The 62,395-nt window shown below is 35.8% G+C and overlaps 5 protein-coding genes across 5 annotated transcripts in view; 1 reads left to right on the forward strand and 4 right to left on the reverse strand.

Moving 5' to 3' along the window:
* Positions 1-8,102, reverse strand: part of LOC140149882 (cation-dependent mannose-6-phosphate receptor-like) — a 9,423-nt gene extending 1,321 nt beyond the window's left edge. Inside the window, exons 1-5 of the mRNA XM_072171906.1 lie at positions 7,983-8,102; positions 5,934-6,055; positions 4,820-4,907; positions 2,538-2,635; positions 2,005-2,131 (exon numbers count right to left, since the gene is read on the reverse strand). Coding sequence (XP_072028007.1) covers positions 2,005-2,131; positions 2,538-2,635; positions 4,820-4,907; positions 5,934-6,055; positions 7,983-8,102 — 555 coding nt within the window. The remainder of the gene's footprint in view (positions 1-2,004; positions 2,132-2,537; positions 2,636-4,819; positions 4,908-5,933; positions 6,056-7,982) is intronic.
* A 1,938-nt stretch (positions 8,103-10,040) lies between these two features.
* Positions 10,041-14,590, reverse strand: LOC140151106 (carbohydrate sulfotransferase 1-like). The gene has a single exon (XM_072173325.1). The coding sequence runs from the start codon at positions 14,413-14,415 to the stop codon at positions 13,147-13,149; it is 1,269 nt and encodes a 422-aa protein (XP_072029426.1). The 5' UTR covers positions 14,416-14,590; the 3' UTR covers positions 10,041-13,146.
* A 7,695-nt stretch (positions 14,591-22,285) lies between these two features.
* On the reverse strand, positions 22,286-24,589 carry LOC140151107 (carbohydrate sulfotransferase 1-like). The gene has a single exon (XM_072173326.1). The coding sequence runs from the start codon at positions 24,486-24,488 to the stop codon at positions 23,187-23,189; it is 1,302 nt and encodes a 433-aa protein (XP_072029427.1). The 5' UTR covers positions 24,489-24,589; the 3' UTR covers positions 22,286-23,186.
* Positions 24,590-32,776: 8,187 nt separating this feature from the next.
* LOC140151108 (coiled-coil domain-containing protein 89-like) lies at positions 32,777-41,026 on the reverse strand. The gene is made up of 7 exons (XM_072173327.1): positions 40,928-41,026; positions 38,803-39,275; positions 37,744-37,841; positions 37,150-37,286; positions 36,429-36,511; positions 35,697-35,790; positions 32,777-33,446 (listed from the first exon to the last, which is right to left on the reverse strand). The coding sequence occupies exons 1-7, from the start codon at positions 40,994-40,996 to the stop codon at positions 33,360-33,362; spliced, it is 1,041 nt and encodes a 346-aa protein (XP_072029428.1). The 5' UTR covers positions 40,997-41,026; the 3' UTR covers positions 32,777-33,359.
* Positions 41,027-41,217: 191 nt separating this feature from the next.
* LOC140151109 (E3 ubiquitin-protein ligase TRIM45-like) lies at positions 41,218-59,099 on the forward strand. The gene is made up of 6 exons (XM_072173329.1): positions 41,218-41,364; positions 46,018-46,071; positions 47,978-48,053; positions 48,871-48,933; positions 49,714-49,862; positions 54,802-59,099. Exon 6 carries the CDS (start codon positions 55,601-55,603, stop codon positions 57,878-57,880), a length of 2,280 nt encoding a protein of 759 aa, XP_072029430.1. The 5' UTR covers positions 41,218-41,364; positions 46,018-46,071; positions 47,978-48,053; positions 48,871-48,933; positions 49,714-49,862; positions 54,802-55,600; the 3' UTR covers positions 57,881-59,099.
* The last annotated feature ends 3,296 nt before the right edge of the window (positions 59,100-62,395 follow it).

The raw sequence follows: 62,395 nt of genomic DNA on the forward strand, positions 1-62,395 counted from the left end.
GGGTCAAACTTGCTCATGAATAATAAAGTAGCCGTCTAGCCGATCGACCAATTGAAAGCTTTGTTTGACGTAAAGCTGGATGACGTCGGCAGAAGACCGTTAGCGAATCAAAAAGGACCAGTTCGTGATCATTGGCAGACTGTTTGTGTGGAGGGAGCGGAACCAAACTGGCTGCTGTGGAGACTACGCCGGACGATATGTCACAATGCGCTGAGATAGTATTTATTCGACCATCCGCATCAAGAATTGTCCAGCAAAATAGCTATATTTGTCAGTAGGCCTATTTCAGATTTGTGTTGAAATCCTACTGTTGAAACATTACGTTATTATTTATGAACTACATGTAAGTTTATAAAATAGACCCAGCTTATATAAATACATGCCTTGCGTATTTATTTATTTATTTATTTATTTATTTATTTATTTATTTATTTATTTATTTATTTATTTATTTATTTATTTATTTATTTTAGTTCATTTATTTATTTATTTATTTATTTATTTATTTATTTATTTATTTATTTATTTATTTATTTATTTACTTTGCGAATTTATTTTGCGAATGGATCTGAGAAGGTGTAGGCATATTATAAAACTACACATTTATTTTCAATTAGTTATTTCGTTTTGTTTGTTGAATACAAACTATGAGAAGGACATTTGGAAACAAAAGAACTTTTGTACAAGAAAATATTATTCAAAATAATCAGGTTACAGAAAGCAATTTTTGAAAAGTCACTGTATCTGAAAATGTCAAGCGAATGCTGATATTCTTGGGAAGGAATGATGGTATTGAATTAAACTCAATTTACATTGTAAACCAGTTGAAATAAGATGGAAAAAAATGTTTAGGAAAAAATAATGCTCAGAATAATGTTATGCATAAAACGTAATCGCGCCATATAATTTCGTGTAACAAAAACCGGTGGACCATCATCACCTATAGAACCTATCCAATAACCGGAACGGTATAACAATAGAGGCCCTGCATCATTTTATCGATTGGCTCCAAACAAAGGATTTGAACCGGTGTCCTTCACCGTAGTTATGGCGGAGTGCAGTCCATTCAATCAAATGTTGTCATCAACCTATTTGATCGTAGTGCAGGGTTATGTGTGTGAGACGAACTGTCACGGTAGATTGCAATCATGCTTTTGTTGAATGCATTTGAGTAGTCCGCCATATTTACGGGATGATACGTCACATGCAAGGCCTCTATTGAAATGACAGGACAGATTGGTGAACAGGTTGTTTTGCTATATTGGATAGGGTCTATGCCTTAAGTTGAGAATGGACCGTCCCACTCGATTTGTAAAAAGGTCGCGAACCCTTTGGGTGGACCCAAGTAACTGCCTAAAATGAGGCAAAATTGAAAAGAAATCGTGTTTTAAATTGAACTTGGGAATTTGAAAAGTATAAATCACGTTGGGTCTAAGGCTGTGCTAACACTTTTCTTTGATGACTTTGGCAGCATTTTTTTATTTTTTCAAATATCTTAAAAATTCAAGAATCTAAGCTAATTGAACAGACAGTAGTATGTGTTATTACAATACATTGAATTATTGCAATACATTGAAATTAATTATGAAGATACAATAATTGGAGGACATTAGGCTACAGCTTCCAGAAGGGCTATTAATTACATCAGATGACCTTGTCCAGACCAGCTTTTCAAATAACATTCGCCTAAAACAATTTATTGTCAAATGTTGACAGTTGGCAACAGGAATGTGATGCTGGAGCTATTTTGCCAGTATCAGCCATAATATACTTGAATGCGTTATTATCGCCGTATCTTAGCTAAAACGTTACTAAAATAGGACTAATTTGCTTAAGAAGTCTGTGGTGTAATGAAAAAAGTGATTTTTTAAGATGGCATCCCAGTTGGTAACTACATCTACGTGCATATTATGTAGAATTGCCATTCGCCTTTTTTGCTTTTGCTATCGATCATATTCTTGAAACGATATTAATATTTGTTTCAACTCAAAAATTTTAAAATACCTTAATGTATCCGGGTAAATTCATCCATAATTCAACGTTTGGTATGATTTCCTTGCCTTCTGCTCCTCTTGCTAATTTCATAAATAACACGCCAGAAATTAAGTATATCACGACCAATGCACTAAATCTATAATAGAATGAATTATATCATGTCACTCAAAAGACTACATAATGTATCACACTGATTCGGCATAGTGGCGAAAAAGATATTGCTGCATGGAAATTTGGAAATTGCTATTTTCAACGTGTGCAATTTAATAAAAGACGTATTAAGTATACAAATACTATAGGATAACAAAAAATACTATAGGATAACAAAAAATACTATAGGATAACAAAAAATACTATAGGATAACAAAAAGATACTATAGGATAACAAAAAATACTATAGGATAACAAAAAATACTATAGGATAACAAAAACATACTATAGGATAACAAAAAATACTATAGGATAACAAAAATACTATATAGGATAACAAAAAATACTATAGGATAACAATGTCTAATTTCTAACACCTAATAAAAACTTACATGATACACAAAATGGATCCAACACTAAGACTTCCGCTTCCATCGTTACCATTTTTACACCCATTAGCGCATGCACATATACTTTTTAGCGTAAAATGCTGAAAAATATCGAAATAGTAAAATTATTTTTAAAATAAATTGTGTCTGACAAACAATTCCTACTTTTCATACCCAATACATGGACAAACCAATATCCACCAAGCACCCTTACATAATATCAATCACAACTATACACACTGGTCAAAAGTATTGCAACATAACATTGCTGCCTAAGACGAATTAGGCAAACTGTAAATTGAACAATCATTTAATAACTTTTCATCAACTCTTCCTATACTTTTGTACAGGAGCCAACTGTTGTTAATCCGCGATGAATCAACACTTTTGCAGTAAGCGTATACGCGAACGCCAGCGCAAATCCGCGTTACGCGTGAGCGCGTAAAATTCGTCATGTCTGGAATCTGTGTGCGTATCACGCTTGTTACAAGTTAAATTCAGTATTTTGGAAGTATCGGATAAAGATTGCTGTTTTATTCAGTTTTATTGCTGATATCAACAGAAATCACCAATCTTTTTGTAAGGCTGACTGTCATTAATTAACTGACATTCATCATGAAATAATCAGGGAAATAATCATATGAATTATACGATCTTTAGCTTGTTTTCGTTGTTGAAAGGATTCAATCATGTTTCACCGTTGTTCATCACCGATTAACAACTCGCGTTCGGCGAGTCTGCGTGGTTTACTTCGCTCGAAGCTGCCCTCGCGAAGTAAACCACGCAGACGACGCGGACGCATCTTTGTTAATCGGTGATGAACAACGGTGAAACATGATTGAATCCCTAAGTCAATTTCACATGCGTAATATATTAGACAGCTATGTTTTTTGCTTGATATAAGTGAGATTAGGCTAATGAATAGGAAGGAAGGTGTCACCTACCTGTGGTGACATCGTGTGCGTATTTATGTGCTTACAATGGCGGAAAGACGGAAATATAAATCCATTTGAATGCAGAAACGAAAAATTTAAGGCCACATAATGTCCAGATGCCTTTGTAATGGTCTCCAAATGGGAGTAGGCCCGTAGCCAGGATTTATTTGGGGGGGGGGGGGGGGCTGATTTTGAAAAAGTGGACCTTTTTTTTTTTTTTTTTTTTTTGAAAATTTGGACCTTTTTGGAAACCTCTATTTTGTTCGATCGCTACGCTCGCAAATGGGACTTTTTGGGCCTTTAGCATTTTTTGGGGGTGCCTCGCACCCCCCGCACCCCTGGCTACGGCCCTGGATGGGAGAACGATTCATGAATGTCATGAATGTGTCGGGTGAAAGAGATTATCAGCCTTCGAACACAAAGGGCCTTCAGGTCATGGGGGACTTCAAGGAACCACATGATCTTATTATTGTATTTGAAATTCCTGGGTCCGCCAACCCTTGAAAGACGTCATTGTCAACATAGCACCACTTCCGTGCAACTTTCTTCTGTAACAATTTCCCGATACTTTACATATTAACTAATTATGGGGCTAGAGCCCCAAACACGTCATATTAACTAATACATTTGGTGATCACTGTAAAGGCATCGAGATATTTTGTGGAAAAAGTTTCTTCGTCTCTGCGTTCAAACGGATTTCCATTATTCCGTCATTGTTAGCTCCGGAATTGGCGCATGCCCGATGTCACTATGGCATGATGTCATCACATATGACATTTCCATCCCATTGATTAGCCTCATCTTACCTATGTAATGCAAAGAGCATTGCCATCTAGTACGTATTGTGAAATCGACAGGACATTTTGGGCTATTCCAGAAATTAATGGCACCCCCTAAAGAAGACATGTAAGTTTGTACCATAAATTTTTGGGAATTCCCAGACCAAAATTTTATCCCAAAAAAATTTGAATTCCCATTTTGACTATAAAATGATGAATTCCCAGTGTCTCTTTTAGTTTTGCCAAAACTTTTGGGTATTCCCAAGCCTAAAATAAAAAGGTGTTTTTTTCTTGGGAATTCCCATGTTTTCTTTAGGGTTGTGAAAATAATGACTATTTTTTTTGGAATTCCCAGAGCAAAAAATGGTGAAAAAGTTTGGGAATCCCTTGTCTCTTTTAGGGGGGGCCTTTAATTTCTGGAATAGCCCATTGCATGAATGTTCAACTCACAGTTTGCCGATGTCATATTTTTCGGCGATGTTGAAATACTTTTGGCCAGTGTGAGTACATTAGTTAGGCCCTACAAAATAATAGCGAGACAGAGGGTTTATGTACACGGTGCTATACTCACGTATTTTTGCATCTGTTCCCCTTCTCGGGTCAATGTGGGGTTATTTTGTTTCCCGTTTATATCGCATTCCAAAGTTAGAACTGATGTTCTGTAAAGAAAACGTATGGCATTTTAAAAGAAACAAGCCACAAAATGTTGGATAGTTCGTACGTACCTTGCAAAAAAGTAATAAATCGATTTGAAGATGTATCAAATATAACACAGATTGCATCCCAAGATTTAGATCCGAACCTTTAACATATAATAGCGTGTAACCTTGGCATTACGATTATAATCCCAGCGAATGTGTATTGTTACTTTGAGATTACTTTCGTAAGTACAAATTAATAGTCGATTCACGGAACAACAGAGTTGGTGACGTACCCGTACATAACACGTTTTGTTTTGTTTTTTCTTGACTCTGTAGCATGAATTGCGCTGAGGATGCTTGGGTATTCATTAAGCAATTTAGAATAGACCAAAAATAGCTGAAAGTGACTCAAATTTTAGAAAACGGTAATGCGGTTTTATTTAGTATTATGGCGCTATTTTTTTTCGATTTATCAATTATTTAAATATATCGCTCCGCCGAATTCGATTCTCATCGTGCTTGACTGACTACGAATCTGGGTAGTTCGGAATTAAATATGCGGAATTATATAGATTAATAGATTATAGTGAAGTTATATTATCTTGTTATCTGTCTATTTCTCTTCCTGTATTCAGCGAGTCATTCCCCGCGAAACTTTCTTAACTGGTTGATGAAACTCGTAAGTTTCATTCACAACAAGTGGTGGAGAATACGGGTAGCGATCCCGGTACCTCTCGCAAATATATCGCTCCACGGTATTTCTCTCTCATCGTGCTTGACTGACTACGAATCTGGGTAATCGTCAGGGTTTCTCGGTAGGCTGTATGGCTCTTACACGTGACATCCTTTTAATCTCTTATTGATCCTCACGCGTTTCCGGGCTTATTTGCATATTTACTGTTGGCGCAGTTACCAATTTAATGGCGGAACCTTTTGTCCGAAACAAAAGCGCCAACTTTTGAATAACTTGTCGGGAAACAGGTTGTTTTCAAATCGGCACAAAAGAATAACATGTGTTACGTCGCAATTGTTGCTTTAACTTACCTTGGAACATCTTCATACGTTTCTGTGTAAGTTATTTCAGTGCCGGCAGAATTCCATGTGGCTGAGTCTGCATTGCCGATGGGAAAGTATTTAATTGGTTCCGCTGTACTACGTTGACAAATCTACGGTGCGAGATGAAAAATAAGAAAATGAAAAAACAACTCCAAACAAAAGAAGTAAAGTCAGTCAGGGGTGCAAATTGTGGTTTCTTCCTCAGGAGCAATGTTTTTAGGCTCAAGATTTCCTCAATCATAACCAGATATAAAATATCTTTATTCTACACTTCGAATGACGACAATGGTAACATAGTATATTTTCAGAGAGACTCTTCATGTTAAGTCTTCGAGCTTTCAAACTAGGGTTTCTTTTGGACAATGTGCGCGCGAAAATTTGGTATTTCACACTAGTTTGGCACATAATTTTGGTGGGACACGGTCTCCTTTCTCCTTTAGTTTCCCTTCCCCCTCCCCGATTTTCTCTTTTATTTTTTGTCAGAGTGAGCACATTTCTCTTTCATATTTGTCAGGGGGCTCTGCCCTGCAGTGTATTGCTTCATTTCCTCATGCCACCCTTTTCAACTTCTTCCCAAATTTGATGTCAGAACGTACATCTGATCTTAGTTTGTCCTGCATCTCGGAAATCTTTCTCAGCTGGTTGCATTTGGTGAGCAAAATCATGTGTAAAGTGAGCTCTGTGTAGACCAGCGTAGATTTCTTTTTGACATTGGGGGAATTTCTTGAAGTATAATGCATCAAGCACCTTTTAGCGACAGAACAAGTTATAATAGTACAAATGTGCGCGAAGATTTTGCCATATTTAAGCTAAATTGATGAAAAAATATGGTGCAAAAGTAGAATAAATTTGCGCCGAAGCGTGGAAACATTTGCACTTTTGGGGCTAAAATGTCCAAATATGAGGTTAATTTGGCCAGAAACCAACATACAGGCGTCAACATTGGGGGTGGGGATGATTGTATGGACCATTCCCCAAAATATTGGGAGCATTTGGGTCAATTTCCTTACTTTTACAACTTGTTCAATGCTTTATGTTTCTTCTTTTTTAATTTAATTCCTCAAGATTTTCCAGGTTGTTTTCTCCTCGCTGGCACTTCTGATTTTTTAGTATTGATACACTGAATTTCCTTAATGACTACAATTTTTCAATAAATTCCAAATTGCCACGTTGTGTAAATTTCCTGAAATATGTGCCCATTTCCACCTGCATTCACGCATCTTCCTTTTTCCTCTTGAATTACATTGAATACCTAGTCTTGTGATGAATTGTAAATTTCCTCAACCATTGCCAACCATTTCCATATTCTAACACAACACCTTCATCTTTTAAGGCTCTTATTTTTTGAACAATCATGTGAATTCCTCAAAATTTTGCACAACCAGTGTCTTGAGATTTACACTATAGCTTCACTGCCTCACTGCCGTCAACTTGTTGATTATTAACTTGTTCTTTAGCTGAGATATGTTTCCCTCTACGTTATCTACCTCACTCACCCCTTTTCTTCTTCCCCCTTCTTTCCTTTTCTTTCCTCTTTCCCTCTCCCCTCCTTTCTTTTTCTTCTCCCTTCCTCTTTTTTCCGCTCTCTCTCTTTTTCTGCACAAGGCATTATTTCCTCAATTTTGACTCTCGTTTCTTAGGAGCGGTGCTCCCCGCTCCCGCACAATTTGCATCCCTGTAAAGTCTCTTTGATGATTGCGCTATTCTAGTTGAAATCAGTACATCCCCTATTGAAGACATGATTTTGATCTTCCACAGAGGGAGTGTTAATTTCAAATGGGGTTACCTGAATGAGTGACTCCATTTGAAATTTACACTCCCTGCGTGGGAAATCAAGGTTATGTCTTCCATAGGGGAAGCCCGGATTTTAACTGGAATAGGCCATTAAACACCGAACTTAACTCTTAACTCTAGGTTACGAAAAAGGGCAAATGACTAAAAACTCCTTTTAAAAACCTTTATATTGATGGCAGAAGCACAAAGGCATATCATAAAATCTACTCATCATAAAAAGGGGATAAAACTATGCATACTTACGACTTGGTTTATGCATTCATGATCGTTGAATCCAAAGCAAACATTAGCAGCATATTCCCATTCAGGATTACCGTCTACAGATTCCTGATAGCCAAACCTAATAGGGTTAATAATAATCATTATTACATGTACAGGGTGTCCCCAAAAAGAGGCCACTCATTGCGCCCTCTTTTCTCCTATTTCTGAAAAGTTGATAAAATATATTTTGGTATGTAAAGAAACCTTTAATCGTTAGCTTTAATAAACCAAAACAATTATTTCAATCGGCTCACAACTTTTGAAGATATGCCCTCTTGAATAAAAGTACCAGTTTTTCCACGGATAGCAAACAGAGTGGTTGGGATGGCTCATGCTATGGAGTGGCCTGTACGATCACCAGACATCACACCACTTTTTTTCCTTTGTGGCAAAATCTAAGATCTTCGCAAACGTATTACTGAATGCATTCGCAAGTATCCGGCGCAAAAGGATGACACGCAACGCAATTGATGCAATGAGGACCAGGGAGGAGGCAACCAGGTAGAGGGCAGAGCAGCACAGTAAACTCAGTTCAGAAGAACCAAAGACAAAAAATAAATAAAAAAAAAAGAAATCAAGAAACAACAAAGTAAGAAAGTAAGATACATAATAAAACAAATAACCAAGAAAAAATAAGTAATTGCAAGTAAAGCAAAAGAAGTCCCATTCTGCATCCATTTTACCCACAAATTAATGACACTATTAACAAAATCCATTGCGCATAAACCAACTGGTAAAGCCCATTTCATAAATAAAGTTATTTTATAAAGTTATCATTGAGGAATGTTTGATATTCATGCATGGTATGTGTACTCCTTTTCAATCTTTGAAGTAGCCAAACCTTCTCCGTGGACAGAGTGAAAAACGGGTACATTTCTTTAAAAGAGCTATCTTCAAAAGTTGTGAACCGATTGATAAAGTTGTTTTGGTTTATTAAAGCTAACGACTCGAGGTTTTTTTACATACCAAAATATATTTGATTAAATTGTCAGAAATAGGAGAAAAAGAGGGCGCAAATGAGGGGCCTCTTTTTTTGGGGACACCCTGTATATACACATTCATGGCCTATGTAAAACTTTATTTCAAGGAGGAAGCAGTCAATTTTTAGAATTAAAAAAGAACACGAAAGCTGTCTTATTATACAAGTGTATAAGTTAATATTCATTGCAAAAGGGTACTAACTTCATGTAAGCATTATCATGAAATCTAGAGGTTTAGTTTCAGGGGTTATGATTCGGGTTATGGTTTAGGATTAGCGATTAGGGTTAGGAATTAGGATTAGCGGTTAGGATTAGGGTTAGCGAAAGGGATAAGGGTTAGGGTTAGTAATATAAACTTTTGTGATGCTTACACATGGGATATTCACTGTATAGGTAGTGACGTAACAGGATTAATTACCATAGCGATAGGTGAGAGCAATTTTTGAATGTATTGACCTGCACTATAAAGTAGGCTGTACTCATCACCTTTGTGTATGTGTGCAATCATAGATTGAATACAATACAGCTCTTTTCGAAGACACAGTACAGTAACTTATATATAGTTCAGAGCAATACAATCAAAATTGTTTTCACCTATGTCTATGGTAATAAATCCTGTTACATCACAACCTCTACAGTGAACATCCCATATGTGTTGATATAAAATAGGGTAGGTACCTAAAAATGATCATATCTTCTGATTAAAGTAAAGTAACCATGTTTTTTGCACAATTCTAAATTCTGTGAATCGAAGGAAACAACAACACTCTATCGCAGTAAAAGGTTAACTTCCAAGTGTGTTCCAAGATGTCAGAACAAATAGATAATTTCAACCCACCCTGTATTATACTAGGTTTAAGTATTTTCACTTACTTTGGTCCTCCTGATTTCTTGCCGAGCGGTGCCAGATCCACCAAGCTGCCATCGGTGTATCTACACGAACACTGGGTTTCTTGTACACATGTTAATATCTGTGATTCTATTTTAGTTATGATACTTAAAATTACTAACAAATTTAAAGGTAAAACTCTTTTAATAAACCAAATCATAGTGTGTGACATGTTACTGCCTTTTAATTGACACATACATTACAACACTGTTGTTAATGATACTACAAATACTGCAATTATTTATTAAGTATACACATAACTATATGGCACATATTGTGAAGTTGGTTTATAGTTAAATCGCTAGCGACGACTGACTATGGAGATATACTTTAGTAGATCATTTTAGTGGCGGTGAATAACATCCTATTCGTCGAACTTCCAGCTGAACTTCGAGCGATCGAGGTATACATTACATGGGTAGGTTAAATAGCAGAGATTCGTCTTATAGATTGCAAATTATCGGTTGCTAAAATTATTCACGATCAATTGATTCGTTTCAATATTCCTTTAAATTTCATACTCGGGTTAATGCTTTAGTGTTTTTAATATGTAAAGATTTGCGCAATCCGCTGAAGCTTAAATAGCGATATTCATACCTAAATAATACATACATTCTAACTTCATGGAATTCCATGAAATTTTGAAAATAAAACATGTTAATACTGCATTCCAATGTAAAGTTCAAAGTCAGATATTACAATATCAATATTTGACCAATTAATATAAAACTAATCATTAATTGCTATCTTTTGTCAATAGCTGGGGTAGTTTTATCCAATTCATATCACCTGTTGGTAATGCGTGAGATAATCGGTGCGCATTTCTATTAGAGTTGCTAGGACACGTTTTGCTCTGCTAATTGAGGTGGAAAATTATCACATGATAGTACATTATTGTACAACTGGACTATTATAGTCGATATATACAATGTATATATCAACTTGAATAGTCCAATTACAAGAATAGTCCAATTGTCCAATTATATTATACATCCTACAAAAAATGGCGTTAATCTATACCATACAGAGGGTGTAGATTGCAAATGGAATCACCCTTAGTTCAAATTCAGGCTCCCTGTGTGTGGAAGATTAAGGTCATGTTTTTCCATAGGGTGTGTGTATGAACTAGAATACCCCATTAATTTGTGCGGATCCATGTCATGCATGTTGCAATATTTGATAGTAAATTTTGTTCAAGCTAAACTCTTCAACAAAAGTTTGAAAAGATTTTCAAGCATATCTCAGATTATTTGTGACATGTTCATATCGTGTTTCATATCAATGGATAGCTACGTTCGTTCCCTTTACAATGACACCACATTTGAAACAATCACCTTTTTCACGGCTGAGTACACGACTTGTGAATGTTGTGGGGTCTCAAACAGAATGTGCCAAATTGACACTATCATGTCATTATTCTGTGCTCAAACAACACAAGTCACGAACCTCAATAGCGGGTGGAAAAACATATGCAGCCACAACAGCCAGGCACCTCCTCCTCATGCTGCTCACCAACCTGTTCACACGTTGTTGTGAAATAGCATTCCATTCTCCAACCAGGGTTCCTCGCAGGTCATTCAACGTGGCACACCGACATCGCCTGGCTAATAATTATTTGGTGCAGCAGAGACATTAAAATGAATACACGGGATCCATACACGTGAATTGCTATGCACGATTTTGATATCAGACGAAAATCTTCGGATACTGGGTTACAAAATGATGAATATCTCCCGTAAATGAATTTTTCTCAAGAAACCAGATGTGGTCTCATACACTTGAAAATACGTGTTGAACAGGTATTATAGTCGTTAGCGTGCGCTTTGAAAATTGGCCGTGCGCTTTGAAGTCAAAATTTGACCAAAACTCTCAATTTTATATTGCGTTGGTCCTATATGGACTACAGCGCGCAGCATAGCGGCACTCACTCAAGTGGAGAGAGTATAACCATTGACCGCAATGTCGTATACAAGCTTGCTCACAGAGCGAGAAATCAATTACCCCGTCTATACAGTAGCCTTAGTCAAGTCACTTCGCTAATAATATGCATCTCATAAGGTCCGAATAAAATGGTCATAGGTTACTGTGGATTCAACCTACTGGCGATTTCTACTATGAAGATATCGGGGCGATGTCACTGTGCGTGGTTGCATTGGCTACTCTGGCACGCACAGCACGACCAAGCTGGTCTCACAAGTGTTCAATCGTGTTGAGGTCTGGGCTGATGGCAGGCCATTCCCATTCTCTCTACTCCCATATTCTGTAGGTAGTCGTTGACTACCCTGGCTCTGGAGGGGCGAGCGTTGTCATCTTGGAGGATTGCATTAGGGCCCAGATTGTGGAGATATGTATGGGATTGCTGCACAGAATAATGGTCCCTTTGGCACATTCGGTTTAAGACCCCACTACGTCGTACATTCACATTCATGGTTGTTTCAAATGGGGTGTCATTTAAAGGGGGAATAAAGTAGCTATCCATTGATTGCAACATGATATGAACATGTCACAAATAATCTGAGATATAGATGCTTGAAAAAACTTTCCAAACCTTTGCTGACGAATTTATAAGATTATGCTTAAATTTGGTCCAGTCCAGATATTGTAGCTCAATATTTGCATATAAATAATTGTAATAATTATTTTAACAGTAAGCTACAATATTGCCCTGGGTATTTTACTTATTTTGAGTTCTAAGGTACATTTGAATAAACGTAGTCTCTTCATATTCTGGAAGGTTAAGATCTAACCAACAAAATTCAATTACAAAATGTCTATCAGTATGCTTCGACTATATTTATAAATACGCACGTGACCCATGGGCACGACATACCAAGACCAGCAGGCGTGACCAAATCCTCATGCATTGACCACTATACAGAAAAGGATAGGAACTCTGTAGATAAATATCATCAAATTCAAATATTAATTGAATAGCAAAATTATTACACATGGGGGATTCCGAATTGTGTAATAATTATGTAATCAACCACAACATTTTGAAAGTATTTGACGACGGAAAAATATTCAATGATTGAAACGTTTACAATCATGATAATCACAAAGTTAAATAAAGTAGACAATTTTGCTGCACATTTGTCTCATGTTGGTCAGCCTTTGCATTCAAATGTATAGGAAGACCACCCGCTATGTGGTCACTTCGAGACTTATTGTCTACAAGCTGTTATGGTAGCGCGGAGGTGGTCACGTGCGTATTTATAAAAACGCATTTATAAATATAGTCGAAGCATACTGTCTCTTGTTGATTCATTTAAGCTCTTTACGTTATTGAAATATCAGCTCCTAGGGAATGCAATCTTGTTGCTGGAACAGAAAAATCTAGCAAAGATTCCTCTGTATAAAAAGATTTGTACCCAAGTAACTGCATGACAGTCCCACACACACCTTGTACTTGCTTCACTTCCTCAACATTCAAATAACGACGCCATTTTGACGCTGTCTCTTTAGAGTTTTTGTGAAGACCCATAGACTGTCTGTATGACACATTGGTATTGATATCCAGCCATCTTATGGCAGACTCTGGGGTGGGTTTTTCGAGAAAAGAATAGATCTTATGAGTTAGAACCTGCGGATTAGCAGCAAAATCTTCATATCTGATTAACTTATATCGATTTTTTAACAGGTACGGTGGGTTTATGGTAAGTTGAAGATCACGGAGTAAAAGATGACAATACCCGTTTATTGTTGCTCTGTATTCTGCCATGGCTGCGTTAGGTCTGAGATGAGAGTTTCTGACCAGCAATGCCATTTCCATTAAACTACTCAAGTCAGGTTTAGCGTGTAACCTACCTAGCAGGTATAAGTCAAATGCGTCTTTCACATCATCAGGAATTTCGAGTAGTTTTTGTGAGTTTGCCACGCCGCGCGGGTCTCTAACAAGGTGAATAATCTTAAGATTACTATGGTGAGTTTGCTGGAGAAATTGAAAAATATCGTGCAAAGTAACTGAAACAGTTTTCATAGCAATATTACCTTTGTAACGCAGACACATTTTTCTCAATATTCGTGCTGGACTTTGCAATTTCCTACCAGTGTTAGATCTGAGAATAGAGGACAAATTTTTAGTATAATGGACCAAAGTTGACATGTTCATATAAGAAGATGAAAACTGTTCAGAAAATTCACACCGAAGAATCCGTTCGAGCAATTTTGCAGAACTTCGTCTCTCAATATCAGCTAAGATTTCAAAAACTACTAATGGTTCAAAGATGTAAAACATGTTTGGATTTACGTTGAATATTTGTCCGAAAAATGTTGAGCCACTCCGGAAATACGCCAAAACTATGACAACGGTAGAATCATCCATGCTTCGTGAATTAAGTAGATTATCCTGTAAAGTTTGCAAATTAGGCTGTCGAATTGCTGAATCATACCCATTCTGAAGTTCCTGCCTATCCAACTCTTGATTCTCCAATGTGGAAGCTCTTAGATGTTTGATAAACATGAAAACAAATATGCAAGCCCACATTGCTATGATAGCATAGCCAAAGTAATTTATGGCGTTGAGAACTTGGTTTATCCGAACCATTTTGTACCTGTATTTTGTACTTTTTCACAAGCACATGCAGGCAAGTCTCTTCAGTACAGCTGTGATATGCATCACTCTTAGCCACTCTTCTTCAGAACTCCCAGCTAAAGCTGAAAGATCCACTTATTAGAACTCTCCATCTCAACCCTTCATGATCTAAATGTATTATGTTGCTATCTGTCGGTAATAGCTAATCACGTATGCTCAATTAATAGTATAATACCGTATGGTATCAATTAGCAAAGATTCGATTTTTGGTATTGTATATGTTCGCACATGTTTGTAATAACGCAATCAGGCGGAATATAACAATATGATGATTACGAGCATCGCCATGATCACACATACACAAATGAATGGGGATATTTAAATAACAAAAATCATGAAAATCAGTTCAAAAATTGATGTGTGGAAGCATTACCATTCGGATAAATGGTGTTTTTTTTCATGATGTTATCAAAACTAAATTGAGTAACTATTTGTCGACGGGAACTGATACACAAAGTTTTAAATAAAAATCACAACATTTTACATTGGAGCTGGTTCAAATCTATAATGATCACTCATGCGTACTACTAGGTCGTCTTCGTATATTTTCCTTCTACAAACTGTATGGCGCAATATGGTGGCCATCAGTGGTGTTAAAATCGAATTGATTTATTCGTACCGTGACTGTTAACCTCATTAAAAAGGGATATAAAATGCAACATGTGGATTTGATATGTCAACGTTACATGTCTTTCTTTACTCAAAATGATGATAATATTCAACGTAACCACACGGTTAGGTCAAAATATTTTCATTTAAAGCTGGACAGAGATTCGCCTCACATGTGCAATCTTTGGTTTTGTAATTAATCCGGAATGAGATATGATTCTAACTTCAGAAGATGGAATTATACATTGACAGTGAAAGGTCATATTCCTTTTTCAAAATACGAACAATTCCACCTGCCTCAACTTTCCTGCTCGAAACGTAACATATATTTTGGAGACAAATCCGAAAAATGTCAGCTTACGGGGTTATAGATCATTCATGAACAGTAAATTGGATAATTGAGAGAAATATTCAAACGTTTGCAATGTGTGTGTGTACGTGGTGTGGGGTAGGCTGAGGGTGTGAGGGAGTGTGTTGTGTATGGGCAGGGGTGTGTTCGATATTGTTGGCTGCACTGCAATGAACACTATTTATTCTGTTTGAGCTAAATTTATATAGTAAAACAATATATACTGTCAACTGTCATTGGTGAAACTCAGATAATACCAATATGGTATTAAATACTAATTTTAAACAAGCACATTTGACGAAATGTTCGATAGTGTTGTCTCCAGTGAAAGGAACACTGTTTATTCTGTTTATGGGGTAATGTAAAGAGCTAAATATATATATAATACCAATATTGTATTAAATACTTAAATAATAAAGCACATTTATGTGAGCCCTGTCACTGGTAAACGCACTATAATAACAATATTGTACGGTATACTAAAATGATAAACGTACATTTTGTGAGAGGCTCCTGTCACTGGTAAACACACTATAATAACAATATTGCACTGTATACTAAAATGATATTTCGTACATTTTGCGAGAGCCTTCTGTCACTGGTAAACGCACTATAATAACAATATTGTACCGCGTACTAAAATAATAAACGTATATTTTGTGAGTGTCTGCTGTCACTGGTAAACACACTATAATAACAATATTATACTGTATAGTAAAATAATAAAACGTACATTTTGTGAGAGCTTTTTTTTGTCGAATTGCCGAATCATACTCCCTCTAAAGCTCTTGTCTCTGCAACTCTTGATTCTCCAATGTGGAAGCTCTTAGATTTTTGATAAATATGCAAACCCACATTGCTATGATAGCATAGCCAAAGTAATTTATTGCGTTGAGAACTTGGTTTAACCGAACCATTTTGTACCTGTATTTTGTACTTTTTAACAAGCACATACCAACAAGCCTCTTCAGTATAGCATATAAAATGTAGCACTAGCTAATCGTCTTTAGTACTCTTTGCTAAAGCAGAAAACTCCATTATTAGAACCCTGTTCACCACAATCCTTCATGATCTAAATTTATTATGGTGCTGTCTGAAAGGATTTGATTTTTCGTATTGTACATAGTTTGTTTTATATTAATCAACAATCACGCAGACTTTAGCAATATGAATTTATTAATTCGTGTAATGATCATGAGCAGTGCCATAACCCATATACATGTACATAAAAGAATCGGGATTTTGAGAACAATACTATGAAAATCAGTTCAAAATATTTATTAGTGTGTTACAATTCGGGTGAATGGGGCTTTTTTAGTATAATTTACCCAAGTTGACATGTTTATATAAGAAGATGAAAACTGTTCAGAAAATTCACACCGAAGAATTCGTTCGAGCAACTTTGCAGTTGTATTTTCAACTCGTTACCTCGTCTTTCAGTATCAACCAACATTTTCAAAAATGGTTCAAACATATAAAACTTGCTTGGATTTACGTTGAATATTTATCCGAAAAATGTTGAGCCACTTCGGAAATACGCCAAAACTATGCCAACGATAGAATTATCTGTGCTTGGTGTATTAAGTAGATCGTCCTGTAATGTTTGCAAATTGGGCTGTCGAATTTGAAAATCATACTTCTTCTGAAGCTCTTGCCTGTGCAACTCTTGATAATATCCATTGTAAAATATCTTAAATTTTTGATACATATGAAAAATAAATATGCAAATCCATATTGCCATGATAGTATAGCCAACGTTATTTATGATGTTGAGAATTTGGTTTCGCTGAACCATTTTGTACCTGTATTTTGTACTTTTTCACAAGCACATACCAACATACCTTTTCAATACAGCTTGTGATATGCACATTAGGAAACGAATTTGGGGAAAACCTTCTGTTAATAAAATACTATGCTGAGCCACCAGCCTGGGTGGCTCACGCACCAGTAATTTCAGATGATTGAGCTCAGTAATACATCAAAGAATGTCTTCCAATTCATGAAAACAAATAGATAATCAGCTTATCGGATTAAAAGCTTAGAGGGAAGGTCTTGCTGCTCAACGAGTGTTTGTAATTATCAGAAGGTTTTCTCCAAATTTATTCTCTAATGAGAACTCTTAGATATTCTACTTCAGTACTCTTAGTTAAAGCAGAAAGGACCAAGTATTAGAACCCACTATCAGAACATACTCTTTATTTATCACAGTCCTTCAAAAGCGGTAGAATGCTCTATGCAACTGCTTGCGTGCGTGCCCGGCGTGCGTGTAGTATGTAATCACGTTTTTATGCACAATAATATTTTATGATAGACCTACCGTATGGTATTGATTAATTAGCGGAGATCCGGAAAGGGCCAGGGGCTGTTCAATAAATATAAGGAAAAAAAAATGGAGGTGGTGGTAAATTTTGGCACACATTCATGAAGCACCTTTTAAATAAAGTCATCTTTCCTGGTCTTAACGTAACATACTTTTGGGACGACTTCTAAAAATGTCATCTTACGGGTTATAGATATCCATGAACAGTTAAGTCAGTATTTGAGAGAAATATTAAAAATAGTGCAGTAAGCGGTTTACTCACCATTAATTGTAACATAACCCATTTAAATACCATTCATTTCAGAAAGGCATATTTAATAACATATCAAAAGTGCCCCAAATTCAAGCAGTGGAACAGTGCTTAATTTTAAAAATTAAAAATAGTGCAGTAAGCGGTTTACTCACCACTAATTGTAACATAACCCATTTAAATACCATTCGTTTCAGAAAGGCATATTTAATAACATATCAAAAGTGCCCCAAATTCAAGCAGTGGAACAGTGCTTAATTTGCATAAATACAAAATGGCCGGTTATGCAGGGGTGAAATATCGAACTTGGTCAAATCTTTTAAAAACTATACCAATGTACTGCTCTCATCATAAGGATTAAAAAAAGTATAGTTGAACATTTCTCTGGCATACGGTTCTCGAGATATGGGCAAAAAGGTCAAAGGTCAAATTTTGGGGTCCACAGGCGTCTTAAATTGTTCCTTTCACAAAAACGAATCAAATTGAGAAAAGTTGCATGTTTTGGATGTGTTGTTACAAAGATAACGTCAAAAAAGGTCAAGGTCAACAGAGCTCAATGGATTTTGATCTTTTTTTGCTGTGTTACCAATGCAACAAACCATCTGAGATATGGCAAACTATTCTTTTTAAAAAACGTTCTTGCAAATGGAGCAATCTGAGACCATTTTAAAACAAAATCAGAGAATTTTTCAATGTTTGTCCCATGTGGAATCCAAATTTTGACACATGTACATCGGAGATAGGTCAAACTATACATTTTATCTGAATCCTTATAACGAGAGAAATACACTGGTATGGATTTTATTAAGACTTGACCAACTTTCAAATTTCACCCGCTGCATAAGCGGACATTTTGGATTTATGCAAACTAAGCACTGTTCCGGAGCGGAGATTTTCGGGGACCTTTGATGTGCTTTAATAAGTATGCTTTTCTGAAACGGTGATTAAATGGATTCTGTTGCAATTATTGGCTGTGATTTTATACTTTGACTAGCCTATAGTGCGTGTGTGTGTGGTGTGCAGTGGGATGGGGGTGTGGGGTGTGTGTGAGAGTGGGTGGGTTGGGGAGCATGTTTCCTGCTGTCAACTGTCATTGGTGATAAACTCAGATAATACCAATATGGTATTGAATACTAATTTTAAACAAGCACATTTGACGAAATGTTCGATATTTTTGTCTCCAGTGAAATGAACACTGTTTATTCTGTTTATGGAGTATTGTAAAGAGCTAAATATATATAATACCAATACCGTAAAACCCCGTCTACAAGGATATACCTAAGAAACGCCCTCAATAAAATTGGTTGCTTGTTGTATTTGGAGTTTGAGCAAATATATACTGGCACTGGGTGGCTATGCATTCCATCTAAGTATGTTGTAACACCAATCAATTGTATTGACATAATAACGACTGTTTCGTATATCAGGATCGTATAGCTCAATTGATAGAGCGTCAGACTTTGGAAGTGAAGACATGCTGAAGAGAGCATGGTCCGGGCAGCTTAATTTCTTTCTGCAACCATAATGGGCCGCAATATATCACTAACCGCATAGTCCGAGGCAAGGTTCATTATTGTCAGGGTTAGGGTCTTCGGGTTAGGGTCTTCGGGTTAGGGTTAGGGTTAGGGTTAGGGTTAGGGTTTAGGGTTCAGGGTTAGGGTTAGGGTTAGGGTTTTAGGGTTAGGGTTAGGGTTAGGGTTAGGGTTAGGGTTAGGGATTAGGGTTAGGGTTAGGATTATATTCGTATTTATTCGTACTAATATACTAGTAATAGTATATTGTGTGCCGCAGTTTATTCCGTAATCAATAAGTATCATAAACAAACACCTTTCTGGCACAACGAATCATAGCACAGTCGTGTAGGCATTAGACTATGGATACATAGGTTGTGGGTTCGAACCCCAGGTAAACCGTTATAGAATTTTAATTCTATCGATTTCTTTTACTTTTATTAAGTAAGAGGAAATAATAATGGTAATAAACTCGTGTTATATCTAGCCTCATAGGCCTATAATTACATGTATGTACTATGTGTTATCGCATTGCGGCCCATTATGGTTGCAGAAAGAAATAACGCGTCCGGGCACCGGTTCCGTTTTTTCATTCTCGTTTAATTTTAACTTTTTGACATGTTCTTTTTATCTTTCTTCAAATCTACCTTTCTACTTTTAATTTTAGGTGCGTTTTTTTTATTTATTTTTTTATAGTTTTTTTATAGTTTTTTTAGTAATTTTGTGGTTTTATAGAAACTAGTAAAAGCATTTATACTAAATAATAGCGAAACCCACGGTTAGACAGATGTGTTGTAACTACTTGTCTGTCCTCGTCTTTGCAATAAAACCTATGTTGCACCTTTGTGCCATCCCAATTCTTGAGGTAGGGTGCGTTTTTGGCTTAAGCACGATTTTGTTTCTACTTGAAATGAAATCAAAATAAATATTGTTCTGTTGCCACAATTGCAGTTTTTTCAATAAAAAAAAAATAGATGAGGAATAATAATTATTCCATATTTGAATCTATTGTCCCATCAAGAATAGAGTGTCTTCAAAAACTTTAATCAATTCATCTGACAAAGGAAACTATTCTGGTCATTCAATTTTGTTTCGCTTGCACCTGTTATATCACAGGCGTTGGTAGAGAAGGCACACTTCTCTTGTCTTCACCGAAGTAGTGATGTAAACACTAACATGATTAATTACCATAGCTAGCAATGGACATACACTATTTTTGTTCCACTTGAACCCATACTATAGGCTATTCGCTGTCGATGTGACGTAATTAATCGGATTAACTACCATAGCAATTGATGAATACAATTTCGAATATATAGCCCTGCACTTCATCGTTCACGTGGCACCTATGCATTAAACCATAGTTGTCAAAGAAATGCTAATCACTCGCCATGTAAGATTAGTATTTATGAAAAGAGTGGTATTCAATCTATGTTTGGTGACATACGCGGGTGATTAGTGCAATCTGCTTGATGGTAGTTATTGCGATTATTACGTCACTTCGACAGCGAATTGTAGTATAGACGAATCCAACAAGCCAAGTGATGGTCAGAATTTATTCGGCCATTATACGCTGGTGAAGTTGCGTAATTAATCGGATTAATTACCATAGCAATAGGTGAAAACAATTTTGAACATATCGCGCTGCGCTACAAGCAGGTTACACTCATCACCTGTACTGTGTATGTCTGCAATCATAGATTGAATACAATACTGGTCTTTTCAAAGATCTTAAAGGTGCAGCATGATATGGTTCAATGAAGAGGTACCGCCTGAACGTATCAGTGTATAACGCGGTATATTCAAAATTGTTTTCACCTATTGCTATGGTAGTTAATCCGATTATTACGTAACTTCGCCAGCGTATTGAAATAAAACAGGAGGATGTGAGTTCATAAGGGCAATGTCGGGGATAGGTCACAATCGATGTGGAGAGATGAGAGGTCCGACCAACAGCCATAGCGATTCAACTAATTCATGAATTCCAGCGGACGGTCTGTGGCTAGTAAGGAATCGTCTTTGACCACATGCGCAGATCTGTCTCGTCAGGAAGATATTTAATATCCCGAATTTATAATAGGCCTATGCCTACCAGTTCCATCGTATAACCGATCTGCTAGAGAATATTTGTTACCATGTTTAATAAATTCGTATTTATCGTATAATAAAATGTAGCCAAATGTATATTATGTGTCACACGGTTTTCTGCTGAACCACTAGCAGGCTATGTTACCACATCTATGACAATGACAAAGGTGAATTTTGATGATTTTTACGATCGTCCGGATGAGCAAATCACTGAATGGGTCTTTAGTTCCCTCCTCTCCTTATCCTGCCAATATTATATGAATCAAAGAAAAATAAAGAAAAAATAAAATTAAACAAGAAAAAAAGACAAAGAAAAGAAACAATGAAAGAAAAACAATAGAATAAATTAAACTAAATATGAAAAAAAAAATGATCACGAAAGGAGTCTTTAGAAAATGCAAGAAAATATAAATGAAAAGTTTGAACAATATTTTGTTTATAAAAGTTTGTGTGACCGTGATGAGGCTCGAACTCACCATCTTCCGATCTAAAGAACCAAAGTCTTATGCCTTGCCAAGTGAGCTATGCTCGTGAGATGCGAAATAAAGATAAAATAATACATTGTATACCTGCTTGTGTCGGTAAATGATTTGCTCAAATTCCATAATGATATAATATTGTGGAGGGCGCTAGCGTGAAATATGCTATCATCACAGTCGCTTCTATTCCTTATAGACGGGTTTCTACGGTATTGTATTAAATACTTAAATAATAAAGCACATTTTGCCAGAGTCTCCTGTCACTGGTAAACACACTATAATAACAATATTGTATTCTATACTAAAATGATAAAACGTATATTTTGTGAGAGCCTCCTGTCACTGGTAAACACACTATAATAACAATATTGTATTCTATACTAAAATGATAAAACGTACATTTTATGAGAGTCTCCTGTCACTGGTAAACACACTATAATAACAATATTGTATTCTATACTAAAATAATAAACGTACATTTTGTGAGAGGCTCCTGTCACTGGTAAGCGCACTATAATAACAATATTGCACGGTATACTAAAATAATAAACATTTTGTGAGAGTCATATGTCACCGGTAAACACAACAATAGGGTAATGTAGTGTATAGTAATAACAATATTGTACTCTATACTAAAATAATACACGTATATTTTGCGAGAGCCTTCTGTCACCGGTAAACGCACTATAAAAGCAACATTGTACCGAGAGGTAAATAAATGCGTATCACTTGTTGGAGTGAACTTGTGCAAAATTATGCATGCGTACTGAGAGTACAAGTGCATTATTTTGTGCAATTTCTTGAGCATCAAGTAATACGCATTTATTAACCTGTTTCATATACGAGTAAAAAAACCCGTGATTTTTGCTGTTTTTATAACAAAATTATCACTAAAAATGTTGGAAAATAGGACCAAATATCAATGAATCAACCCGTCCAAAAATGAATCAATCCTACGTGACGCGAAAGACTGCACGTAGTACACGGAGTGCCAATTATTATACACAATCAATGTCTTTTGCCTATTTTTCTAACCGATTTTCTGATTGGCTGCTTTACTCCTATATCAAAGCCAAACTTAATGCTCAATTCCTTATAGCTACCTTATTTCTAATCTCTACGTTATTGACATATCTTCTCCTAAATAATTCAATCTTGGAGATGTTGCTGGTACAGAAAAATCAAGCAAAGATTTCTCTGTATCAAAGGATTTGTACCCAAGTAACTCCATGACAGCCCCACATACATCTTGTACTTGCTTCACTTCCTCAACATTCAAATAACGACGCCATTTTGACGCTGTCTCTTCGGAGTTTTTATGAAGACCCAGACATTGTTTACTGCTATTTTTGTAGGATACATTGGTGTTATTGTCAAGCCATATTAGGGCAGAATCTGGGGTAGGTTTTTCGAGAAAAGAATAGATCTTATGAGTTAGAACCTGCGGATTAGCAGCAAAATCTTCATATCTGATTAACTTATATCGATTTCTTAACAGATCCGGTGGGTTTATGGCAATTTGAAGATCATGGAATACGAGATGACAATAGCCGTTTATTGTTGCTCTGTATTGTGCAATGTCTGCGTTGGACCCGAGATGATAGCTTTTCGGTAGAAGCAACGACATATCCATTAAACTACTCAATTCAGGCTTAGTGTGTAATCTACCTAACAAATATAATTCGAATGCGTCTTTTAGATCATCAGGAGTTCCGAGTAGTTTTAGTGAGTTTGCCACGCCTCGAGGGTCTCGAACAAGATGAATGATCTTTAGATTACCATGTGGATATTTCTCGAGAAATTCTAAAACGTCGGGCAAAGTAACTCGAATAGTTTTCATAGCAATATTACCCTTGTAACGTAGACACATTTTTCTCAATATTCGTGCTGGGCTTTGTAATTTCTTACCAGATCTGAGAATAGAGGACAAATTTTTAGTATAATGGACCCAAGTTGACGTGTTCATATAAGAAGATGAAAACTGTTCAGTAAATTCACACCGAAGAATCCGTTCGAGCAACTTTGCAGTTGTATTTTCAAACTCGTTACCTCTTCGTTCAGTATCAACTAAGATTTCAAAAACTCGTAATGGTTCAAACATATAAAACATGTTTGGATTTACGTTGAATATTTGTCCGAAAAATGTTGAGCCACTTCGGAAATACGCCAAAACTATGACAACGGTAGAATTCTCTGTGCTTGGTGTCTTAAGTAGATGGTCCTGTAATGTTTGCAAACTGGGCTGTCGAATTGCCAAATCATACTCCCTCTGAAGCTCTTGCCTGAGCAACTCTTGATCCTCCAATGTGGAATATGTTAGATTTTTGATACATATGAAAAAGAATATGCAAATCCACAATGCTATGAAAGAACAATAAAAGTTATTTCTGATGTTGAGAACTTGGCTTCGCCGAACCATTTTGTACCTGTATTTTGTACTTTTGTACAGCTTGTGATATGCTACTTCAGTACTCTTAACTAAACAGAAAGGTCCAAGTATTAAAACCAACCATCAGAACATAGGCCTACTCTCTATTTATCACAGTCCTTTTCTAGAGCGGTAAAATGCTATATATATGTTGCTGCTTGCGTGTAGTATACGTATGCACGAACAATAATAGACCTACCGTATGGTATTAATTAATCAATTGAATACGTGAATACAAAACCCACTCAAGTCCATTAATAGTGATTTTGAGAAATTAAAAAAAAAACCCGTGTATCATTTTAATTCCTTTAGTTTTACCTGATCATGCTGATAGATAGTTTTACATGCAAATGAGTGGGTTAAACTGTATTAGGTATGACGATTAGCATTTCGGGGACTTCGTGGGGTGTCATTTTGTATGCCCGACTTGGGTTGTTTCTTTGATCATATAGTTAGTATATTCTTTACCTTTTGCTCTCAGTCTTTTGTCTTGTTCTGTGCAATTCAACTTGATTTCTGCATTTTTTTTACCACTTATTGCGTCATCACTGTTGGTATCACCTCAATTTACCACGTCAGCCATCTTGCCCTGTTTGCGAGGGCACTATAATATGTGTGCAAAAACCACCCAGGTCCAGGACTTTTTGGATTTCACATGATCGATAGACGCACGTAAAGGGTGGATTTGTGTTGTTCTTTGATACATATGATAGGCCTATGTATAAGCAACAATTTCAATTTGGCCAAAGTATGGACTTGGTGGGTTTTGTTTTCAGGTATTCAATTAGCAGAGTACCGTCAGCTGTTCAATAATTATGAGCCCTGGGGAGGGTAAAAATTGAAGGGGGGGGGGGGGGGAAATTTGTGGCCAATCAAAAAAAAAAAAAAGGGGGGCAATTGTTGGCAAGCCCAATTGATGCGAGAGCCTCCTGTCACTGGTAATATAAAACGTACATTTTGCGAGAATGTCACCTCCGTTTGTTCGGGAGTCGGATTAAATTAATACGTTTGCGTCATTTGGGTGGGCGAATGGGTGATGTGCGATTTTGTTCCACACTTTAATGTTTTTCAAGATAGTGTACTCTTATCTAGGACCACACAAAGTTTCATATTAACTTTTCTACTGGATCAGAGTCCCTAAAATAAGCATTCTAAAGTGGCCGATAGGATCATGTGCGAATATTTAGGTTGTTGTTTTCAATATTGTTTCAAAGTGATCCACTTTAGTTGTTTCGTTTTAGCGCAATTTCTTTGCATATAATATTCAAATTGACGTGTGCTGACCTGCGATTTATTTTTGTTTAGGGACCTTTCACAAACACTTGTTAGGGGGCCTGATGCAAAAAAAGGGGGGGCTGAAAATTTTGACCCTCATACGGGGTTGACCCATAATTTAATGTCAAAAAGGGGTCCTGAAATTTTTGAGATATGAAAAGGGGGGCCCGAAAAATTTTGCGTGATTTTTTTTTTGCATCAGGCCCCCCTAACAAGTGTTTGTGAACGGTCCCTTAGTTATAGATTATATTCCCGGGATTATATTATAATGATAAACGACTAATTATGCAATTGACGATGATTTGTAAAAGACATTATGTATCTACGCATTATATGCACGTGTCATCGTATGGACGGATGGTTTTTAGTTTTGTTTTGACCTTTTTTCATAAATAATTATACTCCTGATCAAAAAACGACACCCCTTCATTGTCTCTACTCTATGTAGGAAATGAAATTCAGTGCTGATGTTACTTTATCTACTTCCCGATTCCAGAAAAATACAGTAGGCCTACTCATTAAAAAAATCTGGCAATAAATGTCAAATTTTCATATTTGGTAAATTTGTGGAAATGAAGGCAAAAATGACCACCTTAATGACCCTTGGGTTATCGGGCATAGATATCGGTGTTTGTTCAAACACATCTGTGCCATCTAGTTCGAATTTTCTTTTTCTTTAAGGCATCGGATAGGAACGTTTGCACAATATTTTTTTGTGAGACCTGAGAGCACATCAGACACACCAAATTGCATTCTGAATACAATACAAGGAATGTCCTGATGATATCAAATAATTTTGATTTCTTGAAATTTGGGATATAATACAAAATCTCATGTCCCACAAAAATACTGAGCAAAAGTTGCTATCAGATCCCGTAATTTATTGATTCGACTCGATGTCTATAAATAGCCATCAGACCATAATTACAACTCAAATATTTACCTCAAATACAAAAAAAAAAGAAGGAAAATGAGACTATATTACATATGAGAGTGAAATAAATATTTAATAACATTTTGAAACATTATAAATGCATTTGGTTACAAATTCTGATATTTAATTCTTATCACATTACAACTCATTTTGTGAAATAAAAGAGAAAAAAACATTCAATGGACGGATGTAATTTTACTTGTAAAAGAGTAGGACGGAATGATGTTCTACAGAGAATGGTTTTAAAATATATTAGAGCTGCCAACTTTCTTAAACACTTCAGACTTAAAATCACCCCACTTGCCTTTGGAGGCGATGCATATGTAGGGCCCAAAGACCCCATATTTTTTCTTTTCTTGAGCACATGCTCTATCACCCAAAGTCCCCTTATTTGTCCATTTGATCTATCACCATGATCACCCAAAGGTTCTTATTTTTCAATTTGAACTGCAACATTCATTTATCACTGATTTTGTTACTTATTTTGAAGCAATTTGAAGCCACTTAGAACTAATAATTCAATGTTTAAGTCTTCTGCGGGACTGGTATGGGACTACGCATTTATGAAAAAGTCTGCAAATAAATAAATAAAACTGCGGGAATTTTGACATAAAAAAAGACTGGTTCCAGAGTTTTGACTGGAAATTCTCATGCCTGATGTTCTCACCTAATGCCCCCCATATTTAGGTCCAAACGGTCCATCTATCACCAAAAAAACCCCATATTTTTTTACATTTTGCACTCACCAAATGCCAAACATCATGCTCTCACCGAATGCCTTTTTAATTGCTGTAAAAGTGCCAGCCTAAAGCTAGCTTCAGACTCCGAGTATTGTACGTACAATATTGTATGCAACATATCTACGTTATTTTATCTATTGCCATTCTATTTCCAGTAATGTTTAAGTTCTAACGAATGTTTGATGACGAAAAATCGATAATATGTTACATGTAATATCTAGTAGAAATATATTATCGATTTTACGTCATCAAACATTCGTTAGAACTTAAACATTACTGGAAATAGAATGGCAATAGATTAAACAACGCAGATATGTTGCATACAATATTGTACGTACAATAAAAAGTCTGAATACTGCTTTACACCTATATATCCATTTGATTTTGAAGTGAGCACCCGCGGGTAAGACACATATATAAGCCCATTACAAAAACATAACTGTTTATCCATAAGACCACCTATTCATAGCAGATTATAGAGAGTGTCCATATAACCAAGCCAAACTTATGAGGGTCATTCAAAAAGTTCTACCTCCATCATCTCATCTCTGTTACCTTACTGCCAGGATAATGAAATTACCCATGATTATACCCTTAAGGTGGCTGTGTACTCTCAGACATGCATGTAGTAAAAGTGCCATAACTTTGTAATTATTCACGCAAGACATATAAAAGTATACATTTTTTAACGGCAAGACATCAAGGAATCTGAATATAAATACAGATTTGGTGTAAAAACAACAATTATGAAGAAATTCACCAAAAGTAATTTTTTGGCAATTTTTGTTCGGTACATCATAACAAAAAAACACTCTTTCCAAAAAATTTCGTTTTGATTTTTTCTTAATCTTCAGACTCCATTAAAAAAACGTTTTTTTTAAATTTTTTTCATATTGGCCTTAGTTTTTGAGATATTGACCATATAAGGCATCAAAATGAACTTTTTAAAACCCACAAACACTTATCTGCACAAAATGCATAAAATCTGAAATGGACCTAAATATAAAAAAATGAGAAAACGGTTTCTTGATTCGACCTTGCTTTTTACAATGAGCATAATTGCTTACCTATAGATGCTGTATTTATTGAGTTATCGTGTACCTAAATCATCATTTTACCGAGAAAATGAACATTAAAATAATGGCTGTTGAAGTTTAAAGTGGTCACATTTTGCACTTTGATCGAAGCTCACAGGAGAATGCGGCAGTTCTCGTTTTTCTACCTTACATTACGTGAACATCGGGTAAATTCACATCCCCTTGAGAAGTTTTAGCGAAATCCATTCATATCTTGATATTTAAAATTGGGGGAAAGAACTTGAAAAAATCCACATTTTATCATCTATTTTTTTGTGACATCAGTGCTTCCGTGGTGCTTCCACAGGATGCCCCGCGCATGCAGATAAGCGTTGCGTATGTGTAGCGTATCTATGCGTTAACAACTTGCGCAACTAGGCAACGCGATGCGTTGTTGCGCGCGTGTACCCCGATGGTACAACAAAGATTTTCTTTCCTTTAAATTGTGGAAACGAGTGATATAGTGAAATAAAATCCATAAAATAGAGCAGTTGGAGTTTACAAATCTGGAATTTCTTTCCTTGTATTCATAAAAAACATAACAAAGTACACACATTTCAAAAAAGCTCAATTTTGCGAAAGAAACAATGTCTAGAGTACACAGCCACATTAAATCTAGGCTACAAAGTAAAAGTTATTTGATGAAAATGTGATTTGTTGTTTTTAAAATATGTTGGCTAAAGCGATTACAGATTTTTTACATCAGAAAATGGTTAAAAACTGAAGCCCAAAGTTTAGTAAGCGTCATATTGTAGCTTAGGATAATCTCCATAAAAATGTTTTCAATACGTGGTTGTCCAACTGCTTACTCAGGATAAAAATTTTGGTCTTATTTGTTGGATTTTGCAGTGGCAGATTTGAATTGTGCATGCTAACCTAATCCTGCAGGGCGTATACACATGCGTAGGAGGGTAATTTGTCTGTGTGCTAGCGACGCAACCGCGTAAGCAAACTGATTTGAATCTATCATAGCAAAATCCAACATGGCATTACTCTCAGTTGGAGGCGAGACACATTATACTTGGTTTATCTGGAGTGAATCACCTGTTGTTGCAGAAGCAGCTCAATGCAGGTGTAGCGCCAAGGTGATATGGGTACTAGAAATGAATGTGCCCCCAAATTGCAACAAAACATGTCTTGATAATATTGACAGTATGGCAAAGTAACAGATTGACCATAATGCTACAAAATACTAGTATATACATGTATACAAAGGCAGCATATTGGTGTTAAACACACCAGCTGCATGAGGTCACTTATGTAACAAGCTAACTTAAGGTTGGTCTTAACCCCGAAATTATTGAAACTTTCAGGCCTCATAACTGCTAAATATTTAGAATGGCAAAGACTTGATAAATTCATCTGTGACTAGTGTGAGGTCCACCACTTCATTTTCGTTTAAACGTAACAAACGTAAAAAAATTCTTGGGCCAATTTTTTTTTTTAATTTTTAAAAACTAGATAAAAATATCTAGGAGCCGTTTTTATTTTTTTTTAAATTTTGACCAACTTCACCAAATATATTAGAAATTTGGGTAAAAATTGGGCTTTTTTATGATTTTTTTTTAATTAAGCATTTTTTGACAATTTTTGGTGTAAATTTCTCAAAGTTGGTCGAAGTTAAAAAAAAAATAAAAAACGGCTCTTAGATATTTTTATCTACTTTTTAGGTAAATGCACACAGTCCATAATAATAATGCTGAATATGGTAACCGGCAATAAGTTGTATGCACCTACAATACCATGATGCCAATAACATAATTATATATTAGTTCCAATGACATGCCTATATCCAGAAACAATTGATCTACAGCACCATTGGTGCTCTTGTTAAAATTAATAACAAAAGGATTTTTTTGTTACGTTTAACGAAAAAGAAATGAGCCAAAGAAATGTTTTGGGGGATTTTGGAACAAAAATGAGCATTTTGGCCCAAATTTGACCTCACAGATGAATTTATGAAGTCTTTGCCATTCTAAATATGTATACTTTGATATACTTTAGACCAACAATTTAGCAATTATGAGGCCCAAAAGTTTTCATAATTCCAGGGTTAAGACCAACCTTAAGGGAGGTGTAATGAGCGTGAACCTGGTTTGGATGCAGAGGGAGTGTGCCTGTAACAGACACAGCCACCAGAAAAGGACCAGCTCAGATCATGGCCAAATAAGTTTGCAGTCCAGAAATTTCATTTTTTCTCAGCCTTGCAAAAAATAGGCAGAGGTGGGAATCGAACCGGGACCTCGGTGTTGTAAAACCTACTGCGTTACCACTGAGCCAACTTACAATCAGCTATGAGAAGTTTGATAGTAATCCTTGATATTGCTGAATAGAATAAATCAATACTGATAGGTCTATTTATCTAATGTACGATGTTATTCAAATTGGCCTATAAACTAGGAATATAATGTGAAATGACTATCAATCGATCAATCGATCAAGTTGTCAAGTTATCAACAATCAATAATAAACCGACGTAGGCCTATCATGGAATATTACTAACTAGGCCTACTAACTAATATACCAAATAAATAAAATAAATAAATAAGTCAGTAAATAAATAAATAGGCATAGGCCTAAATAAATAAATAAATACATAATACAGAATGCAGTTAGTATTTTAGTTGCAAAATTCCAAACATTCTATTCACACATTCTATTATAATTTTCTGCTATACACGCAAAGGACCTGTGCCTTTAATATGTCCGCCTAATCAATAATGAGTCTTTCACCATGCTCACACACCATGTTAAACTATTGTATCCCTGCAAGTATAGTACTGACCAAGTCCTAACACCTCAATGAAATGGATGCTATAACGCACCCAATCAAGCGAACATATCAAGGTCATATCAGGCGTTATACAAAAGAATGGTCAAAGGTCAACGCTTCCAAAGAAGTATAGTAATAGATGTAGACACAAGCTTTCGTGCGAAACATAAACACATAGTCGTCAGTCGTGTGGTTTTTATGAGATTTGATACGGCGCTGAAGTCTATTGGCTGTCCCAAAATCAGTACCAGACCCGGTTTCCAGACGGCAATGTGTGTGTTGTTACAAGGAATGCAAACTCATTTTATCAATGAGTGAACCACATAGAGGAATACGACATCTATCGTGAGCCAATCTGCATTCTGTTGCCTGCAAAAGCCGACGATCAGGTAAAATTTCTAAAAGCAGCGTGGCTAGATATTTGCGTTAATTTCATGATACGTGTAAAACGCATTGAAAACGCCAAATTGCAGTCATAAAATATATAATATTAGTAAATCACCCAATCGAATGTTAACGTAGGTATGTGGAAAAGAACTGCAATAACAATAACAAACTATGTGCCCAAAGAGTTGTCTTTGGCATGTCGCTTTTGAAATATGACCAAAAATATCAAATTTTAGAAAAAAGCCCCAAAATTTAAAACAAACACGAACCTTCCAAAATAAATATATATTAGCACTTTCGGCGCCCAGTCACTACCTGCCGCTGTGATTTGGGGTAACTCATTGCTTCCCCTCTCCAGATACCGGAACTTCAAGGTCGCTCATACCCCAGCCCTTAATATGTCAGGATGATGTGGTGAATTATATGACATAGAGCACCAATAAATTGATCTGTATAAGGTGTACCACATTATAGTTTGATCAGCTCGTAATCGGCGGGTTTTATAACATCACAGATTAATATCAATATATTTAATTTGGAGAATTATCTCGCCAGAAGTATTACAAATTATTAATTGAAGTCCTATCAAAGTATTCTAGGTCCTATACTTTGTCTACTTTCTTTAACATGCAAAATATAGACCAGGCAGATGAACTATATCACTCTTAACGTGGGTCTACTTTTCGGCGTAATGGTAAAAGCCTAATAACACCTGCCGATTACGAGCTGATCAAAGTATAATAAGCATCAACATCTTGATATAACTGTATTTTGTACAGTTTCTTCAGCATTAAGTAATATGTAGTTTTTAACCTATTTCATACATAGGAACATATTCCTGTGATTTTGTTGCTAAACATTCTAATAAATTGTTTTCACCAAAAATGACAGGAAATACAGAGAAAATATCAATGCATCAACCTGCAAGGAAAAATCAATCAATCCTAAAAGCACGACCAATAGTATGCGGAGTGCGTATACTGTCAATACCCTCCGCATACTTTTCCAAGGTGGCATGGTGAATAATTATGTGTACCCGGTTTTGGTGAAAAATAACAGAGGGGGGGCAAAGATTTTTGTCAGGCAAAGGGAGGGCAAAGATTTTTGCAGGCTAAAAGGAGGGTGGGCAAAGCAATTTTTGGCACAGATATTTAGGCACTATTTTGATATACCACCTTAAAAAGGTGTAAAAGCATGTTAGGAAATGTTCAAATATATGCAAACTTTTCTGCCGGCTGCATTTGCATCACATGATAAGACAAATTTAGACTTCCAATTTGTGTGTGCAAAAAGGGGAGGCAAATTTTTTTGGCATATCGAAAGAGGGCCAAGGGGCAAATTTCTTTGGCATATGAAAGGGGGGGGGGGAAGATTATTTGGCCTGCAAAAGGTGGGGAAGCAATATTTGACAGACCATTAAGAATACGCCAGCACACATAATTATTGTACAGCCCCTAACCTCTTTTCTGATCGGCTGCTATGATACAGGAGTGTATGAATGACAACTATTGTTAAAATGCATGCAAGTTGCATACAAAATTTCTACTTTAACCATTTGGAGGGGTGCTAAATTGATTGATTATGTTGTTTGATTCGGTGCTCCCTCCAACATGGTGTCTTCCTCAGCTATGCCCCTGGTATTGGGCCCATGTAGAGTCCCATAACGTCTGATTGATTTCATGCCACCAAATTACGCAAGTGTGAATTCAGCGTCTTCTCTTTGTTTAAAAGGTTGGTACTGTGCTTCTTGTAGGCATCATATTCCTGAGAAAAGAATTGTAAAAATAATAGTTAATTTTAAATATAAATGATAATAATAACAATAATGATGGTGACAATGACAATAATGCATAGAGGAAGCTGAAAATTGCAAATTTAACAAGAGAATAAAAAAGGGGTGAAAAATTAATATTAATATTTCCACTATATTGCAGTGACATTTTAAAAACCAATTAATGGCAATATAAATGTGCCCACATGTGTGCCTAATATACCTTAATTAATTTGTTTTGCATTCAGGAAAACCATCTGCTTAGCTAAAAAAAGATTTTGTCTCATACTTCAATTTAATATAATGTGGAATGCAGCTATTTTCCTTATATTCTTTTCATTCCAGAATCAAACTTCAGTCAAAATGAGCATATCTGCTAAAAAATTTCTTTCACACATAAATTGTTATTTTTACTAATCTGAACCAGGCATGTTTGAACTTGTTTCAAGTAGGGTCAGTCGGTTAGTTTTTTTTCTGGAACAGGCTTAAAGACCATAAAAATCGCAGCATGAAAATTCTGAAAAAAAATCTGGACATTTTTAAAATGGTTATTTTCATTTCATGCAGCTAAAAGAATTCCCCAAATGCAAAATCTGGGTTGGTCAGGCTCATAGAGCAGTGTTTTTTTTTTTTGACGCCTGACCTGACAATTTTTTTAAACAAATGATTTTAAATTATATTATTGATGTTGTGGGAATTTAATATCAAGTCTACTTAATTACATGTTTTACAAACAATTACCCACTGGTGATTTTATTTGCCCATTTCAACCATCTGCTTATAAAAATGAAAAAAGTAGCATGGATGAAAAATATGAATATGAACCCATCAGCTCTTTGTCCCTGAATTTATTTTGTCAAAATAAGCACAAATTGCTCAAACTTTCTTTTATTACACAGAATGAATTTTTGGCAAAATATGAGCTGATAAAATTTTTTTCTGAACAAAATTAATGATTCAAAATTAAAATTAGAATCAATTTTTGTTGTCAAAAAGAAAGACAAAACCAATTTGCTGATTTCACACAGAAAAAGGGTGCATCAAAAATATGGAAGATATTTTTGTGGCATTTGTGTTTGTTTTGAGTGTTTTTGGAACTAATTGCTGCTTCTGAGCTACACTCACAAAGTAGGTGTTCTTTGTATCATGAAATCATGTATTTCAAGTTGTATATCACCCACATTAAAAAACAAGTAAAAAGGGTCTTTTTTTGCGAGTGTCTCACTTGGGATATCAAAAACAGCAAAAATGGGAAAATGGGTACCTTAACCCTAACAGAACTAGGACTCACTAAAGCTCACTATTAAAACCGCTCTGCGTGCATGCATTCCACGGGACTTGATGACGCAATCAGACCAAGACATATATACCCTGCGAATCGTTGGACCGGCCAACGTAACCTGTGTAGCTAAATGCTGGGGATCTTCTGCGTGGCATGCGAGGGGTCCGAGGTTCGAATCCCGGGGGTGCCAAGTGACTTTCTTCTTCATCTTCTCTCCTTTTTCGTTCCTTCTTTCCCTTCCGATAGCCAAAAAACCTCGGGTAGGGTTAGGGTTAAGGGGGTACTACACCCCTGCCCAATTTTGTGCCTATTTTTGCATTTTTCTCAAAAATTATAGCGTATTAGTGACAAGTAAGATATGTATATTATAGGGGCAAGGACTACAGCAACTGCACTGAAAATTCAGCAACTCAAGGCAAGTAGTTATTGATTTATTGACCAAATATTGGTTTTCCCTCATTTTTTACTGTGACTCCACAACTGTTGTCTGTGCTGAAATAAAATTTCCAGTGCAGTAGTTGTAGTCCTTGCCCCTATAATATACATATCTTACTTGTCACCAATGCGCTATAATTTTGAGAAAATTGCAAAAAATGCACAAAATTGGGCAGGGGTGTAGTACCCCCTTAATCCCACAGATATTACTGGTACCTTCCTATTAATACCTTGACTTAGTTACATGTATACATAAGAGCGCCATCAATATTAATCCAAAATGTGTTCAATTATAAGCCAGGCTTTTTACCTCATAAATTCTTGTTCCCAATGAAAAACTGTGAGAATTTCTCCTTTTCCAGGTGGTACCTACCTCATTTTTAACCTGGTCTAACAAGGCCACATTTTTTTTTTAACAGGACGGATGTACCCTTGATCTACACGACACTTGGCTACCATAATACAGTAATTGTAAGTCACTGAAATTAAGTTTTGTAACCATATGGTTACTGCAATTGATACTTACAAGTCTGAGGTCCTTAAAAGCCTTACTGACTTCATCTCTCTCTCGTTTTAACTTGATGACTTGAAGATTAGCTGAGACTTGAGCTGCTTCTCTCCTGTGACAAAAACCCCAACAAACTGTCATAATCAGTTTAGAAGTATGAACAAACTGTTTTAAACTTTTAAAAATATATATTAAAAAAAACCCTTGAACCTTTCAATAATTTCACAAATCAGGGGAGGTATTCCTTTTATACAGTAAGAACCTCAAGTTTTTAAATTTGGTGCAGGCATTGGAGGCCAATCGAATACCTTTGTTTGCATAAATACACAATGTTACCATGAGAAACATGTTCAAGTTATGTACACTTAATCATCATCGGTTTTGATATGCAGTTTTGGCGTGATCAAGCTAAATGATGTCGATCAAAATCAAAATTCAGTTTTCAATTTCATTACATGAGCCATTCTCAGAGCTTTGCTGACACCATCATAATTAGACTTATGGTTCCAGAGATTTAGTGTTGCTCAGAACAATAAAATACAAAGGAAGTTAAATACTATTATCAATATTCCTGACAGCCAACTCATTATGCTTGATCATATCGCAATGATCACATCAAGCAAAGGCTTATGGGATTTACCGAAAAGGTCAATCCATACAATTTGATGTTACTACCAGACACCACATCATTACAACAGCAACTTCTACATTTCATTGAAAATTCATGGTAACCAGATGATACAAACTTACTCAAATTTATCATCCATCCTCTTAACCTCTCTCTCAGCATCCTTAATCTTGTCTTGTAAGCCTTTGATTTCTTTCTGTTTCTCCTAAATTATACAAAAATACAAATTAAGAGTGAAGTTCAGTCTATGATTTGTGTATTTTACACAAAATGGAAAAGAAAGCATGTTTACAAATTTACTGGTTCTTTCATATAATTGAAAATGCAAGTGCCCTTCAGAAATGATTCACAGTGGCATACCAATGGCCTAAAGAATTCTAACTTTTTAAAATGATGTCCTCTAAAATTTTCAAGCCATCTCAGTCCCCCCTTCTGGGAAAAATTGAAGTAAATTTGGTTTAAACAGATCATTAATCAGATATTTTTTTTTAATGCTGAGGATCCTTTTGGCTACAAAAGAGAGCCATTGGGTGAAAATTGCAGTATTAATTTTTCTTCGAATTTTTGCGTTTGTTTGTTTATTGCTTGTTTATCTTCTCCCAAGTGGATCTTGGTTCAGCAGCGAAATGAAGGACAAGGAGCCACTTTTCAGATAAAGTGGTTCCTGGTCCATATCCTCTTACTTTGAGCCCTGTGGGTGGCAAATATTTGAATGGGGTCTTTGGGCTACTAAATGGGTCCATTTAGAATGGGGTCTTTGGGTGAAATAAACCATTTATAACTCAGTAGAGTGACCATACCCTCATGAGTATACAGCAATATATGTTTATTATTCTTACTGACCTGAATAAGCTTGCCTCTCTGCATTGTAAGTTGTAATAACTCATCTCGTTCCTTAGATAGTTTCTCTAATTTCACTGACTGATTCGCTTGACTGGTTTCAGCACTGGTTTGATGTTTCTTGAGCTGTGACTCTGCATCTGTGTTTTTATGGTTAAAATAGAAGTAAATAGCTGTAAGTTTCTAAGGATAAACAATTATTGTAGATGAACGATAACAGAAAGGGAGAAAATGGAAAGAGAAAAAGATGAAAGAATTAAAGGATGGAAAAATGGAAGGAAAAGGAAATGAAAAAAGAAAAAGAAATGAAAAGAGAAAAGAAAAGTAACTGAAGAAAGAAAGAAAGAAAGAGAGAAAGAAAAAAGAAAGGAAGAAAGGAAGAAAGAAAGAAAGAAAGAATGAAAGAAAAAGGAAAAAGAAATAAGGAAAAAGAAAGAAAGAAAGACGAAAGAAAGAAAGAAAGAGAGAATGAAAGAAAAAGGGAAAAGAAATAAGGAAAAAGAAAGAAAGAAATAAGAAAGAAAGAAAGATAGAAACAGAGAATGAAAGCAAGCAATACAAGACAAGGAAAGAAAAAGAAAGACTTTCCATAATTACCTTTGAACTGTTTTTCTGAAGTATGCAACTGCATTTGAAGTTGTTCTATTGTTGCTTGAAACTTTGCCTCCTTATCATGCATCTCAGTCTGAAGTCGGCTGTATAAATTAACAGAAAGTTGATACATTTTTAAAGCTGTGTCATAAAAGTGACTAATGATTCTCATCGAGAATTGGTTTTGCATTCTGAATACATGGGATTTTTATGGTCTACTTGTGTTGGCACTTTTTAAAACCATATTAACTTGCTTGAATGTAAGCAAATGCAGATACTCTTTCTAGAAGAATAAAGATACATTTGATGCCACCTGTTTAAAAAAGTGTATGTTTTAGAAAACTTATTTTTTGCTCTAGATATCTTTCATGTCTACAACTCTACATGTACTGAGAAAAGTATCAGATTTCTATGTTACTGATGCTGCAAACTGAGGTGAATGCGTAACATCCACTGGAAACAACATATGACAAATAAAGAGCTGTATGGTGACCTTCCAAAGTTATTAGAGAAAGGACTCGGTTTGCTGGTCACTGCTACAGACACAAGACCAAACCTGTGTAAAACTGGTGCACTGGATTCCAAAGCATGGGAAAAGAAAACAAGGAAGGCCTGCTCTAACACATGTTGACATTGTAAGACAAAGATGTCAAATTTGAATATCTACTAATTAACAAGGCAACAGCAATGCAAGACAGGAATATAATAGGCTATCACAGTTCGAGGACACCACATACTCCCAGGGTTCGATTTAACTGGTGTAGCGGAGCAAAATGCTCCCCATTTTGGACAAGCCGCTACACAAATTTCAGCTTGTACATGTATAGCAATTTTTTACAATGTAAACATTATGCTAATATTATTGGAACATTACATAAACAATGTTTTTGCTAAAAATTGCTATGGAAATTTTTCAAAGTAAATCGAACCCTGCATATAAACTCAGTAGGCAGTAGGCACAGGCAGGATACTGAAGAGTGGTCTGTTATACTAATCGGCAAATATTTCCAAATACTTCCTAAAATGCACATTGCAATCTACTCAGTTATGACATTTGAACCATACCTATTCATCTTGCTCAGCTCCTTGCACTGATCCTTCAGACTACCCACATGTTTATCCAATGATGCAATCTTCTCATTTCTCTCCACCAGAGCTGCTGAAAACAGTCTTGCATTCTCATCCTTCAGTTGTGCATTTTGTTTGTTCAGTTCCACATTCTTAAACTTATAGTCGTCTTTTATCCTTATCATCTCTTCATGGTTATCGGCAAGTTCGTAGAATCTTTGATCAAGAAGCTTAAATTTCCTGATCTCGTTGTCAATTATCTCTTGTGCTTCTCCTCTGAATCTCTCAAGTTCTTTGTTTACCCTTTCAAGTGTTTGTGAACGTGTTAGAGCCTCATCGGCTCTTTGCTTCAGGATGCATATGAGTTGTCCTTGTTCATCTATGCGTGAACGGAGCATAGCATTTTCAGTCTTGTCATCATGGGAGAGATTCCTTAACTTGTCTAGGTTTCCTTGCATTTCATCAATATCCTAATATAAAACAAACAAATAAAAAACACATACATCAAGATCACATTATATTGTTCTTCATTTTGATGATTACAAATAATAATTAACACAACACCATAGAGATTAGATCCAAAGTGTACAGACTCAAAATTGCCCTGTGTGTATTGCTATGGTAAATCTGCCATTTTGGTTTGTAGCCTATGGAAAGTAAAGCGTATAGCCTACCTCTTGTGTTTATCAGCTAAAGCCAAAAAGATAATTAATATCTTTTACTGTGAGCCTAGTACAAACGTTATGGCATGCCACAGCCACGCTTATAAATACTATGAGCAGCTCGTAATAGGTGTGAATTATTCGGTTTTTGTTACTGCACTATCAATAAAGTCCCAATTTACGCCCGTGTAAATTCACAATCGGTCTACAATACAAATGTAGGTCCGTAGATCCTGTGCCCAGCTGTGTGTCCGCTATTCTATATAAATCCACGATGATATGAGTCCCGCCTATAGTATTACGAGCTGATCAGAGTACCGGTATACATGAAGTTTTTGATACAATGTACATGTTACATGCAGTCTGAAGTAGAATGCAAACAAACTTTGAATAAAACGTTCTGGGGCGCAATCCGCATAGCAAAATAATCCTGAGGTACACTATTTTACCTTCCATGAATGATACACAAACATCATAGTGGAGCCGGCAGGCCTACTCATTGATTGTACCTTGCAACGCTCAACACAAACCTTTTGTTACATTATTCAAGTCTAAAGACAAAGACATAGGAAATGTCCCTGATCAAAAATGCTGGCTAGGCAACTGCAAAAGCTAGTCCTCCCTGGTGCCTCCCTTGAAAACATGGCTTAAAAACAAAAAAACATCAACAAACAAGCAAACAAAAACCAACAAACTTGTGTTGGTGATCATCCTAGCATTAATGCTAGATATAAAGGGAAGAATAATTCTGTACTTCTGCATCAAGATAAAGCAATCAAGGTTAATATTTTGGAAGAACCTAGTCCTAGCCAGTTTTTTGGCACTTTTTTTCTTGGCAAGTTACGTAAACATTGACAATCTCTTAGTCAAGCACAAACTGTTAAAATGTATCAAGCTGGGATATTGCGCGATGTGCTGCCATGGCATAGGAAGGGGATCATGTCATCATGATACCGCGTGCAGTTGGTTGAGTGCGGACCAAATAATTAAATAATGAATAATGAAAAATGGCCGCATGAGATATGAAAAACTGCCGGATCTATGCAAATCTGAAACTTTCATTCCCATGGCATGCGGCCATGGCCTTACGTCAAAGATAGCTATAGTATAACTAAAAAACATGATGAATTTTGGACTCGGGTGGTCTAAAAGAAAAGATCGCCATCAAAATAAAGCTTGGCCAGTTATTTTTGTATTGAAAACAAGTTTAACCTTGTTGAGAAAGTTAAATTTGATAAATTAGCAATTTTAACCTTATATAGCTCGGGTGTTCTAAAAGTCAGGATCACCAAGATTTTGCCAAGAATTGAGTAAGCTTAAAATAAAAATTCAGACTTTCAAGTTTCAGTAAGCTTAAAATTATGGTTAGGTTTTTTGTTTTACAAAGACGCCAAAAACCTGCAAGTATTGCTAGAAAACATATCCACTTTATTGGCCATAATCTGTCCCGTTTTACTCACCTGTTTGCGGGCTGAGACCATCATTTTCAGATCTTTTGGAGTCCTTCGTCCACTGCTGGAGGCCGACATCTTGAATGGAATGTTTACCGTTGATGGGCAACGTCACTCAAACCGGGTTAAAAAATGTTAATAAATAGATTTTACTGCAAAAAATAATAAATTTTATTATTATTATTTTCTTTCTTGTAAAAATCCTTAGTAAAAATATTTGTATAATCAGTTAATCCATTTTTTGTTTCCAGAAAAGCAAATAAATTTCTTCTTCTTAAAAGTTGAAGTTGATTTAAACCAGTTTGTTAAGGTCATTACAGGTCGTTACTGTAAAGATCCGGTTTACAAAAGATCAAAGGTCAAAAGGCAGAATGGAGTCTGGAAGGGGAATTCCCGATTTTCAATCGCTGCAAAATCAACGAAGAAAAATTGAAATTGAACGCAAGGTATGAATTTTCCTTGGAAAATTAGGCAACTTAAAATGTTATACAATGTCTCTGCAACAGCTGGATGTATTTTTCGGAATCCAGTGGCTACTGTGGACCACTTTAGCTTTATAATATGTTCGTTTTTCTTCATCAGACATGGGATGATGGACATGCACACATCATGCACATGTCAGTATTAACACTAACAGTTATTGTAGGTATGCTAGGTGAATTCAAATTTGCCATCAAACTGCATCATTTAACATATCAACCCCGCATATCAAATTAAAGCCCTTGAGTAAAGAAAGCCAAAACTGAAAACATTTTTGTCATAGCACTTTCCGTAACAAAGTTACATTTTGTCAAAGATTGACTTTCATCAAAAAGATTCTGCTATCAAAATTCCCCCAAAACGGCAGTTTGGGTCATTATTGTATTCTGGGGTCCAATAGTGTGACATACAGTCAAAATTTCAAAATTGAATATTAATGTCAAAAGTTAGCTTAAATTGAGTGGAATTATATACTCTTTCAAAATCTGCAAAATAGTTTCAGCGATTGCCCAGAAATCTGTACGAAGCACATAACTGTGGAGAAATCACTCTAAAATGTCGCGCATAACCGGACACCAAACATGTTTTAACCCCTGCTAAACAAAAAATATAAATGCCAAAATGGCTAAAAAGTTGCAAGTTAATGTGGTTTAGGAGCTTTTATAATGTAAAAATAAAATAACATTATAAGAAGTTGCTGTAACCTTCAAAACAGCATATTTGCATTTTGGTCAAAATACATGGTCAAAAATTTACCCAAAAGTTAATTATTGGGCCTGTTTTGTACAATTTCTGTCAGTTTAGATTAAAAGTTGCCATTTTTATGTGGGGCCAGCACAAGTGTGGCATAATAGATAAGTGGATGACTTTTTATAACATCAATTTTGTGCACATGAGAGAATTTAAGGTGCCCAGTGGTGGACACCAAATCATTTGGTGTCCAGTTATGACTGACAATAACAAGCTATCTGTAATTATGTCATACTTTGAAAAGTGTATTTGACCTGCAAATTTATCTAAACATATCACACTGTTGTTTTAAGTATTCATTGTTTATCAGATACCCAATTTTTAAAAATTATGACATATTATTCATTTTCATGTGTCGGTCATAACTCGGTGTCCAGTTTGTCGTATAATATCCAGCTTTAACTTTAATTCAACTTATTTTGCAATTTCCATTTGTCAGTCATATATTTAAACATGTCATAATATATCATTTGAAGTATTTGTTGTTTACAAATTACCCCATTTTCAAAAAATATAGCACACTTTGCATAAGCGCTGTCTTTGTTAACAGATGTTTTGTCTCTAACATTTCTTTCATAATACAATTTTAGTATACATCCTATTCACTCAATAAGACCAAAAAAAATAAGCAATGGTCACATATAAATGAAACTAAGAGGCAACCAGATGTAGATGATCTTTTTTGTCACAAGTGGTGTCCATGATTTTCGAGACCTTACATGTAATAAAAATTAAAAATAGTTGTTAACAATTTCTTTTTTGAAAGTTTTTAGTAATAACCCACTTGTTTTGTATAAAAAATTACAAATAGGCCAAATACCTGTTACAGTTTTCAAAATTCAGGGCAAATTATGTCTCGGTCATAACCGGACACCATTGGACCCCAGAATACAATAATGACCCATTTAGGAGTGTTTCTAGATCTTAGTCTCATGGCGATAGCAGCTTTTTCTTAATGGAACTGCTATCAAAATCCCTCTAAAATTACATGTGCGACTTGATTATCACCATAAAAAAATCATATATTTGGGTCAAGTGAAGTATAGAAAACAATTTATGTAGGTTTCCTTCACCGACCTGTTCTCGAAAAAAATTCAAATTTCTATGTAAATATGCATTGTGTTTGGGCCCCGGTCTCGGCGAATTTCGCTGACTAGCGAATGTGTTAACTAAGGTCATGAAGGTTTGCCTGGGATACCTAGTTATTGTCACACAATGACAATGGTGCAATTGATTTAAGTTTAATACATGCACTACAATTCTACAATCGTGTTAAAGTGGTCATAAGTTGCAGATGAGTAGCAGGCTATGTATGTGGAGGCATTTTGATTTTTTAAATGCCTCCACATTATGTCTGGTTCCATACAGCAATACGCAGTATTGCTGTCTGGTTAGCAGGTATGAATAATTCCGTTTGAATTGAGACATCGGAGCCGGTCAAACACAGAGGACTAACCTACATCCCGTATCCTACTATATCACTCAAACAAGCAAATCTCATCACGAATTCACTCACCTTGCGATCCTACATCATCAGCTGAAACAAACATCTAAGTTTCCAAAAACAACTTTGTCATTCCTCAAAACTACAAGTAACTTCATTAATAAAAAATTGAAATCCTACTATTACCCGTTATTGAAAATTTTGTTCGATTTATGTCAACCAAAAGAACACACAAGTCGAGTTCAGTTGACCAAAATGGTATCTCCTGCATCCTGGTCACCTCAGATATGACGTCAGTATCACAATCGGTGGATTGGATTGGTTGAAATCAACGCCACGTTTTTTGACCTTACAGGGGTCAGAGATATGCATATTCATGTATGAAAACAGCGATCGGATATAGTATCATCACGGGACTGAGAAATGCGACATTTTCGATGTTTGTACCGGGGAATTTCAGACACGGAGACTCCGCGGAGATTTCAACAAATTTGTCCAAAGGTAACCAAAGGGTTGGGGATCGCATTTTTAACTATCACTAAATGTTTCGGAATTGAGGTCGGCTAAAAAGTAGACAGTTTCGGGGACTGTAATTGGTGTACATGTAGATATGTCACATTTTGAACAGTGAGCGATAAGTGACCAATTTGATGCTCAGCACAAGTGTTTATCTTTACTCAGGGTACCTCCACATAGCCTGTAGTGTTAAAACAGTACCCTAGGCCGGGGGCCTATAGTACTATAATTAAAGGTCATTGAACATTGCACAGTCAGAGGGTCAAGTTCAAAATTACTCGGACCTTAAAAAAAATGTACCTTCAAAACTCACACCATCAGAAAATGTATACTTTGACCTACCTATGATATACAGTTATGGAGTTTGGGGGCAAAAGAGTAACAATAACATTGAATGCAGGTATGACCGTATGAAAGGTGAATTCAAATTTGCCATCAAACCACATCATTTTATATAAAATTACAGCCCAAAGGTTAAAGAAAGCCAAAACTGAAAACCTTTTTGTCATAGCACTTTCCGGAGCAAAGTTACATCTTGTCAAAGATTGACTTTCATCAAAAAGATTCAGCTATAAACAAAACAGCATTTCGGTGGTGTTTCTAGATCTATCTTAAAACAGTGATAGTCTCATGATGATCGGCAGCTTTTCTATGTGGAACTGCTATCAAAATCCCTCTAAAATTCCATGTGCGAGTGTCTCGACACCAAAAAAAATCATATATTTGGGTCAAGTGAAGTACGGTATAGACAACATGTAGGTTTCCTTGAGCTAGCTGTTTTTTAAATTCCTATGTAAATATATTTATTGTGTTTGGGCCCCGGTTTAGGCCATTTTGGCTGACTAGCAAATGTGTTTACTGAGGTTTGCCTCTCATACCTAAACATTGTGATGTCATAATATAGGTACAGCATTTTGTGAATACCAAAAAGTAGTAACCATACCAAAATAAAAACACATTCCAAAAAGTAATACCCTTCCCCTTGAGCCATATTTGGGATATGCATTCGAAGCAGAATTCATTTCTGCTCATTAAATATGACACCTCATTAATTTCTTCCAATGGCCCCATTCAAATTTGCACATGATAGTTACGCATTCGATGCTAGAGTGCTTTGCTATTGCTTTTCGGTCGGACAGCTGTGCAATTTTTTGCAGCAGTGCAATTTTTTGCACCGGAGGTTATTGTTTCTGTTAATGTTGAAATTTGGATGAAAGTTATTTCAATGAGTCAACTGTATCTTTTGAGCAAGATTTGCCTATTTTGGGCAGGCTAAAATTTTGCTGAAGTGTAATTTCAGCAACATTTTTGACGCAATCGTCTGTCGTGATCGGCTGTGTTTACCTCTGAACTTCCATTGCTTACACACTGTCATGCTTCAGCGAATCCGGCTAGTTTTTGAATGCAATGGTCTCTAGCTAGTAGAATGTGAAGCTATCGGTGAGCAAATGTTTGGCTAGACTTATTTACTATTCATTTCTTTGTATTGCAATAATGCAAAGCCTATAAAAAGCGCTTTGTCAACACATCATAAAAACGGGCAGGAAGGCCCCTAATTTTTTTGTTATTTCCCAAGCCGTACCCCTAGCTTGAAGAAGTGTTTATAATGTGTTTATAAATGATAGCCAAGAACTTCTTATACATGTAACATGTATTTTCATCACAACAATTTTAGAAACAAGGTTAGGGAGCAAATAAGAAATGATGAAAAAGAAAAAAAGAAAGAAATGTAAATAGAGCAACATAACAACTATCAAAAAAAAAAAAAAAAGGAATGTTTTCTTTCTCGTATAAAGTCCTACTTTTCCTTGTGCCAAACTTGATCAATGATCATCCACAGCAATACTGTTTAAAATGTACATGTTTTATTTTTTTCATCTGGTTACTTTTAATTTTCTTTTTTTAACAGATTAAGGACAATTCTGTCTTGGAGAGTGAACTTACGTCACTGAGAAAGACAGCGGTAAGTCATGGTTGAATTTCTTTATTATCTTCTGCATATTTTGTAAAAAAATCTTTCCATACCATGTATTTGAAAGAGATTTCAGTGTTTTGAATAAAAGTACGATATCAGCTTGATCATGATTAACTCATTTTAAAGCACCATATAGTAGTAGTAGTAGTAGTAGTAGTAGCAGTAGCAGTAGCAGCAGCAGCAGCAGCAGCAGCAGCAGCAGTATATTATTTTAATATCTTTTAAGGGGGTACTACACGCCTGCCCAATTTTGTGCCTATTTTTGCATTTTTCTCAAAACAATATAGCACATTGGTGACAAGTAAGATATGTATATTATAGGGGCAAGGACTACAACTACTGCACTGGAAATTTTATTTCAGCACAGACAATAGTTGTGGAGTTACAGTCAAAAATGAGGGAAACCAATATTTGATCAATAAATCAATAACTACTTGCCTTGAGCTGCTGAATTTCCAGTGCAGTAGTTGCAGTCCTTGCCCCTATAATATACATATCTTAGGTCATGTTCACATATGAATTATTTACCCGGGACCCGAGTTAATCCGGGTTGTACCCGGGTCCCGGGTTCAAAAAATCTCTGTTCACACTATAGCCACTCTCATGAAGAAAATTGACCCGGTTTGATTATTTTACCTAAGCCTACTGATGATGCAGGCGTATACATATTCTGTCATTGACTATTACCGGTATATAAAACAGGCTCCCGGCGTAACTATGCTAATTTATTAAATTTTATTTTCTAATTCTGTAATTTATCTAGTTGCTTCTGTTTTGGGTTAAAACTCACAAAAATAATTGTTACTTCTTGATTCGATAATACTAGTGTAGTAATTTGTTTGCATGAAAATAACTTTCTTATCTCAGGAATAGATGTTTATTGATTTTATTGCCAAAGAACCGAATCATTCTTTTCCCAGTGCAGACAGACACAATAGAAATGGGGTGATAATGGTTGAGTTTACTTCTAGTAATGCGGGTCAAACAGTGAATTTCTGTTCACACTACAATTGACCGGGTCATACCGGGTTTGACCCGGTTTTAACCTACTCTTTCCTAGGTTGAAAAAAAATTGACCGGTTCGATTTTTTTGAGGTTTTTCCTGTTCACACTTATAACCAACCGGGTCTAACCGGGTTGTACCCGAGACCCAGGGCAAAACAGGCATAGTGTGAACACGACCTTACTTGTCACCAATGCGCTATAATTTTTGAGAAAAATGCAAAAATAGGCACAAAATTGGGCAGGCGTGTAGTACCCCCTTAAACAGTTTCACTCAAAACTTAACATAATAGATTTGACAAGACTTCACAGATGAACTAGCAGAGTGCACTACAAATTAAAAAATGTGTTTGAAAGGGGGATTAATCCACAACAAATTGTATCACTGTTAAATGTTATGCAAATTATATATTTCATGCTACAATGTAGATCTGCAGCTTCCATAAAGCATTTGGGAATTGTCACCCCCTTTTGCTTTAATTAATACTCCTCCAAATTATACTTGGTCAAATCAAAGACTATGAGGTAGTGAACATTTAAGAGAAAAGATGTAGTTTAGCATGAATGTAAAGTGCAGACATTAACAAACTAATTGGTGTTGCTTAATGGGATGTTCTGATGAGTCACTGTGTTGTTAGTGGAGTGCAAGTGAAAGTCAACAACACTTCATGTAGAACTGAAAATGTTTTGTTTTATTTTCTCTATGGAATTCATCAAATTTTGACTCTGATGGGGGAGGGGTGTAGTGTGTACCCACCCTTATGCCCCTATGATGATATGCCAGTGTCAGATTATATTGTGATTTAAGGGTGGTGTTTCTTTTCAAAATCTTATTGTAATTTGTCATGTACCAAATTATCATGTGTTATTTCTGGATTCTTGTTTGTTTCAGGGTATTTACAAACAACAACCGAATAGTCGCATCTTCTTCAGGTCAGAGAAAAACAGTTGTCTCAGGGAGTGCAAAGGTTTGTATTTTTAAAATAAATATTGCTTTAAATACTGAAACTAAAGGGTAAATGAAGCAGGAAGACTAAAATTGTCATTTTCACAAAAAATTCCCTCAAATACCTTCCAGCACTAAATATTCTCCAGCTACAACCTGATGCCATAGCTGCGCCATTGGGTCAGATAATTTACATAATATGTGACATGATCAAGGGGAATGAGTCACATGTCGACCCTGGTCGAAAATGAGTTTTACATTTGTTTCTAAAAAAGATATTTAGAGCTTTCAGAAACTGAAAAGCCTATGTTGATACGACTTTTCGTTGCGAAGTTATGTCAATTTATCAATCGCTGAAAACAATAAAAAACAAAAGAAATTTAACACTTTCTTTGCCAATATCTCAAAATCAATATTAGCGACATCCGACTCATTTCCCTTGATCGTGTCACATATGGTTTAACCCCACGGGAGGGGGTACTCAAGTTTGATATATGGAAGTGAGAATCTGAAAGTGGACATATTACTTTACCAATTTTTTAAGAATTTGAAGCCAAGGAATCCCCCCACCTACTAATATGGCAGTTAAATTAGTGTTTTGGAGAGGACTTTATGCTGGGTCTGAATGGTAAAGCATATGGGCCAGGTGTTAATGTCCTCCTGTAGCACTCAACCAACCACAAGCCATTGAGAGATCAACTGGAATGTAAGGATAATGAACGCTAATTTTCACCCTGATATTTTGTGCCAGTTGAACATTTGTTCCAGTTGGATACTATATATACAGCTTCAGGTGTCTTCTCTTCTTAATAGTGTAATTTTTATATCCTCATTCGCAGATGAATCAAAGAATCTGAAGAAAGAGCTAGAGGATCTGGAAAGATCTTAGAAGCACTGACAAGGTATGCATATTATCCAGCTTTACATGTTGGTACATGCACTTGAGTATTTTCAATATTTTGATTTGTTCTAACTGTGATTCAACACAATTTAATGATACTTAGACAATTAAGCCTGCTCTATGGGTGGACACTAGACCTTTCAAGTACATGAAATTTTGTCAATGAAAAAAGCACTGAAAAGCAAACCTCAACACTGAAATGACCAGAACAAAAGAAAGTCAACTCTGAAATTGTGTTTCAGAAGTATTTCAGTGTATTTTCAGTATTTTGATACTTGCTATAATGAGCAATGATTCAGAGGATAAATTTACATAACAATAGCACTGGCCAGCTCATTTCAGTGTGATTAAATCAATTTCAGCATGTTCAGTGGGATTAAAGAATCACCACTGCCACGGTTGTGAACAATTTCATTGTGATTTACCAAGAGATCAATTCTTTTCAGTAAATTTTCAGTGTGATTTGCCCCAGGTTAAAGTTTTCAGAGATATTTCAGTGAAAATAAGCATTATTCTCATTTGCATAGCTGCATAACAAAGGGTTTGTTTTCAGTGTGATTTTTCACACTGAATTTTTTTTCAGCATGTTTTCAGTGTTGAGGTAAATATCAGTGTGATTTTCATTGTCAAAATTTCATAGTGTTTTTTGTGTGTGCAAATTAATGACTCTTATTTCACCTGCTTCACTCTGGGTTTTTTCTCGGTCAAAATCAATCAACTTTGCTAGAAAACATTTTTTTGTCATACTTTTAAATGCTGTCTCCCTTTCTTCTCTCTGCAGTTATCCAGACTTTGATGTGTAGATGAAGCACTGGCTAATATCATTCCCAACAACTGACATTCCTCAACAACCACCTGTAGGTGTTATTCAATAAACTGTTATTTTATTAACAACCAACTTCAGCAGAGAAGTGTTCTACAAGTACCAGAGTACGTAGTGTTTGCTCAAATGTTTGTATTGATTGTGAACATTGACTTTGTTGTGTTAGTACGTATACGTACATATATTTCTTGTAACCTGTCAAAGGTAACCTACCAAAGATAGAGCATTCATTATGTCTATGGTAGTTACTTGGTAGATCAAGATATTGCTGCACTATAAAGTATGCCTAATTAAGACTTAGGCCCACTGATGTGTATGAGATTCAAGGAGTAGTGCAGATATTCTTGTTAGTGGCACAAGATATATGCATATATCAATGCCAACTTTTCCATAAACTTAATTAAACATGTAACACTTCTGTATATATTTGTATGATATTAAGCAGCCCCTGAGTATACAGAGTATTTTCCAGTAGATGTACAATTATGTAGTTTGATAGTTTAATATTAGAATTGTTTATATCTTAGTGTTTGTAAATTTGAGATGTTTATCTTGACATTGTAGAAAAAGTATCAGTAAATAAGACGTAAGTTTTACTGTACTTGAAAGAAAGGGCACATCAGGGCTCTAGTAGTTCAGTCATTAGGTTATCAGAAGGGCTCTTGAAATGGAAGAATTGTATGTCAGTCAATGGTTATCAGCTAGCTATTGGATATAGAAACTTGAAGCTTGTATACAGATACATCCAAAAAGAGTCTCACGTTAAGACGTAATTGCCTTTTAAAAATGTTTTACATAAAACCAGCATTGTATTGAATACAAAATTGTGACTGAGAAAATATGGCAACTGCGACTGCAAGCACATCTGGGAACTGGGAATTGTTGAAAAGGGACCTTCTGACCTGTCCAGTATGTAAAGAATTCTTTGATGATAATGACAAGAAGGCTAGAGCTTTGACTTGCTTGCATTCATTTTGTGAGGAATGTCTGGGTGTCCTTATTGGAGGAAGAACCAGTGAAATGTTTGAATGTCCAATGTGCCAGTATAATATTGTTATTCATGAAGAGGGCGTGGAGTGTTTTCAAGTTGATTTCCACAAGCAAAGTCTTCTTGATTATTTGCCAGATGACTGTAGGAACAGGTTAGCTGCAAACTGGAGAAGTCAACATTCCTGTGCTGCCTGTCAAAACAACTTCATAGCAAAGAGTTGGTGTAATGATTGTACGTACTTGTGCAGGGTTTGTTCAGACTCTCACAAAGAAATGCACATATTCAAGACTCACAAAGTTGTGGAACTGACGGAAGAAGTGGAGCGCAATCTAGAAGAACAGTTTCATGAAAAGATGTGTGGAGAACACCAACAGGAAATTAACAAAGTGTGCATCACTTGCATGGAACCAGTATGTGATTTGTGTGTTGAGAGTTCTCATGTTGAAAACCATGTAATATGTTCCTTGGCTGATGCAGCCGCTGAGAGCAGGGTAGTTTTAGAAAACTTGACTACTGCCGTCCTCTCCCAGCAAGAACCACTGCGGCAAGTCAGAAGTAATATCACCAAAGATCATACAATGATTCAGAAACAAGGAGATACCAGTATTGAGTCACTTCATCTGGTGTTTAAAAATTGTCACACAGCACTGAGAGTTCAGGAGGAAGCACTTGTGAGTAAAATTACACAACCACGCAGCCAGTTTCAGAAACACCTTATAGACAAGAGAGAATCGGCTGAACTTAAACTTATGCAAATGGGGTCCAACTATGAGCATGTTTCTGATGTTATGGATAAGGGTAGTGATATCAAAGTAGTCAGGACCAGAAAAGAAGTAGAACCAATCATGAATGAAATATCCTCCTGGGTTATAGACACAAAGCCAGCACTGCAGTTACGTAATCTTAGGTTTGAACATCAAGACACTGAGCTAGAAAGTATATGCAACAAGATTGCCAGGTTAGGGAGAGTAATTGATGAAGTTGTCACCATACAGAAGATAGACCAAGCTTTCAGGGGATATACTAGTGCTATACATATGCATGTGTGTGACTCACTAAACATTCCCCTGTCGGTGCTTCCTGAGTTTGTGCAATTCCAGGTTCTTGATCCTAGTCAGCAAATAGTCCAGAATAATGTTTCAAATGTCTCGGATGGGAAGGTTATGATAACATACAAACCACAAGAGGCTGGTGAGCATATATTTGTTATGTTTTCAAAACATGATCCTGACAGCACATGCAAAGTGGTAATAGATGTACATGAGCTCAGTGTAGAGGTAATCCATGCTAAGGTTACCAAACCAAGTACAGTAAAAGTGACAATTCAGAAAGTTGTTGATGGCAGACTGTGTGGAGTAGAAAGAGGAGTCAAGTTTTTGATGTCATCATCATCTAGAAAATCAGTCCCTTGTGAAATTGTGTCTTCCATTATTGAAGATGGATTGTATACCCTTAGGTTTGTTCCTCGTAGCAAGGATAAGCATACACTTGACATTTGTGTAGGTGATGATACTGTAGTGCATCATCAAATTACTTCCGCGCATATTATAGGCATCACTGCAACAGATATAGGCATCACTGCTTCATGTGGTTTAGGGTTAGTAAATCACAGATGTGTTGTTGATATTGAGAAAAGTAATAAGCAGTTCACAGAACCACAATTGTATCCACAGTTAGTGGATCCTAAGGGGGAAATGTGTTCAATAAATATTGGTACTAGCTCTGGATGTCAGTCAAAATGGCATTTCTATCCAACCATACCAGGGACATATACTTTAGAAGTATATGGGGATTTGAATAAATTCTATGAACTTTGTACACTCCAAATACCTGTACGTGCACTCCATTTTCAAATGTGTAATTCTAATTGTGAATTTTGTTCATTTTGAATCTTGGATCAGCCCGAAGCCCAAGAAAGGTGTTGAGCCTAGTGTTCTCATATCTGTGTGTGTCTGAGAGTGTTTCATTTGCCAGTGTCAGGTACGATATGGTTCGTACACCCACAACATCCTAAGCCTTACTTTACCAATCGCTACTATATACCGAAGGCCGGTTCCGCTACAATACATACAACTAGAACTGGGTGTATAACTATTCTGTTAAACAACTACCATGCTCATTTGATCATTTCTTTGATCAAACTTCTCAAGTTAGCCTCTCCTGTTATTTGTAAATCTATGGCTTACACTTGTAACCTTTCACTTTATTCGTCAACATTTCCATCTGATTGGAAGAGGAGTGCCAAGGTAACACCAATCTACAAAAAATGGTGATAAAGGTGATGTTGGCAACTATTGGCCTATATCTGTACTACCTAGATTGTTTCAAAAATTATAGAACATGCAATTCATAATCAATTTTATGACTATCTTAGTGTCAAAGGCATTCTTTCCCCAAGTCAATCTGGTTCTAATCACTCTTGTGCTACCTCTTTACTTAATGTTCAAGATGATATTTTGAAAAATATGAATGATTGTTGTGCTGTAGGTGCCATTTGTCTTGATTTGAAGAAAGCCTTTGACACTGTAAATCATAATCTTCTTTTAAATCGACTTGGTATGTATGGTGTAAAATGGTTCAAATCTTAGCTGAGTAATAGTAATGTGTAAATATCAACTCAGTTCTTTCTGATTTTAAACCTGTTAACATGTAGGTATACCTCAAGGGTCTATATTAGGACCACTTCTCTTCATAATTTTTGTAAATAATTTACCACAAAGTGTTTTGTGTAAATCTGTAATGTATGCTGATGATACTACCCTTCTTTGTTGTTCAGATAATTCATCCCAACTTCAAACTGATCTTGAAAATAATTCGAATAATATTGGTGATTAGTTCCAAAGCAACCACTTAACCTTGAATATCAAAAAAAAAAGAAGAAAAAAAGAAGATATTTGGTACATGGCACATTCTTTCTAGTTTTTGACAATATTAAGTTAAGTTATTGTGATCTGACTATTGAAAAAGCAGACCAATTTAAATACCTTGGTGTTATATTTGATACAAACTTAACATATCCACTATGTTTCTAAAAATGTATCCAAAAGATGTGGTACCATAAATCGTATATATTCCACAGTCAACTCTGACCATGCTGGCAAATTCCCTTGTATTACCCCATTCTGATCACTGTAGCCCTGCATGGCCAAACTGTTCTGGGAACTTGCAAACTCTCTCCAAATCCTCCAGAACAGACTTGCAAGAATTATTTTGTTAGGTGACATTAGAACACCAACAGATGAAATGATGGATATGTTAAATTGGATTTAGGTGGCATGCAGGATCACGTCAAAGTGTGCAGTTATGAGGCCCGAAAGTTTCCATAATTCCAGGGTTAAGACCAACTTTAACCGAGCTGTTTGGAAATTTTATCATAATTATTGCACAGCCCCTATACTTTTAATGTTAGAGCTGTTAAAATATTGAATGATCTTCCATCTACAAAAATGTATAATTCGTATAACTTCAATACAATGAGTCTTTCCATGCTCAAGAATGCTACATTGTGTACTTCATTCAAGACAATTTAATTTATCAATATATCAATCATTATGGTATAAACTTTACCTACCAGTATTTATTTCATGAACTTGAATACCGTAAAACCCCGTCTACAAGCATATAGAGTGCTTCTGATGAAAGCTACATTAATCCAGGCACCATTATGGAGTTTGAACAAATAAGTTACGGATCCAAGCATATGCAAACAAGTATTATTTTAAGACCAATCTATTGTATTGGTATATTTACGCTTGCTTCGAATTAATTTAGCTTTCATAAAAAACACTATATATGCTTGTAGACGGGGTTTTACGGTATTTGAATATTGTATTTTCCTTATGTACTCTGTATGAATACTACTTAATTTAACTGATCAGTGAAACTGTATCTATAGAAAGAAAATGCACCCCAACCAATGTCTTCAGTTTACCTCCCGTCATCCCTTGCATCAAAAGTTGGGAGTTGTTTCTCTAATCTGCAGTACTATTTAAAACAAAATTCATACAGCTGAAAAAAAAATCTGAAAACTCTGTCTCCCTTTCTTCTCTCTGCAGTAATCCAGAGTTTGATGTGTGGATGACGCATGAGCTAATATCATTCGGAAAAGCCTACTTTACTCAACAATTACTTGCCAGTGTCATTCGGAGCAAACTGACATTTATTAACAACCAAATCAGCAGATAAGTGTTCTACAAGTATCACAGAGTGGCATTTTACATATTGGTTGTGAACATTGACTTTGTTGTGTCAGTACATATACATACATATATTCCTTAATTGTAACCTGTCAAAGGTAACCTGTCAAAGAGCATTCTTTATGTATATGATAGTTTACCTGGTTGCTACATATTACAAATTATGCCTAATTAAGAGTTTGGCTCACTGGTGTGTATGAGATGCAAGGAGTAGTGTAGATATTCTTGTTGGTGGCAATGCCAACTTTTACCATAAACTAAATCAAACATGTAAAACTTCTGTATATATTTGTATGTTTTTGATATAAGCAACCCCCTGAGTATACAAAGTATTTCCAGTAGTTATTATGTAGTTTGATAGTTTAATATTAGAATTGTTTATATCTTAGTGTTTGTAAACTTGAGATGTTTATCTTGACATTGTGGAAAAAGTATCAGTAAATAAGATTCAAGTTTTACTGTACTTGTAAGAAGGCACATCAGGGCTCTTGTAGAAAGAAGAATTGTATGTCTGTCATTAAAGGTTATCAAGTATTGGATGTAAAAACTTGAAGCTCGTATACAGATACATTCGAAGAAAGTCTCATGTTATAAGACTATTGCTTTGTTTTATGTAAAACCAACATTGTATTGAATACAAAATTGTGATTGATAAAATATGGCAACTGCAAGTGCAAGTACATCTGGGAACTGGGAATTGTTGAAAAGGGACCTTCTCACCTGTCCAATATGTAAGGAATTCTTTGATGATAATGACAAGAAGGCTAGAGCTTTGATGCCCTGCTTGCATTCATTTTGCGAGGAATGTCTGGGTGTCTTGATAGGTGGAAGAACTAGTGGAATGTTTGAATGCCCAATGTGCCACAATGAAATTAGTATTCATGAAGAAGGAGTGGAGTGGTTCCAAGTGGATTTCCACAAGCAAAGTCTTCTTGATTATCTGCCTGATGATTCCAGGAACAGGCTAGCTGCAAACTGGAGAAGTCAAAAGTTTTGCACTGCATGTGATAACCATCCTATAGCAGAAAGTTGGTGTAATGTGTGCAAGTACTTGTGCAGAATCTGTTCAGATTCTCACAAAGGAATGTTTGTCTTCAAAACTCATCAAGTTGTGGAATTGACGGAAGAAGTAGAGCGGAATCTAGAAGAACGGTTTCATGAAAAGATGTGTGGAGAACACCAACAGGAAATGAACAAAGTATGCACTACTTGCATGGAACCAGTATGTGATTTGTGCATTGAGAGTTTTCATGTTGGAAACCATGAAATATGTTCATTAACCGATGCAGCCGCTGAGAGCAGGGTACTTTTAGAAAACTTGACGACTGCAGTCCTCTCCCAGCAAGAACCACTGCGGCAAGTCAGAAGTATTATCGGCAAAGATCATACAATGATTCAGAAACAAGGAGATGCTAGTATTGAGTCACTTCATCAGGTGTTTGAAAAATGTCAATCAGCACTAAGAGTTCAGGAGGAAGCACTTGCGAGTAGAATATCACAACCACGTAGCCATTTCCAGAAACAACTCGTTGACAAGAGAGAATTGGCTGAACTTAAACTCATGCAAATGGGGTCCAACTATGAGCATGTTTCTGATGTTATGGATAAGGGTAGTGATATTAAAGTAGTCAGGACCAGGAAAGAAATAGAACCAACAATGAACGAAATATCCTCCTGGGTTATAGACACAAAGCCAGCACTACAGTTACGTAATCTTAGGTTTGAACATCAAGACACAGAGCTACAAAGTATATGCGACAAGATTACTAGGTTAGGTAATGTAGTTGATGAAGTTGTCACCATAGAGAAGATAGGCCAAGCATTCAAGGGTTACACCAGTACTATAAATATGAAAGTCTCTGACTCGCTAAACAATCCCCTGTCAGTACTTCCAGAGTTTGTTCAATTCCAGGTTCTTGATCCTAGTCAGCAAATAATCCAGAGCACTGTCTCAAATGTTGCTGATGGGAAGGTTGTGATTACATACAAACCACAAGAGGCTGGCGAGCATACATTTGTTATGTTTTCAAAACATGATCCTGACAGCAAATGCAAAATGGTAATAGATGTACATGAGCTGAGTGTTGCAGTAGAGGTTATCAATGCAAAGGTTTACAAACCAAGTACGGTAAAAGTGACAATTCAGAAAGTTGTTGATGGTAGAGAGTGTGGAGTAGAAAGCCGAGTCAAGTGTTTGATGTCTTCATCATCTAGGGAATCAATCCCTTGTGAAATTATGACTTTCAATATTGAAGATGGTCTGTACACCTTTAGATTTATTCCTCGTAGCCATGATATGCACATTCTTGACATTTGTGTAGGTGATGATACTATAGTGCGTCGACAAATTACCTCAATTATAGGCCTCACTGCAGCAGATGTAGGCATCACTGCTTCATGTGGTTTAGGCTTAGTAAATCACAAATGTGTAGTTGACATTGAGAAAAGTAAGCAGATCACAGAACCACTATTGTACCCACGGTTGAAGAATCCTAAAGGGGAAATGTGTCCAATAAATATTGGTACTAGCTCTGGATGTCAATCAAGATGGCATTTCTATCCAACCATACCAGGGACATATACTTTAGAAGTATATGGGGATTTGAATGAATTCTATGAACTTTGTACACTCCAAATACCTGTATATTCACTCAATTTTCAAATTTACAAGAAGTCTGCTTTTAATTCTGTATATGACATTATAGTACTAGCTGTTAATGAGAATCAAGAAGTACATTTGGTCAGTGATAGACATATGTTACAGTTACAGGTTAGAAACAAACGCAACCAGGTACTTGAAAGCTCTACAGTAATTGATGGATTAGGGTGGAAACTGAACTTTGCATGCTCTGGTCCTGACATGTGTAAGATTTATACCAGAACACATAGTAGTTGTGAATTTGTTGAGCATGCTGAAGTATTTAGAATATTGGAATGACAAAATGAAAAGTTCAGATACAAGAAGTGATATAAACACCATCGTATTGTATCCAGGGTCTTGGATTTTGATCAAATGAAGTCATATCCTGACACGATGAGCTGAAATGGTGTCATAGCCATTGGCATAGTTAAATAACCTTCATAACCCCCATAATAAATTTTGTCAGATGACGTCACTCTGATGTGCACATCATTAGCGAACATCATTACTGCACATTTCAAAGCTGTGAAGTGCGCAGTAACGACATGTGCATCAGCATGACGACATCACAGGTCTTATGGGATTTACTGAAGAGGTCAATTGTGCCAAGTTGGTTTGTAAGGGAAACATGCTGGAGTCACTCCATGGAAAATATATGGTCCAGACCTACCTATGCAAAATGCACAAACCATTTGTGACATGATCAAGGGGAATGAGTCACATGTCGACCCTGGTCGAAAATGAGTTTTGCATATGTTTCTAAAGAGGACATTTAGAGCTTTCAGAAACTGAAAACCCCATGTTGTTATGACTTTTCTTTGCGAAGTTACGTCAATTTATCAATTGCTGAAAACAATATAAAACAAAAGAATTTTGACACTCTCTTTGCCATTATCCCAAAATCAATATTTGCGACATCCGACTTATTTCCCTTGATCATGTCACATTTAGTGCAGAATGAATTCAAAAGCTACCTTTAATTTTTTTTTTGCTGGATTGAAAGTGTAGCAATTATTCAAAGAGAAATGATATGTTTTTTGTCTTGACATGCTAATATGTAAACAGAAATCATCAAATAAAACTTAAATACCACATTGTCAGATTAAAGGTGATATGAACAAGTTAAAAGAGTACTATATATATGTAATTGCTCCACAGTTGACTGATGATGATTTTTGAAAGTGTTACAAAGAATTTCTTCCCCTGTCCTAACCTAATGTTACTAGACCACTCAACTTGTGAGGAGATGCACTATTAGCGTTTTCGAGATACAGCAGACACAATAGGATGGCGCTGCACAAAGTGGGTAAAGTCTTTTGCATTGGCTGGGTTTTACCCAAATGGAAGACTGCCCTCCTTTTGTGTACATGTATGCCATACTTTGAAAAGGCTAATAACAAAACAAATTTACTGTGTGAATTATGTGTACCAGAAACTTACCAAGTACAGACAACAACCATATGATAGTGGATAAAATTTGTATCAATCTTTATTAAATAATATTAATGTTCATCATAATACACCTTTTTAAGGCACAGTTGATAATAATTTAATACTTTCTTGGATGTTACACAATCAAGCCAAATGAGTCATTTGTCCCCAAGCATTTACTTTTTGCCATTAATCATTTTTTGCCCCCTTTTTAAAGGGGTAACTCCTTTAATGAAATAATGGTTTTGCTATCAGATGAATTATTTTTCATTTTGCAGAAAAATTGAAATAGAAAATAAGTTTCAACACCTTTTTGACCATCATTTGAAAATGTATTTTAGTGACAAATGACCACTCCTTGCTTATCTGTGTCATCACACATATCGCAAACTGCACTTTATCAAATACAGGCTGTATCAAAATGATTGGTACACATCAATTTGGATGTTAATTGAAAAGCCTACCTCTTTCAAATACAACATTGAACATTCTTTAAAATGCCCAAAATGTACAGTTCATGACTCGTTATACAAGTAATCTACAAATTATTTTGATCTTATGTTGAATTTTGATGTATCAGACTCGTCCATTATCAATGAATACTGATGGGTACCAATCATTTTGATACAACTTGTACAGTATATACAGTTATATGACTTCACTGTGATTTCTGCAAGTAAGATAAATAAGTTAAGTAAGATCGTCTTATAGGGTTAGGGGCTGTGCAATAATTATGAGCAGGGGGGGTAAAATTTCCAAGCGGCTCACCAAAAATCACTTGCCCCCCCTCTCGGCCCGCCAAAAAATCTTTGCGCCCCCCCCTTGAACATGCCAAATTTTTGGGATCCCAATTTGCAAACCTTAAATGGTCTAGATGTATGTTGCGAACGCAGCGAGCAGGAAAATTTGCATATTTAAGCGTTTCCGTACTGTTTTCCTAAGCCTTTTTAGAGCATTTTATTAAAAAGATGCCCCATGAATGTGTGCCAAAAATTGCTTGCCCCCCCTTTCAGCTTGCCAAAAAATTCTTGCCCCCCCCAATTTTACACTCCCCCAGGGCTCATGATCATTGCACAGCCCCTTATTCCTTCATGTAATTTTGCATGAAATTAGGAAGGGTTAGAATTAGTTTAGGCTTGGGGTTAGGATGAGCTTACACTAAATAATTACATGAAGGATCAACCTATTTTTGGCATTTAATATATAACCATGATACATAAAGATATGCATTTGAATACAAAACCTTTTGTACTTATATGTAAGTAATTGTTTATATTTTTTATATTTGGATTAGTAACAAGCCACAAGATCAACTAAAATATGATAAAAAGTGACTAATAACCCTGTTCTACGGGCTGATGGACTTAACATGTCCGACGGCGAACCCGCTAAAACCCCACTAATTTAATTGCTCAGATAAAAAAAAACCGGAGAGGCTACAGGTATTAAAATGGATTCTAAGCTTTTGAATTTTGAACAACATCAATCTACGTTGGCCAAAAAAAATACAGCATTTAAAAACAAGTCATACAGCTGCAACAAATCCTGAAAATGCAAAATCTGGGTCAATCAGGCCCATAGAACAGGTTTTTTTCTGTCACACATGTATGTCTCTTAGCAGTTTTAACTGTTATAAAAACTGAACTTAAACAGTATGCATCATGAAAATGTAAATATATCTAGAAAAAGTGGCCACTATTTTGTCAGCTTTATGACACCATTGACAAATAAAACTTACAAAATGTTCAAGATACTGCCTTTGTGTGTCATTTTGTCTTTGTGTATTTCAAAATAATTTAAGGTAGTCGATCATTCTATGATTACAAAATAATAACATGAAATAGATGCATTTGTAGGATTGTAGAAATGAAAGTTGATTAGATTTTTTGATTGTCAAATCCAAAAATACTCACTAGTTTTACTTTCGCTATCTTTGCTGATCCATCTTGGCTGAAGCGATCAGCCAAGATGGTGAAAGTCTAAAACTGGTGATTGTTCTTGGATTTGACAATCAAAATATCTAATCAAGTTTAATAATAACATGTTATTAGGGAACACACCCACTAAAAATTGATGCGCACCCCTGATATTTTCATTTCTTGCCATTGCCATTTTGCCCATTCACTTCGACACCATGATACTTCTTGCACATAATTTGTCGCATTATTGCTTTAATCTCTAGAGCCTTCCCAAGAATCCCTGAATCCACTTTTTAATGAAAAAATAAGATTTTTTTTCACAAAACACAATCTTTGCTTAGGGAACAAACCGAAAGTTTGATGGCCTAAAATGACAAAAAGTCCTTTCGATAGGAGGGAGGGGTCAAAATATCTGATTACGTTTCTAGAAGCAGTCAAAGTTGTTCTTTTGGATTGAAATTGTTAACATTTCATACTTAGATTTCATGGAAGGGGGGTCTGCCTTCAAACAAGTCGCCCTTGAACATTTATAGGATGTCATTAAACTGACGGTTTGTCTAAATTATACACATTACTAACATTTTCAAACGGTTTCATTTTAAACAAAAATACACAAGTTGTTTTCCTAAACGGAAATAATATTGAACAGTTTAAGACCTGTCTCTTTATTTTTGTGTGATCTTAATTACCAAAAGTGACAATTTTTCCAAAAGACATTTTAAACTAGATAACCACCACCACTATAATACATCAAGTTTGGTGTCCAGTAACCTGTACTGAAATACACACTGAATGGGCCTTATCTCCCTTTTAAAACTAGCATTCAGAAACTGAATACATCATGGGCAATATGGTTAAGTTGGTGCATGACACTATATCAAGACTTTTGGTGGCTGATCTGAGTTCATCAAAAATACCTCTCTAGCTACCTTGTATGAAAGATGTTCATCATCCATACATTTCAATAATATACCATAAGGCAACAGTTGAATTACATTGGGCTGTGAAGCATTTTGTGCTAATTCAATTTGAGCGGTGCATGGGAGTCAAATATTTACAAGCAATACTTTTGTGCTCTTGTGCGATAAGTAAAATGTATAAATGGTTAAAACATTTTTGAAACTCGTCCATATTGCTAATTTGCACCATTAGGTGCATTATTTTGCATCTTTATCTATATAGATACATATACTATGACGTCAGTCTTTGGAAAAGGTTGAGGTTTGCACTGGTACTAAGTATTTGGAGATACCCTGTATCTTGTATAAGAAATGATCATGGAAAGGTTGAAAGAATACATTAAAATGGAAAGAAGTGGTAAAATGGAGAGGTTAACAAATATAGGCCTATTCATGCATTTTGAAATGGGGAGACTGGCAGAATACTGAATGTGATGCGATCAAGCAAAATCAGTCGGAACTCGAAATATTAAATTTTCAGTTTCTTATAGGATAGTAAAAGC

Source organism: Amphiura filiformis, chromosome 4 (assembly GCF_039555335.1).
Source record: "Amphiura filiformis chromosome 4, Afil_fr2py, whole genome shotgun sequence".
Classification (NCBI taxonomy): domain Eukaryota; kingdom Metazoa; phylum Echinodermata; class Ophiuroidea; order Amphilepidida; family Amphiuridae; genus Amphiura; species Amphiura filiformis.

Excerpts from the sequence above, each read along its gene's own strand:
- LOC140151108 (XM_072173327.1), bottom strand. The coding sequence starts at position 40,996 with ATGTCGGCCTCCAGCAGTGGACGAAGGACTCCAAAAGATCTGAAAATG. Across the intron at positions 39,276-40,927 it reads TGGTCTCAGCCCGCAAACAG|GATATTGATGAAATGCAAGG; the intron begins GTGAGTAAAACG and ends GTTTTATATTAG. Across the intron at positions 37,287-37,743 it reads TTCAGAAAAACAGTTCAAAG|ATGCAGAGTCACAGCTCAAG; the intron begins GTAATTATGGAA and ends ATAAAAACACAG.
- LOC140151106 (XM_072173325.1), bottom strand. The coding sequence starts at position 14,415 with ATGGTTCGGATAAACCAAGTTCTCAACGCCATAAATTACTTTGGCTAT.
- LOC140151109 (XM_072173329.1), top strand. The coding sequence starts at position 55,601 with ATGGCAACTGCAAGTGCAAGTACATCTGGGAACTGGGAATTGTTGAAA.
- LOC140151107 (XM_072173326.1), bottom strand. The coding sequence starts at position 24,488 with ATGGTTCGGCGAAGCCAAGTTCTCAACATCAGAAATAACTTTTATTGT.